The 72,089-nt window shown below is 40.0% G+C and overlaps 3 protein-coding genes across 5 annotated transcripts in view; all 3 read left to right on the forward strand.

Moving 5' to 3' along the window:
* Positions 1 to 4,661: 4,661 nt before the first annotated feature.
* Positions 4,662 to 13,063, forward strand: LOC117282256 (odorant receptor 2a-like). Its single transcript, XM_033751187.1, has 6 exons — positions 4,662 to 4,938; positions 6,912 to 7,177; positions 8,220 to 8,319; positions 8,690 to 8,794; positions 10,663 to 10,818; positions 12,845 to 13,063. The coding sequence occupies exons 1-6, from the start codon at positions 4,753 to 4,755 to the stop codon at positions 12,929 to 12,931; spliced, it is 900 nt and encodes a 299-aa protein (XP_033607078.1). The 5' UTR covers positions 4,662 to 4,752; the 3' UTR covers positions 12,932 to 13,063.
* A 12,552-nt stretch (positions 13,064 to 25,615) lies between these two features.
* LOC111863735 (putative odorant receptor 85e) lies at positions 25,616 to 33,510 on the forward strand. Its single transcript, XM_033751179.1, has 6 exons — positions 25,616 to 25,801; positions 27,785 to 28,047; positions 28,987 to 29,086; positions 29,375 to 29,479; positions 31,347 to 31,502; positions 33,299 to 33,510. Exons 1-6 carry the CDS (start codon positions 25,616 to 25,618, stop codon positions 33,383 to 33,385), a joined length of 897 nt encoding a protein of 298 aa, XP_033607070.1. The 3' UTR covers positions 33,386 to 33,510.
* A 10,584-nt stretch (positions 33,511 to 44,094) lies between these two features.
* Positions 44,095 to 72,089, forward strand: part of LOC111863738 (odorant receptor Or2) — a 36,162-nt gene continuing 8,167 nt past the window's right edge. The window contains exons 1-7 of one of the 3 annotated variants that reach the window (XM_023850320.2): positions 44,095 to 44,440; positions 46,062 to 46,344; positions 50,054 to 50,316; positions 57,619 to 57,718; positions 60,221 to 60,325; positions 62,275 to 62,430; positions 66,041 to 66,266. In XM_023850320.2, the coding sequence (XP_023706088.2) occupies positions 44,163 to 44,440; positions 46,062 to 46,344; positions 50,054 to 50,316; positions 57,619 to 57,718; positions 60,221 to 60,325; positions 62,275 to 62,430; positions 66,041 to 66,118 (1,263 nt within the window). In that variant the 5' untranslated portion in view covers positions 44,095 to 44,162 and the 3' untranslated portion in view covers positions 66,119 to 66,266. Of the gene's footprint in view, positions 44,441 to 46,061; positions 46,345 to 50,053; positions 50,317 to 57,618; positions 57,719 to 60,220; positions 60,326 to 62,274; positions 62,431 to 66,040; positions 66,267 to 72,089 lie in introns of those variants that run through there. The other 2 variants (XM_033751177.1, XM_033751178.1) reach the window with 2 other exon arrangements.

The raw sequence follows: 72,089 nt of genomic DNA on the forward strand, positions 1-72,089 counted from the left end.
TGGCATCCCACCGCGTCGACCAGGGTTCGAGCTCAGGTGAGGTCATGTGGGATTTGTGGTAGACAAAATGGCACTGGGGCATGTTTACTCCGAGCAATTCAGTGCCCCCTACCAATTCTCATTCCAGCGACTGCACCACACACACATCATCATGATCATCAGCATCTATCATCCGTGGCCGATACTCTGGGCCGAAGAGTGGCCGACGTATCAAGTGGACTCAGCCTCACCCTATTCCACAAAATTAGAAAAAGATCTTAGGAGTGAGATCGTAAGTCCTATCTACACAATTGTAATTTTAGCAAATGTAGATGCATTTGTGCAAGCAACTACAAGTTCTGGAGTTACGAAGTTTGACACAAATGTAGTTGAAAGTTTTCTATTGATTCTACAGTCAATTTTTCTTGTAAATATAGATTTAATATGTTCTCATTTTCAGAATGATAAAGGAAATTGTCTTTTAGAAAGCAATATAGTTTAAAAAGAATTTAGTATAAGAATAGTTTCTTGGTTAACTAGGCGACTATAAGCTTCTTAAGTGAAAATTTGTTCCATGAACTAGCTTAATTCCATATACATGCGTAATATAAATATTCTAATTAACTAAACAATTCAAAGGGATCTGAGATGTTCTTGAGAAGCCAACAGTAGCTCAGCCTCTCAAAAAATTCAGAACATTTGTTGGGGACCGTACACAAGAGACCGCCCCTGGCCCACACCTTGAGTCACATGAATCCGGTCCAAACATTTCCAATATTCATTTTAATTTTATCCTCCCGTTTACGTGTAGGTCTTCCTAGTGTCTTCGTTTCTTCAGGTTTCCCCACCAAAGAACTGTATGCACTATTCTTCCATGAATGCTACATTCCCAGCTCACTTCATTCTCCTTGTGTCTGGCGACAAATACGAGTTATAAAGATCCTCATTACGTAATTTTTTCCAGCCTTCTATTTCTTCGCCCTCTTTGGTCCTTTTCTCGGACACCCTCAGCCATTTTACGCCCAGGAAGGTTCGTGGTACTTATTTCTGTTAGAGGATGAGTCGACCCTAGGGCCATAGGGCGGCTGGAAGGGTTACGTATATTGGAAAAAAAAAAGAACCGCATAGGAACTCGAACCCGAAATCCTTCGGCTTTTAGCATAGTACCTAAACAAACTACGCTATCGCGTGCCCCACACTCATATACTTTTATGGTTGAAATTACAGTTTTTGTAATTCTAATCTTATGTTTTCAGAGAGTAGGCAAAAACAGACATCTTGTAAAAAAATTTCAATTGAAATAATTCTCTTTGTACCTAACGTTCCCCCGAGGTAGTGTATACCTAGTGTGTGTGTGTGTGGGGGGGGGAGAGTTTGGGGTAAAAAGGCATTTAGCCTTCAGGATATTAAATTACAGAGAGCAAGAAATAACTCAAAATATAAAGTTTGCTCTTCGTGCTGCCCGTATAATTTCCAGAATAGACTCTTCTGTTGATACGTTGTTGAGGATCGACAAATAAAACCTTTTCTTTATAAATAATTCATTACTCCGTGCCACAATACCGTTATGATTATTGGAGTATCTGATATCCATATGTAAGTTCGTGTAGCAGTCGGCCGCGGAGCAGTCTGGCATCGAGACGTGGATATCCAGTTCTCTTCTGCACTGTAATCTTGTGCCTCAACTTACCTCTGTATTATACACACACATCTGTAGTTCTCATTGCTTCTACAATGGCAAAGTGTGATGACTCAATGCTGGGAAATTCTAGAGAGAGAACCTTCAGTTTCTTGTTGCAAACAATTCGCGCTGCTGGTATCCCAATTCTGTTGGAAAACGTGTCGATTTCTTTAAAATTATATTGCGTTGTAGCAAATAGTTGCGTTTACATATTCTATATTTCTATCGTTTTGGATTTGTTCACTCATCTCGAAGATCTGGAATACACCATGGAAACTGCCAGGGCAGCAATTCCAGGAAGTGGTATTATCTGGATATATAGCTTCCTGAGGTACATTGCAATTGTGTGACTGTATAGCTTCTACTTACAACACTGAATAATAAAGACGATTACATTTTGCATATAATCAGTGTGTTGTAGTCATATTTTGCACGTATATTACCGTATGATGTGTGAAGACAAAATATGTATTTAAGAGGCTTACGCGTTCTACCTTGCCGATCACGGTAGCCGAGCTCTCTAAGGCATGTACTGTCTTCACTCACTCAGAAGCCGGGATCTGGGTTCGAATCCGACACAAGAAATGGATGTTTGGTATGTGTATGTGTTTATTCTGCGTTTGTGTTGCCCTGTGTTTAGGTAGAGTCCTTGCGGCGGGTTGTTCGCTTGTACAAGAAGTTCTACCGTCTGTGAAACATGTTCATGAAACTGAAGAATTTAGAGGCCAGGGTTCGAGGGAGCAGTAGAGCCAGTGAAAAGAGTTCACTCTTACACAATTCCGACCCCAACTGTACTGCAGTAATTAAGAATCATTAACAGACTTCTGTTAATGTTTCTAGTATACATGGTCGAATAAGTAGAAATCTATATTTATCTATCTATCAATAGCTCTAGAGTCATTGTGGAACTTAGCCGTTTTTTTGGTTTCTTAATATATACACAGTCGGTAGGACTCCTTGGACGAATGATCAGCCCGTCGAAAGGCCGATACCTACACACAGAAAAACACGAACAAAGATTAAACGCCCACAGACATGCATGTCTCGAGTGGGATTCGAACCCATTATACCAGTGTTCGAGCGGGCGAAGACGGTTACTGCCTTAGACCGCGCGGCCACACTGATCGGCAAAGTTAGATGCCACAGTTAATTTTCCAGAACACATGTTTATTCAGTTAAACCGCGAAGGAAGAACATTAAAGTTATGCACCACTGTCAGCGTTCTTATCAACATTTCTCATAATAGGCCTGCTTTTTAATCGCTAGCTTCATGGTAACTGTGACACAAAAGATGTGGAACAGTATTTATATGAAAGAAGGGGAGTACGTATATCCATTGTGTCATTATTATTATTAATGATATTATTAGTTCTACACCGGTTTCTCACACTCGTGTGTACCGAACTATGATAACAACAGTGTGTAGCTCTTATTTTAATTAAAATACTTCTTTATATTTTCATTACTATTATTCAAATTTTACCACTGTGTAAATGCAAGAAAAGAGAGTTTATTATTATTATTAATATTGTTAATCATCATTAGCCATTAAAATCTTAGATATTCTTTTAATTAATATGTAGCTTTCCAATAATATATAATATAGTTAAGTCTGTTACCCCCTAACCGTGGAAAGGTCAATATAGCATGAACTTTTCGATATTTTCCATCACCCCGACTGAAGTTTAATTTCTTCTCTAAACTCTTACCCAGTGTTTCAGCCATGACATAACGCCCAGATAAGAAATTCGTAATATACTATAACAGTGGATACTTTATATATATATTGCAGATAACGAAAGTACTAATAACACTAAATCAACATCCTCATGATCGGCATAAATAGCACGCGTAAATACAATTATAAACAACATCAATATGTATTCTAAATGTAACAATAAAATTATGGAAAACAATATATTATTTACACTTTACAGGTAATTACCACGCCGAAAAGAGAATGCTGCGCATATAAGCAATACCCAAACAAATATCCTTTAAAATAATCGACAATGACTACAAGGAAAACATTGGGATGTTAATATTAATTAAGTTAAATCTGTTTACTTAAGAATATCGCGTTTACATGCGATAAGAAATTTTGACATGCAGTGTAACAATTTTGTCATGATAGAAGACACAAGATTATGCCCGTGTACAGCCGAAATGTATAGTGCGGAAGAAAAGTGACCAGATAATAGTGTTGCATTCGAGAAGGAAATTTACGTGTATGTGAAATAACTAAGTTGATAACCTTTATCAATTGTGCTACATGTCCCTCCATCTCATCCTCCTTGAGCTGAAAACCCTAATACTATTCAGGGATGCGTACAAATTATGAAGCTACTTGTTGTGCAATTTGTCCCTTGTTTTTTGCTTCATCTTTACGAGGTCCGAATTTAGAGTAAAATCGTGGAGTCAGAATATATTTGATAGGATATATATATCTCCTTTCGGTGGGATAATAAGTCATTACTGAGAAGGAAGGCTTTCCTAAATCTGCTTTCGTTTCAATGTGTTTGCGCGCTTACTCAGTGGATAAACTTATAATGAAATATATGAAATTATGAAAATAATATCTTGCTATGTGTGTAATGTCTATTTAGCTTACTAACAAAAGGATTGTTTGAAGTTCAGCGAAACTGAAATTATATTTTTATTTTTATGTATGCATATATTTTGTGTATCCTCTTGTGTATATAAATTTAGGGGATTCTATGCCGTCTCACAACACGTCCATTCTGCTGTACTTAATAAGCGATTGAATTGAGTATATCAATAAATCAATCAGTTTACTATATTAAACACTGCAATATATTTATGATTACCAGTATATATGTACACATCTGAAAATGGGCAACCATGACTGAAATGTGTAGTGTGAAATATAATATACTAATTAATTTATTGATACATTCAATTCAGTCACTTATTATATATAGCAGAATAAACATGTGTGAAAGATTAAAATTCACGCAATGAAATTCTGTTGCAGGTTTCGAACAAATGCAGCAGAAAGGCTGATTCGTGGGACCGAGGCTTTCGACTGGGAATCGTTGCCGAAGAATGACCCTGACACAGGTTCCCTGACAATGGCAGGTTGGATCTCTTTCCTGGACACTGTCATCCGACGTACTGTAGCCATTGTGATGGTATATTTACTGACATACACAGCCGCATCTTTGCTGATACCACACAAACGTGTTCTTCTGTTCAACGCTTGGTTTCCCTTCGACTGGACAGTTAGCCCAACGTACGAACTGATCTGCCTCCAACAGGTAAAAAAATTACGTTAAGTTTCTTCCCGTGCTTATATAATTAGAACTACGCCATGAAAACCTAAGGGTGTGTGGATGTATGGATCCACTTTTCCTTGATCTCGACACTAGTTAGAGGGGAGTGGTCAGCTTCAACCCCGAGGAAAGACCCCCCCAGTACTCATTGAAGATGAGGCTGGATGGACCGCAGAACCGGCAAGGACTACGTGGAGAGAGAACATTCTAGACATTGGTGGGACTCGAACTCCGACCCCTCGGTCGACCAGCCCATAGCCAGTCGCTATACCAGCTGCGCTCCTACAGGTAGCAGATCAGCGGACATATTTCCTTTTGAAAGTCGAAGCGAAGTGCAGAACATACCCGTATTGGTATAGTTATAACGCCTTAGTCTTTATATGAACCCCCTTGGATAAACACGTGGATCTTGTGGGATGTGACACCGTGTAGTTAGCTCGGACGTCACCGTAGTGTCACAGATATATTGCGCCTTAGTCTTCGGGGTCGAAATGGAAGTCAAACAAGAGATCAAGTAGAAGCAGGAAACCTATATAACTTCCCGGCGACGTAAATCAGAGGATTGTATCCTCCATAGTCACCGCCGTGAAGCTTTGAATCATTCCTAGGAAGAGGAAAATTTGTTCATAGCTTAATTATTTAGACATAACGCCATGAAGACGTATCAGGTTGGAGGTAGAGCTCCACATTACTTGACCGCGGCTTTAGACTGTCAGCTTCACGGACTGGCAGCCGTATCTAGCCGCACCCATTGAATAGGTTAGGTTAGGTGGGCCCCGGTGTCGGTGTGGAAACTGTGAAGAAGAGAAATTTTTCCTCTTGGCGAGAATTGAACCCTGTAAGTCCAGTCCGTTTTCATACCCCCTGAGCTATCACGGCTCATTAAATTCTTCTAGATTAAATTTAATTCCCGTATTTTCAAAATATTTTTATTGAATGTTATATTATTTATTTTCAAATATTCTTATTAAGGATGCAACTATTTGCTCCTTCTTCTTTAATTGTATGTGAGGAACCCTTGTTCCATTTCTATGAAGTGACATCCACCCAGATGTTTTCTGTAATACGGTCACATAATACTTCAGTAACACAATGCATAGAAAACGGAAATATAAACTGAGAACAAAACCGGAATGGCTTAATTTTGTTTTCTCCAATAAAGTCCTTACTATCTGCAGAGAAACTCCCCTTGTTGCAGCATGGAAACCCCAGCACTTTCTCTAACCAATTAACTGTTTTTTACTCCTAGGCGGAAATGAGACAACGATCCTTGTTACTTATGTTGCAAGCGGAACCTCTGGATGAAAGAAATGGAAGATTCAGTGAAATGACGATCGGAGGAGGTGATCGAACTACTTGTAGATGTTCTACCCCATTGCCACTTTGTCCGTCACAAATTGCTGACAAATCAGCAGTGAAAGACTTTTTGTGCGACGGCGCAGTGATAGTGCAAGTGTAAATGGAACAGCTTAGGTTAATACTTGTAGCGATTTGAGTAGTAGTTTCTGTGCTGGGATCCGTTGCTAGGAGAGGACTAATAGAGATTGAGAATGCTATTGCGTGCACAACGGTGTGCAAAAATGTGGTAAATGAGCGATAGCCCTGTAGTTTAGGTCTAATTAAAAGAGTGAGTGTAACCAAGTGCCAATAAATCCAATCATCCGAACTAGAACCCGTCGTTTCTTCACGCTTACCATCCTGCACGTGACAATTAATTGAGTGATAATTCAAAGTTGCTTTACAGAAATCCTGTGATTAATTACAGTCTTGCAATGAAAATGAAGCCACCCCCATGCTGCTGTTTTAAATGAATGTTTAAGTTCTTTACTTTTTATTAATTTTGCTGAAGTGGAACTACGTACTTTCTTTACACTCAACCTTTCATTTCTCTTTGTCTACGTGTGCCCTTCTAACCAACATATAATAGCATACATGTACTCCTGTTATTAATATTGCAGTTCATTGGAGCTCTTGTGTTTCTCTTCACTATATTTCCATTCCCCGGCTTGTACGCCACGTTGGTGTGTATCGCGTGTAGTCAGCTGGAGAAGCTGCGAGCGAACCTCCTGGATATCAGACAGGAACTCGACACACCAGCGCAGGACTCGGGCGCTGAGACTGACACAGAGGAGGAAGAAACTCAAGTTCAGACATCTCAGGAAATGTTCTGCCGCATGCAGGAGCAGCTCAGCGACTGTGTACGTCTTCACAACGAGATTCTGAGGTACTGCATATTTTGTATGCAAACAATAATTATTTACTGCGTATAAACTGATATTATCAATGTGGGAAATTCTAAAAATTACAAAGGGCCTATAAATTTTAAAAATTTCATTACAGTAAACTTTCGCCCAATGCGTAAGGTACTTCCCTCGAAAGAGGAACATTCGGTGACTATGCTGGACCAACACAATGATGATGGGTTCTGAACTGAATACTTGCATTATTACATATAGCTGAACAAAATTATTTAAATTGGTTATAACAAATTTATAAGCAAAAGCTGAACCGTCATTAGCTTCTTAAGCAGCAGCAACAGTACTAAAGCATTTAAGTATTATTATTGTCGCGTATCGCGGGGTATATCGCGACAAATAAATTCTCGACGTATTCGATGTAGCGAATTTTATTTCACATCCGCTCTCACAATCACCCAAATTACAATCTGACGATTACTGCTATCTGCAGTATCACAAATAGTACACTCCAAATGCCACAATACAACTGACCTCGGCGACTGTTGCTTTATAACTCAGTACAACTGCGGCTGTCACTTGATAACTCACTGTGAATAGCCTTCGCTTCTCCCTATGTAGCCTCGATCGGACAATACGGGAAAACGGCCACGTAATAGGCACCCTTGTTGCTATGTCGCTGTGTTGCTATGTAACGCTAGCGGAGGTAACCGCTGTTACTATCGTAACGTCGCCGCTGTTGACTCGCGTTGCCTAGCGACCGCGATATCCCTCGGTGACGTCACCGCGGAGGGGAGTGGCGGGGCGGGAACTCGCCTATTACCGTAAGAACGCGAGCGTTACGTTACCGCCACGTACCGCTGGGGAGGTGGGGGTCAGCATGTCACATTATTATTGGTAGTAGTAGTGGTAATGGTGGTGGTTTCCGTATGCTACTTCAGTAGGTTTGGAAGACCGGGTATAATGGAATTTCGACGTTTCGCATATAACCGTTAGGACTTATTTTCACGTGAATAATAGAATCATCCGTGGGTAAGGCTTTGCTCTAACATTACTATATTTCTGTTCCAGGTATATGGAAGAGATGGAGAATACATTGAATCCCTTCATGACTGGAATGTTCCTACTGTCGCTAGCGTCTTTATGTCTGAGTTCCTTTTCTATTGTTACGGTAAGGGGGAAATTTCTGGCTTTATATGCAAAGAGAGATTAGAAGCTTCGATTCCTCATTCAAGAATAAACTATTACTTTAGTCTTTGTTTGAAACATCATCCATGGATTTATTTATTAATACTTAATAACACGGAAATCTGTATGAATTCCGAAATCGCCTCTCTACTATTACATTCGTATAACGTGAAGTAGGTCTATCTCCGAAACTGTTCGGAATAGGACACATGTAGGTACACTTCTCTTTTGTTTAGAATGACCGAAACTGTGGCCTCCCAGAATATTGAGCTTTCCTCCTGGGACACCCTGTATAACACTTTGAATAGACAAATACGATTTATCGCAAAGTAGCCATATTATTTTCCTTACAGAGTTGGGGGAACGTACCTATGATGATCCAAGGAGTTGTAGCCTACTCTACGGTAATAATTCCACTATTCCTCTACTGTTGGTTTGGCAACGAGCTGACATTACAGGTACGTAACTTGTCAGGCGAAGCGTCGTACTTCCAACCAAATGTTATTCTGTAATACTTATGTCGTCTCTCCATTAAGATAAAAATTGAGATTTGGAAAAATAAGACCCTTTGACACAACAACTCTCTAACTAAACATACTACAGATAATCCCTTACAACACGAAGATTTGTATTATAAAATTTCTCTCATAAGGACTTTGGCAGCCGGTCACGGTAGCCGAGCGGTCTAAGGCATATACTGTCATCGCTCGCTTGGAAACCGGGATCGTGGGTTCGAATCCCACTCAGGGCGTGGATGTTACTTTGTGTGTGTGCGTTTTTCTGTGTTTGTGTACAGGTAGAAGCCTTGCGACGAGCTGATCACCCGCCCAAGGAGTCCTATTTAATGTGTAAGATCTAGAAAAACCGAAGTGAACGGAGAAGTTGATGGAGGTAGGCCTAGGCCCACTGGGGCTGTAGTGCCAAGGAAAAAAAAAGACACTTTGTCAAGCAAGCGTTTATACTTGACTTGGCTTGTGAGACGAAGCGGTTAGTGTCATTTGAAGTCCGTTCCAAACAGGGAGAGGAAAGTGCTAACAAACATAGAAGCAAATGAAAACAACGCTCAGAAAATTTGCGTCTTTTATTCTGCTCCCGTGCTCATGTCTTATAAAATTTTATTGTCTTTAAGCAAATTTAATTTTTTTGTTGTACTGGAAGTTGTTGCAGCATGACATGATCTGCAATAGTTGTAACGTACGCGATAATTGTTAGCTTCGTTTCAGGCAATAAAATTTGCGATTTACTTATTTTTTTTTTTAGTTTTAGGAAAATTGCTCGAAATTACAAACTGCACGTGTGAGAAACAGCTGTCTCGTTATGAACGGTCTCTAGGAAACTGACTGTTCGCCAGAACGTGGGCTACCTATGGTAGTGTTTGTATTAACTGTATTTCCATTTCCTTTGCATGATTTATTCGCGTAAATTGTATACTTAATAATATTTTAAGGATATCAAAATTTGAAATATTCGCGCCGAACTTCATTTAACGAGGGACACGCGGTAGCATACTTGGTTGAGCCTTTATCCTACGAGCCGGAAGATCCCGGTTTCGAGTCTCGATTAGGTGGACTTTTCAATTGACATAATCCTTCCAGCTGTACTATTGCACTTGGGTTTTGATAGATAATCGCTATTCTGACAGTCGCACGAAACACGTAAATACAGTATGAGTTTGAAAGGGGAGATTGATTTTAACTGAAAGCATTCATACACAGCACCCATTGTGCCTTAAAGCGACAAATAGAACAAAGAAGTATACTGCTAGGACTAGAATGTAACGCGTAGAACAGTTGTATGCAACGACCGCGAGATGGGCAGATATATAGGGACGTTTCTGAGCGGCGGCTCGGTAAACACCTTTCCGTTGCTAGACAGCAAATTCTTTATAATAGAACAGCTGGACTGCAACAATAAAAAAAGCTATGATTTCGACGTCCATTCCGAGATATAAACAAGCGACAAGGTCAGTTGATAGTTCTTTAAAGGAGTCAGTGAATAGAAGACTTGAGTCGGAGGCCGAGGAATAGCCATTGTTGGAGCCGTTTCCAGGAAACGTCTAGTAATAGGCTAAGAACACAAGACTCTATGTTCTCGTAAACTGTAAAGTGTGTCAGTCAGTGATAGTGTTATAGTTAATTGTAATTACGAAATGTAAGTGGTCAGAAAATCCATTCATCAATCCAAACCCCGTCTATAGTGACTCCCACTATATGAAAGTAAGCTTAGCCTTAATGAATAATCATTCCCTTTATCTTTAATCCTCCTGTGTTATCACTTCTTGCAGAAACATGCAAATGTTCAAACGTTAATAGGTTTCATATTTCAGGCGGAGAAAGTGCGAGAAGCTGCCTGGGGCTGCGACTGGGTCGGAACTCCCATTTCTTTCCAGAAGTGCATCAGATTAATAATAGCAGCAGCTAACAAGGAGTTCACTCTCACAGCCGGAAAGTTCGTGCCAGTGGCCATCCGGACCATGGTCAATGTACGTCTTGATTCTAAATAAAAGAATAATTCTTACATAAAATAGTAAAGTAAATTTTCAGTTTCCCCCATTCTTTCCACACAGAGAGACAACGCAAATTAATGAAAAGAAATGCGCATAAGGCATTTAAGTTAATACATTAAACGTTATTAAGCAAATTAATTTCAAGGTCATCTAAATCCGTTGCCAGAATATTGCGAAATTAAAACAAGAAAATTATTTCGTGAACGTGTGTACTAAGACAAAAATAAAATTATGTGTTTCACATAGATATTGTCGAACTGACTAAATCCAGGGAAATGAACCCTTCTTCAGTAGCTGCCGGTAGCCCAGCTACTCAAAAATAAAGACAAATAAATGTAAAACTGACCCTGTTAACATGCCGTGGAGGCCAGTACGTTTGCGAGGCGTCGAGGCTCATACGTTTTCCAGATAAATGGCTCACATACGTTGGTTAGTTTGTCAGCCCTATGGGCCAACAGCCCTTAATCCCAGGGAGATCTCTGGTACTCATTTCTGTTGGAGACTGAGTGGGTTCAAGGGCCGTAGTGCGGCTGTAAGATTTAGGCCAATTGAAAAATCCAGTGACCTTATCAGGAATAGAACCCGCAACCTTCAACAATTCTCCACCGGTCCCCATCCAGAACCAGACGAATCCAATTTATACAACCCCATATTATTTTTCTAGACAAAGAAACAAACAAAACAAACTCCATGTCTTTAGTCCGCAAGCGAACTATACCGACCGAATGACCGCCACTTGTCGACGAAGTTAGTGTAAACTATAGTCGCTAGAGGGTGTCGCATGGCTAGCGTAACGAATAAAAGTAAAATAAAAATTGTACTGGTTTTTAAGAGTATACTCTCAGATTAAAGTTAAGATCTATATTAAGAATCTCGGGGTTGCCGCTATGATAGAATAAGATGTTTATAAGAATTGCTACAGAAGGCCGGATGGGCATTGCCTAGGTCTTTTTTTTTTGTATTTACAATAAAAAATCCTCACGGTCATTAATTTCGGTTTTCTAGACCGGAGCCGCTACTTTTCCAATCAAGTAGGTCCTTCATTATCCTCACGAGGCTGAGTAGACCCCGTTCTAGATCCACTACTTCTCAGAAAATCTGGTAGCTCCGGAATTTGAACTCGGGACCTCTGGATCTGTGCCAGTAACTCTTACCACTATACCACAGTCGCTGTCTACATTTTTCTAGAATATATTTTAATATTATTCTACGAGCTGCATCTAGATCTTCCAAGCGTTTTCTATCTTTCTGGCATTCCCACAAAATTTATACATTCCTCTTCGCTCCAATGCGTGTTACATGTCCTGCCAAGCTTGACTTGATCATTCTAATTACGTTTTGTCAAGAGTCACAAGTTACGAAGCCCCTCATTATGCTTGAAGTTCTCGATATCTACTTTAATGTAAAATATTAAGTTACTGCTTAGTACTTTATTGGATCTGAAGTTCTCATTGCGTTAGCTAGGAAGACTACGGTTGTAAGGTTGTGTATTTCGAAAAATCCCGTGTTTCCAGAGGAAGATGTTGCCTCGATCTTCAGGTTCGTAGATGAAGCCACCAGAGAAATGTGTTTTACGGACCTACAGGGCGTAAACAATATATAAGACCAAAGTCTCCAATGCATGTACAATATAAACATATCCCTACGTGTAAGATTTGAATTTTTCCCGGCGGTGACTATGATGAAAGCAGTTTTCCGGGATGTGGCGCCGTGTAGATTTAGTGTTAAACGACGTTTCGGAGGAACGTATCGCCTCCATCTTTAGTGTAGAAGGCAAGAAGAAATCCGCTAGCGAACAAGCGTGAGAAGATGCAACAGGCTGTTATACCCTGAAGATGGAGGAGATACGTTCCTCCGAAAAGTCTGTTAATACTATATCTACAAGGCGCCACATCGCAGAAAACTGTTTTCATCATATCCCTACATTACTAAATTTTTCCAGAGCTCACAATTGGTCTGTTATTCAGAAAATCAACAAAATAGTTTTTGTTTGTGATTGCAGATGGTTAATCAAAGCATCTCTTACTTCATGTTTCTACTTCAACTCAAGGACAACATCGAATTAGACGAACCAGCCAACAGTGTGTAGCGTCTCTACAAAAGGGTGTATAGTCTTACAGTAGTGCAGAACACGTCGCGCAACAATTGTTCACAGAATGTAGCAAAAGTGAACAATATACTTATATATGCAAACATGCCACACATTGCACATAAATGAGGAGCTCTTGCTTAACTCTTAATTGTTACTGAAACCTGATAGAAGTAAATAATCTTACCTATCAAATCTAATTTCATTATTTCGCCTTCTTCAGTCTATCCTTAGAAGAAATAAGACCTTAGCTCAAAATCTACAGGCATGACATCTGTGTATGGAAACAGAAGGTGCTACTATATGAATAGAGGTATAGATAACCGAAGGAAAAGATCCGAGGAGGAACCACGGTAGCTCGGTCAATGTAGTGACTAGGCTACGAACTGAGCGACCTAGATAACTGGATTTGACCTCAGGCTTCTCTATTTCCTGAGAATCTAAACTGCCCCTGTGGCACACATATTCCAGTTTAGCGGGTAACTGGCTCTCTCTCTCAGAGAGTAAAGTGGCGCGGACGGTCCGATCCGCCAAACATGTTGCCGACCCCAGAGTTGTGTGATATTCATGTTATGACCGGGCTATACTGATCACCACAATCCTACAGGCGTCCAGTTGAGTAGACTTTTCAAAATTTCAAAAGTTTCAGCGACTGTTTTCTTTAATTTTACACAACACTTAATCGCTGTTATTTGTTTCTTTTTGAAACCACCAACGACTAAAAAGCCAACTTCGTTCTCACTAACTAGTCCTCTTCATCCCCGACAGATGGCACTAGTAGTATTAGTGCAATGGTGTCATTCGGGAATTTATGTATCAAATGTGTGTACTTACATTTCTCTGCGTTTGCTGCTAGACCAACCTCCTCACTATCGTTAGTTAAAGTTTTTGTGTTTTTCTTTATGGTATCTATGTTATGTCAGTAGATTCACATCCTTAATGTTATGCATCCTGTTTTGTTTTTAAGAAAATATATCACTTGGGACAATCGCAGAGCAAATAATAAAAAAGAAATAAAATGGATACTGCAGTGTCAACATTTGTTTTTATTTTTTTTGTGGTACTGCTACATATTTCGACCCTTTTCTTGGATCATCGTCAGACGTACACGAATACTGTTAGGCTTCTGAATTGCGTCATTAATCAATATGAATTCATAGCGTGTCTGTATGATTATTCTATACTCACGATTGTATCTTAAGTATAGTTAAAACTGGACATTAACCTTCATGATAAATAAATAAAAATTACAATTAAAATTATAATTAAAATGGGTAATAAGGTGTTTATAGATAATATTACAAATTCCATTAAACCTTGTATCTGCTACATATCATATGTGTGTTGTCTGCTGTTCCAATATGGTAGTGCTATTGTGCTGTAGGATATCTGCTTACTGGAATCATTCATCAGAATACAGATCGTGTTGGAGTTTTGACCTTCCTCAAAAATGAGTATATACTTTTTTATATATATGTTTATGATTGGTATTATATAGGATATCACGTTATGTTCTTATCCATAAAGGTTACCTATCAGCAGCATAGTCCAGCAGCTGTTGTGTCCCTTTTAATTTCAGTTCAGGTTATTACGAAAGAATATTCCAACGATGAGGTATGTAAACATGTCATTGTGTTTCAGATCATAGAAACATTTGACTGAGTATCTGTCCATGTACCCAGCTTTCTACATCGTCGTAAGATAATTACATTTTTTTGCAGCCAAAAATATTGAGTTCTGGAATGAATTCTTACGGCCTACACAACGAAGCAGCATTTTACGTCGGGTAGAAACCTGGCTGTCAGTAATTACATGCACTTATTCTCCTAGGAGCAGGTCACGGTAGCCTAGCGGTCTAAGGCATGTACTGTCTTCGCTCGCTTGGAAACCGGGATCGTGGGTTCGAATCCCACTCAGGCATGGATGTTTTGTTTGCGTGTGTGCGTTTTTCTGTGTTTGTGTACAGGTAGAGGCCTTGCGACGAGCTGATCACCCGCCCAAGTAGTCCTACCGAATGTGTAAGATTTAGAAAAACCGCAGTGAACGGAGGAGTTCGTGGAGGTAGGCCTAGGCCCACTGGGGCTGTAGTGCCAAGGAAAGAAGAAGAAGGGCTTGCGCTATAATTACTGGTAGTTCCGAGTCGTGAGTGGAATGGGATCGTTAACTAAATTGTTCAATATTTTTTAAACAAGTTTAAGTTGTTGCTTCTTTGCTTTGGTGAAGGTTTTACTGAGATGGCGAAGCTGGCTTCCGGGACTGTTAGTTCTTCCATTTGGCTAGAGATGGCAGAATGATAAAGCTATTTTATTCATGCCAAAGTTTGTTTCAAGTGGAACGTTCTGCTGTAAGAAACAATACGTAGTAGGATTATAAAGTACTGTAGGCACACTTGCAATAGCGACTCGTCTGTCTCCAATTGTCAATAATTATTTTAGCGAGCTCCTTACGAAATCGAGTAAAATGAAACTCACACGAAAACGTTATAGACATTTTTCTACTAAGGGAAAACAGACCGACTGTGTGGTTTAGTGGTCAGAGTTCTTGGCTACTGATTCAGAGGTCCCAGGTTCGATTCCGCGTGCTGCCAGATATTTTCTGAGAAGTAGTGGATCTGGAACGGCGTCCACTCAGCTTGGATAATTGAGGAGCTACTTGAATGGAAAAGTAGTGGCTCCGGTCTAGAAAACCGAAATTAACGGCCGTGGGGATTCGTTGCGCTGACCATGCGACACCAACTATCCGCAAAAATTTGTACTAACTTCGCCGACAAGCGGCGGTCGCTCGGTCGGTATATTTCGCTTTCGGACTAAAATCATGGAGTTTGTTTCGTTCTTTTTCTTTGTATTAAGAGAAAACAGTTCTTAATCAATTTTACATTTCTTTCCCTCTTTACATATTATTTCCTCCCTTTTCGTGTGTTGTTTATACACGCGTTCTGTATCTGTTTTTTATTTTCTCTGTCTCTTCCTACCTCCGCTTCCTTCTCTTTCTCAGCTTGCTTTTGACTTCCTCTCAGTTTTCATTCTTTTTCTCTCTCATTTCTCTATATATTTCTTCCTAGCGTTTCTACGTGTATTTCACTTTCCTCTCCTCTCTCTCTCTCAATGTGATTCTTGTTCACTCCAAGTGCTGCTCACTCACATAGGACAGCCACGCAGGCGATAATTTGGGTCAACATATTAAGGCAGAACTTGTAGGAAGCAGATCATGGTTTCTCTGATCAGGTTCTGACGTGGGATGTCCCGTGTGAAACATAGGAGACTTCAACGCAACCGGCAACGTTGTTGGTAAATCACAAGCGCTCTGAAATTTAACTACACTGTTGGACCTGAGGTTCTCACGGTGATGATTAAGAGCATCAAGGTCTTGCGGGTTCCCACGCCATGTAGTTCCGTGAGAGTACGACGTTTCGGAGGAACAGATCTTCATATTCTGCATCGAATTATGAGCCAAGCAACATGCGGTAAGCTGGGTCCAGCATCCATGCATTAAACAAAATACTATTGTATTAAAATGAAAAATAAATTAATATAAATATGTGGAAGTCTCGCGATACCGAACAAATACAAATCTTTGCCTCTTCGAACACTATAGGGGTATGGCCATTGAAAGAGTCTGTAAGTTATGTACTTTCGTGCTCGCGGGCGCGCGTCTTCCTTACTAAGAGCACAATCCTGCAACTTAGCTTTAGCAATCTGGAGCAGAGATGGAGTCTGGCTAAGAGCTGGATAATCGAAGATTCGAAATTCGAGTCCCAACTGAGGAAGAGTTTTCTCTTCTCCACATCGTGCAGACCGGCTCTGGGGCCCACACAGCCTCCTTATCAAATGGGTACTGAGGGACTTTTTCTGGTGTAAAGCGGGCGGGGCGTGAAGCTGACCGGTCACGTCCAAATAGTGTCGACATCAAGAAAATGTGAAACTAAACACCCACTCCCCTGTACGCCTTTAAGGGAAGGGAAAAATAACTGGTTGGATTTTGACAACAAATTACTGAGTAGATACGTTTTTGGCCGAAGGGGGGTGGGGGATGAGAGAAGAATGTCAGGGATCTTATAACCAATAGCTTCTTAATTTGTACTTTTCAGCGAATATTACTATGATAATCATATCGTCGCGAAAGAGGCGAAANCGAAAGGTACATGCATGTGATATACGATAAATTAAAGAAATTTAGTCGAAGACCTGAATAAAAGAGATAATTTAGAGGATAGAGAAGGAATGGAGAGGGAAGTATCAGAATTAATCTCAGAAAAATGACACAATTTTTACCAGCTCAGACACTACCAAATGCCCAAGATATCTGCTGAATGGAGACACTTTCCAGTTCATTGGTCATTTCGATCATGTGCGGTAAAACCTGTCTTAAACGGAATCTCAAGGGACCAGAAAATTTTCCGCTGAATCCAGGTTTCCGTTTAATCAAGGTGTACTATAATAACTAAACCAGGACATAAAGGTATTTGAAACAAAACAAAACAACATGCTCATTAATTTATTCACACTATACTTATTGAACACATGCAAACATTACACTGAACAGGAAAAAATTGCTGTACTCACTTTTTATAATTTTACCAGAACTCCGGCACAGTTTTTTGCACGCAGTTTACTCTCTTGGCTGCCTGACTTTCCGCAAACACTTTAGCTTGAGAAATTAGAGTAAGCATGTCTGAATCATTCCGTTGCAAGGGAAACTCCCGCAGTACCTTAGACTGTTGGCAGCAACCTGCACTTTTCTTCTTCTATCACAATGTCATCTTCCTCTTCTTCCTCTTCCTCCTCCCCTTCTCTTCCTTTTCGATATTCTCTAAAATTCTCAACTAATACATCGATATCCATTGTGTATGGTTCTGTTTGCACATCTTTGTCTATGTTGATGTAGTCCTCAGCATTGTAGTTACTGAAAGCAGCTTCATTCATGCAATGATGTAAGTCCTTCTGGTCATTCCCATTTTCTGCACTAGGAGTAACTTCTGCCGTAGAAAATCCTCCTTTTTCCAAACACTTTGTCACAGTTTCTGGTAACAACTTCTTTACTGCTTGACTTATCCAAATAACCGCATCTAGAACCGAGACAGTTCTTGCAAGTTCAGAGGCGGATGATGTAGAATCTATATTTACGAGCAAAGATTGCATTAATAATTTACGACAGTGGACCTTAACATTCCGAATGATGCCCTGAGAAACACTAGGGGTGTTTGGAGGGAATCAAGCAAGTCGCGCGTTGGAAAGTTCGAAATGGGGGTGGCATGTTGCGTTATCCAAGAACAACAAAACATGCCGGTTTTGCATTTTCATTCTACCATTGAAGGCCGTTAACCAGTCCTCCATGATCTGTGACGTCATCCATGTCTTTTTGTTGGATCTCCACTCAACGGGAAGTTTATGTATGTCCATGTTTCGGAAGCATCGTGGCTTTGCTGCAATTTAGCTTCCCATTCCTCAATGGTCTCACTATTTACATCACTTGATTCACCACAAAGTTCATTAAAAACTATCCGATGTCTTTTGCGAAAACTCTCCAACCATCCGTTAGATGCTTTGAATTCAGTCTTCCCAAGTTTTTCAGCAACTTTTTTAGCATATTCCTGTACCATTGGACCCGACAACCGGTGATTTTTCACCCTCACACTCACAACCACTCCCACACTGTTTCATTAACGTCTTTGTTTGCAGTTTTCTTAAGTTCTCTTTTTATTTTTCCATTAGCACAAATTTCCCACCACTTCAAAATTTCCGTTTTCTTCTTTAGAATCTCATACACTTGAGTTTACCGACGTTAAACATCTTCATGATCTACTTAACAGACAATTTATCTCGCTCACTCGCATGAATCACTTTTAATCTTGTGCTAGGATCAAGCACAACTCTTGTCTTTGTAGCCATGATGACAACTGCTAGACTAAAGTAAAACTGTAGGCCTAGAGCCCTTACTGAATACAATTTCCAGATGGGGGAAACAATTCTGCTGAATCTCAGTACAGGTAGTGCAGTACCGTTAGAAACTTATTTTATAGGGTTAGGGAAAACAATTCTGCTGAAGCTCGGTGCAGGTAGTGCAATACCATTAGAAGCTTATTTTAAAGAGTTAGGGAAAACAAAATTCTGTAGAATGTATAGGATGCCTAAAATTATTCTAAACGATGTATTCCGCAAGACTGGAAATTTACGTATAAAGACTTATTTTGATTTCCGTTGTCCGCGTTAGAGAGGTTCCGCTTAATCCAGGTTATTTAACATCTTTTTCAGCCCCAAAGTCAAGGGACCTGAAAATATTTCCGTTTAAGACAGATTTCCGTTTAATAAAGGGTCCGTTTAAGGCAGGTTTTACTGTATAACCTAGTGACTGTGTGTGTGTGTGTGTGGGGGGGGGGTAAAAAGGCATTTAGCCTTTGGGATATTAAATTACATAGAGCAAGAAGAAACTCAAAATATAAAGTTTGCTCTTCGTGCTTCCCATATAATTTCCAGAATAGACTCTTCTGTTGATACGTTGTTGAGGATCGACAAATAAAACCTTTTCTTTATAAATAATTCATTACTCCGTGCCACAATACCGTTATGATTATTGGAGTATCTGATATCCATATGTAAGTTCGTGTAGCAGTCGGCCGCGGAGAAGTCTGGCATCGAGACGTGGATATCCAGTTCTCTTCTGTACTGGAATCTTGTGCCTCAAGTTACCTCTGTATTATACACACACATCTGTAGTTCTCATTGCTTCTACAATGGCAAAGTGTGATGACTCAATGCTGGGAAATTCTAGAGAGAGAACCTTCAGTTTCTTGTTGCAAACAATTCGCGCTGCTGGTATCCCAATTCTGTTGGAGAACGTGTCGATTTTTTTCAAATTATATTGCCTTGTAGCAAATAGTTGCCTTTACATATTTTTTATTACTGTCGTTTTGGATTTGTTCACTCATCTTGAAGATCTGGAATACACCATGGAAACTGCCAGGGCAGCAGCTCCAGGAAGTGGTATTGTCTGGACATATAGCTTCCTGAGGTACATTGCAATTGTGTGACTGTATAGCTTCCTGAGGTACATTGCAATTGTGTGACTGTATAGCTTCCTGAGGTACATTGCANTCAGTTACCGTGTTCAGCAAGGTAGAACGCGTTACCGGCTTAAATACATATATTGTCTTCTCACATCATATGGTAATATACGTGCAAATTGTGACTACAATACGCTGATTATATGCAAAATGCAATCGTCTTTATTATTCAGTGTTGTAAGTAGATGCATTACGAATGTTGATAAAAATGAGAGATAATTTTATGCCTAAGATGCATTTAAATGCATCATTAAGAAAACCATTCCCAAAGTTTGAAAATATGTAAAATACTTAAAATCAGACCAACAATAATTAAAATGTCAAATCTCCATTTCACTTGGTTTTAAGCTGCAAAATTGTTGCTTAAAACCGACAATCGTTAACCAGGCTTTAGAGACGAAAATGATTAAACAAATTTCACCTGAGGAAAGCGTGGTATATCCAGACAACTGCAATGTACCTGAGGAACCTATGATATAAATTCCGTCCTAAGTGCAATAATTTATTGTAGGTCTTTCGTTTTGCTTTCTTCTACATTACATGTTTCGGCCGCATACGGCCATCATCAGGTGTATACACTCACGTAGCTGTTACACTGCACCCAGTTTAAATTTTAAAAACACACAGCTCTTCCCAATTGGCTAACAGACCTGTGTGGTTTTAAATTTTAAACTGGGTGCAGTGTAACAGCTACGTGAGTGTATACACCTGATGATGGCCGTTTGCGGCCGAAACATGTAATGTAGAAGAAAGCAAAACGAAAGACCTACAATAAATTATTGCACTTAGGACGGAATTTATATCATAGGTTCCTCAGGTACATTGCAGTTGTCTGGATATACCACGCTTTCCTCAGGTGAAATTTGTTTAATCATTTTCGTCTCTAAAGCCTGGTTAACGATTGTCGGTTTTAAGCAACAATTTTGCAGCTTAAAACCAAGTGAAATGGAGATTTGACATTTTAATTATTGTTGGTCTGATTTTAAGTATTTTACATATTTTCAAACTTTGGGAATGGTTTTCTTAATGATGCATTTAAATGCATCTTAGGCATAAAATTATCTCTCATTTTTATCAACATTCGTAATGCATCTACTTACAACACTGAATAATAAAGACGATTGCATTTTGCATATAATCAGCGTATTGTAGTCACAATTTGCACGTATATTACCATATGATGTGAGAAGACAATATATGTATTTAAGCCGGTAACGCGTTCTACCTTGCTGAACACGGTAACTGAGCTCTCTAAGGCATGTACTGTCTTCACTCGCTCAGAAGCCGGGATCGTGGGTTCGAATCCGACACAAGAAATGGATGTTTGGTATGTGTATGTGTTCATTCTGCGTTTGTGTTGCCCTGTGTTTAGGTAGAGTCCTTGCGGCGGGTTGATCGCTTGTACAAAGAGTTCTACCGTCTGTGAAAAATGTTCATGAAACTGAAGAATTTAGAGGCCAGGGTCCGAGGGGGCAGTAGAGCCACTGAAAAGAGTTCATTCTTACACAATTCCGATCCCGACTGTACTGCAGTAATTAAGAATCATTAACAGACTTAGGTAATGTTTCTAGTATACATGGTCGAATAGGTAGAAATCTACATCTATCTATCTATCTATCTATCTATCTATCTATCTATCTATCTGTCTGTCTGTCTGTCTGTCTGTCTGTCTATCTATCTATCTATCTATCTATCTATCTATCTATGGCTCTAGAGTCATTGTGGCACTTAGCCGCTTTTTTTTTTGTTTCTTAATATATACACAGTCGGTAGGACACCTTGGACGAGTGATCAGCCCGTCGCATGGTCGCTACCTACACACAGAACAACACGAACAAAGATTAAACGCCCACAGACATGTAAAAGTACTAATAACACTAAATGAACATCCTCATGATCGGCATAAATAGCACGCGTAAATACAATTATAAACAACATCAACATGTATTCTAAATGTAACAATAGAATTATGGAAAACAATATATTATTTGCACATTACAGGTAATTACCACGCCGAAAAGAGAATGCTGCGCAAATAAATCCCAAACAAGCGATACCCAAACAAATATCCTTTAAAATAATCGACAATGACTACAAGGAAAACATTGGGATATTAATATTATTTAAGTTAAATCTGTTTACTTAAGAATATCCCGTTTACATGCGATAAGAAATGTTTACATACAGTGTAACAATTTTGTCATGATAGAAGACACAAGCTTATGGCCGTGTACAGCCGAAATGTATAGTGCGGAAGAAAAGTGACCAGATAATAATGTTGCATTCGAGACGGAAATATACGTGTACGTGAAATAAATAAGTTTATAACCTTTATCAATTGTGCTACATGTCCCACCATCTCATCCTCCTTGAGCTATGAACCCTAATAATATTCAGGGATGCGTACAAATTATGAAGCTCCTTGTTGTGCAATTTGTCCCTTGTTTTTTGCTTCATCTTTACGAGGTCCGAATTTAGAGTAAAATCGTGGAGTCAGAAAATATTTGATAGGACGCCCTGTCTTCTCCTGGTGCGATAATAAGTCATAACTGAGGAGGAGGACTTTCCTAAATCTGCTTTCTTTTCAATGTGTTTGCGAGCTTACTCAGTGGATAAACTTATAATGAAATATATGAAAATTATGAAAATAATATCTTGCTCCTATGTAAGATATCCAGGACGTACTATATGTGTAATTAGCTTACTGACAAAAAGATTGTTTGAAGTTCTACGAAACTGAAATTATGTTTTTATTTTTATATTGATTGATCAGTAACTGTCAGATGACAGGTCCACAGTCTCTTCCAAAACAGTTCCTCCACTTAATGTGATCTTCTGTTTTTGGAAAGAGACTATCCAGGAAAAGTGATAATGTGGTAGTTTTTCCATTTGCTTTCCACATCGCAGTACAACAGCCGTTCAAACCACTCTGGTCACGCCTGTTGCTATACGAACTTGAACCATCTCAAGCATCATTTGTTCTGTGCTTCAAGTCGCTGCTNGATGACGCTGCTTCCGGCATCAGTTTTTGGTGTCTCTCTTCGTCTGATGCCTACCCTTTGACCTGTCCAGCAAGGGAGGCCCTGCCAGTAGCTACGCTACCGCTGGTATAGCTCTCAGGGTCCTTGGCATACTCAAACCACGATAAGGTGGAGACACCAACGAGGGGGATTTTTATATATGCATATATTTTGTGTATCCTCTTGTGTATATAGATTTAGGAGATTCTATGCCGTCTCACAACACTTCCATTCTGCTGTACATAATATGCAACTGAACTGAGTATATCAATACATCAATCAGTTTACTATACTAAACACTACAATATATTTATGATTACCAGTATACATGTACACATCTGAAAATGGTCAACCAAGACTGAAATGTGTAGCGCTGACTCACCCGCCACGTCACTGCTGGGGGAGGGGTTCTCCGTTGCGCAACATGTCTCAATACTAATTAATTTATTGATACATTCAATTCAGTCACTTATTATATATATAGCAGAATGAACATGTGTCATCATCATCAGTAATCTGTCAAGACGACAGGTCCACAGTCTCTTTCAAAACAATTCCTCCACTTAATGCGATCTAGAGCTTTCTCCTTCAAATGACAGTATCCTCTTCTGTCCCCAAGGTCATCCAGCATCTTCTTACGTCTTCTTCCTCGTCTTCTTGTCACTTCTATCCGCCCATCTATCTTTCCTTCGATAGCTTCTTTTAGAAGGCAGTTTCTGCGTAAAACATGACCAATCCAATTAGCCTTCCGTTTTCTTATTTCATGTAGGATATTCCTCTGCTCACTGACTCTAATTAACACTTCTTCATTTCTCACATAATCGGTCCAACTGATCTTCTCCATTCTTCTCCAACACCACATTTCGAAACTTTCCAGATGTTTCTGATCTACTGCCCTAAGTGTCCATGTTTCAGCCCCATACAGAGCTATGCTCCAAATGTAGCATTTCACTAGTTTCTTCCTCAAATTTAAGTCCAATTTGCTGGTAAAAAGATTCTTCTTCTTGCTAAATGCAGCTTTTGCCATGGCAATCCTGGATTTAATTTCACAAGTACACCTTCCATCATCTGTTAACAAGCTACCCAAATATTTAAAACATTTCACATTCTCCACTTGTTTTTGGTCTATCTTTATTGTGACTGGGGTTGGTTGTCTCGAAATTTTCATTACTTTTGTTTTCTCCACATTCATTTCCATGCCATAGCACCTTCCAATTTCAATTAGTCTATCAATCATGCCCTGTAGCACAGTTTCTTCCTTAGCCATTAACACAAGGTCATCTGCATATTTCACAGTTTGAATAATTTGCCCTCCTACTTTGAAGTCACCGAGCCCATCCAGAGCTTCCTTGGTAAGGCATTCGCTGTACAAGTTGAACAGAATTGGTGATAAACAGCATCCTTGTCGAACTCCTCTTCCAATCTGCACACTTCCTGTCTCCCCCCTGTCCAGTCGTACTCTAACTTTCTGATCCATGTACAATTTGCTAATCAATCTTCTTTCATGCCAATCGATACCTGTTTCTTTCAGGATCTGCATTAATTTGGTCCAGTTTACCCGGTCAAATGCCTTCTGCCAGTCTATGAAGCAAACACACAGTTCTTCATCTATCTCCAAAGTTCGTTCCGCTATAATTCTCATCATCCCAATTGCATCCCTGGTTCCTTTTCCTCTTCTAAATCCAAACTGATCTTCTCCAAGTACATCCTCTATTTTCCTTTCAATTCTTCTTTTAAGTATCTTTGCTATTATCTTTGCTGTATGTGCAATAAGACTTATTGTGCGATGGTCGCTGCATTTTGTAGCTTTTGTCTTTTTCTTTAAGGCAATCATTGTAACTTCTGTAAAGTCCTTGGGCCACTCTCCACTTTCATATATGGTGTTCATTAGTTTTGTCAGTGTTTTCAAACCACCTTCTCCCAGTAACTTGAGCACATCTCCAGGTACATCATCATCTCCTGTAGCCTTTCCCTTCCTCATTTCCTTGATAGCTTTTTCCACCTCACTTTGTAAAATATATGGTCCTTTCTCGTCTGTATCTACTTCTTCTTCCGGTTCAACTTCTAAGGTTTCTGGCCGATTAGGTCGATCATATAGTTCTGAAATATAATTTTCCCAAATTTTCAGCACTTGCCTCTGATCTACTATTCTATTCCCCTGGGAGTCTTCGATGCCAACATTTTGAATCCCATGATTCTCTTTCCATCCTAGTTCTTTTGTCTTCATGTACATCAAATCATAACGGCCTGTTCTTTGAAATTCCATAATCTCATTACATATCTTCTCAAGATATTCCTTTTTGGCCCTGTCCGTGGCTCTTTTCAATTCATTCCTCAGTCTCCTGTATTTCCTCCTGCCTTCTTCATTGTTGACATTCTTCCATTTCCTTCGCTCCTCCATTTTACTCATCATCTCCTGTGTAACCCATGGTTTTCTTGCTATCTTCTCAACTTTACCTACCAAATGTGTGAAGGATTAAAATTTCCACAATGAAATCCTGTTGCAGGTTTCGAACAAATGCAGTAGAACGCCTGATTCGTGGAACCGAGGCTTTCAACTGGGAATCGTTGCCGAAGAATGACCCTGACACAGGTTCCCTGACAATGGCAGGTTGGGTCTTTTTCCTAGGCACTGTCATCCGACGTACTGTAGGCATTGTGATGTCATATTTTCTGATGCACGCAGCCGTCACTTTGCTGATATCACACGAACGTGTTCTTCTGTTCAACGCTTGGTTTCCCTTCGACTGGACAGTTAGCCCAACGTACGAACTGATCTGCCTCCAACAGGTAAAAAAATTACGTTAAGTTTCTTCCCGTGCTTATATAATTAGAACTACGCCATGAAAACCTAAGGGTGTGTGGATGTATGGATCCACTTTTCCTTGATCTCGACACTAGTTAGAGGGGAGTGGTCAGCTTCAACCCCGAGGAAAGACCCCCCAGTACTCATTGAAGATGAGGCTGGATGGACCACAGAACCGGCAAGGACTACGTGGAGAAGAGAACATTCTAGACATTACCGGGACTCGAACTCCGACCCCTCGGTCGACCAGCCCATAAGCAGTCGCAATACCGGCTGTGCTCCTACAGGTAGCAGATCATTTTAAAAATGTAGACACGGGCATACTTCCTTTTGAAAGTCGAAGCGAAGTGCAGAATGTATTTGTATAGTTATAACGTCTCAGTTTGTATCTGAACCTCCTTGGATAAAAATGGTTGTCTTGTGGGATGTGACACCGTGTAGTTAGCTCGGACGTCACCTCAGTGTCACAGATATATTGCGCCTTAGTCTTCGGGGTCGAAATGGAAGTCAAACAAGAGATCAAGTAGAAGCAGGAAACCTATATAACTTCCCGGCGACGTAAATCAGAGGATTGTATCCTCCATAGTCACCGCCGTGAAGCTTTGAATCATTCCTAGGAAAAGGAAAATTTGTTCATATGCTTAATTATTTAGACATCAGGCCATGAAGACGTATCAGGTTGGAGGCATAGCTCCACATTACTTGACCGCGGCTTTAGATTGCTAGCTTCACGGACTGGCAGCCCTAACTAGCCGCACCCATTGAATAGGTTAGGTTAGGTGAGCCCCGGTGCCGGTGTGGAAGCTGTGAAGAAGAGAATTTTTTTTTCCTGGCGAGAATTGAACCCTGGAAGTCCAGTCCGTTTTCATACCCCCTGAGCTATACCAGCTCATTAAATTCTCCTAGAATAAATTTAATTCCCTTATTTTCGAAATATTTTTATTGAATGTTATATTAATTATTTTCAAATATTCTTATTAAGGGTGCAACTATTTGCTCCTTCTTCTATAATTTTATGTGCGGAACTCTTGTTCCATTTCTATGAAGTGACTTCCACCCGGATGTTTTCTGTAATACGGTCACATAATACTTCAGTAACACAATGCATAGAAAACGGAAATATAACCTGAGAACGAAACCGGAATTGCTTAATTTTGTTTTCCCCAATAAAGTCCTTACGATCTGCAGAGAAACTCCCCTTGTTGCAGCATGGAAACCCCAGCACTTTCTCTAACCAATTAACTGTTTTTTACTCCTAGGCGGAAATGAGACAACGATCCTTGTTACTTATGTTGCAAGCGGAACCTCTGGATGAAAGAAATGGAAGATTCAGTGAAATGACGATCGGCGGAGGTGATCGAAGTACTTGTAGATGTCCTGCTCATTGCCACTTTGTCCGTCACAAATTGCTGAGAAATCAGCAGTGAAGACTTGTTGTGCGACGGCGCAGTGATAGTGCAAGTGTAAATGGAACAGCTTAGGTTAATACCTGTAGCGATTTGAGGAGTAGTTTCTGTGCTGAGATCCGTTGCTAGGAGACGACTAATAGAGACTGAGAATGCTATTGCGTGCGCAACGGTGTGCAAAAATGTGGTAAATGAGCGATAGCCCTGTAGTTTAGTCTAATTAAGAGAGAATGTGTAACCAAGTGCTAATAAATCCAATCATCCGCACTAGAACGCGTCGTTTCTTCACGCGTACCATCCTACACGTGACAATTAATTGAGTGATGATACAAAGTTGCTTTACAGATATCCTGTGATTAATTACAGTCTTGCAATGAAAATGAATCCACCCCCATGCTGCTGTTTTAAATGAATGTTTAAATGTTTTTTACTTTTTAATAATTTTGCTGAAGTGAAACTACATACTTTGTTTACACTGATCTTTTCATTTTTGTTTGTCTACATCTGCCCTTCTAACCAACATATAATAGCATACATGGACTCATGTTATTAATATTGCAGTTCATTGGATCTTGTGGGTTTGTCTTCACTGTATTTTCATTCCCCGGCCTGTACGCCACGTTGGTGTGCATCGCCTGCAGTCAGCTGGAGAAGCTGCGAGCGAACCTCCTGGATATCAGACAGGAATTCGGCACACCAGCGCAGGACTCGGGCGCTGAGACTGACACAGAGGAAGAAGAGCAAGTTCAGACATCTCAGGAAGTGTTCTGCCGCATGCAAGGGCAGCTCAGCGACTGTGTACGTTTTCACAACGAGATTCTGAGGTACTGCATATTTTGTATGTAAACAATAATTATTTACGGCGTATAAAGTGATATTATAAATATGGGAAATTCTACAAAATATAAAGAGCCTATAAATTAGAAAAATATCATTAGAATAAACTTTCGCCCAGTATGGTAGGTACGTCTCTCGAAAGAGAACATTCGGTGACTATGCTGGACCAACATAATGATGATGGGTTCTGAACTGAATACTTACATTTTTACATATTCATTTATATTCATCTGTAATCTGTCAGACGACAGGTCCACAGTCTCTTCCAAAACAGTTCCTCCAATTAATGCGATCTAGAGCTTTCTCCTTCAATTGAGAACATCCTCTTCTGTCCCCAAGGTCATCCAACATTTTCTTACCTATACTTCCTCGTCTTCTGGTCACTTCTATAAGCCTCTCCGCTTTGTTTTGTCTCAAGAGGAAATATCTCGCATACATGGTATCTCTGTTTTCGGAAAGAGACTATCCAGGAAAAGTGATAATGTGGTATAATGTGGTAGTTTCTCCATTTGCTTTCCACATCGCAGTACAACAGCCGTTCAAACCACTCTGGTCACGCCTGTTGCTATACGAACTTCACCCATCTCGAGCATCATTTGCTCTGTGCTTCAAGTCGCTGCTGATGGTAGTAGTATTAGTGATGATGGTACTGGTAGTAATTGTGGTAGTGGTACTGGTAGTGGTGGTGATAGTAGTTGTATTAAGTGATGATGGTACTGGTAGTAATAGTGGTAGTACTACTGGTATTGGTGGTGGTAGTGGTGGTAGTAGTAGTATTTTCCGTATGCTACTTCAGTAGGTGTGGAAGACCGGGTATAATGGAATTTCGACGTTTCGCATATAACCGTCAGGACTTATTTTCACGTGAACAATAGAATCATCGTTGGGGAAGGCTTTGCTCTAACATTACTATATTTCTGTTCCAGGTATATGGAAGAGATGGAGAATACATTTAATCCCTTCATGACTGGAATATTCCTACTGTCGCTAACGTCTTTATGTCTGAGTTCCTTTTCTATTGTTACGGTAAGGAGTAAGCTTCGATTCCTTTTTTTATTTATTAATACTTAATAACAAGGAAATCTATATGAATTCCGAAATCGCCTCTCTACCATTACATTCGTATAACGTGAAGTAGCTCTATCTCCGAAACTGTTCGGAATAGGACACATGTAGGTACACTTGTCTTTTGTTTAGAATGACCGAAACTGTGGCCTCCCAGAATATTGAGCTTTCCTCCTGGGACACTCTGTATAACACTCTGTATAGACAAATACTATTTATCCTAAAGTAGCCATATTATTTTCCTTACAGAGTTGGGGAAACGTATATATGATGATCCAAGGATTTGTAGCCTACTCTGCAGTAATATTTCCGGTAGCCTTGTACTCTTGGTTTGGCAACCAGCTGACAATAGAGGTACGTACCTTGTACGTCTGCGCGTTGTACTTCCAACCAAATGTTGTTTTGTAATACTTATGTCGCCTATCCACTAAGACAAAAATTGAGATTTGGAAAAATAAGACCCTTTGAAACAACAACTCTCTAACTAAACATACTACAGATAATCCCTTACAACACGAAGAGTTGTATTATAAAATTTCTCTCATAAGGACTTTGGCAGCCGGTCACGGTAGCCGAGCGGTCTAAGGCATGTACTGTCATCGCTCGCTTGGAAACCGGGATCGTGGGTTCGAATCCCACTCAGGGAATGGATGTTTAGTTTGTGTGTGTGCGTTTTTTTGTGTTTGTGTACAGGTAGAAGCCTTGCGACGAGCTGATCACCCGCCCAAGGAGTCCTATTTAATGTGTAAGATCTAGAAAAACCGAAGTGAACGGAGAAGTTGATGGAGGTAGGCCTAGGCCCACTGGGGCTGTAGTGCCAAGGAAAAAAAAAGACTTTGTCAAGGAAGCGTTTACACTTGACTTGGCTAGTGAGACGACGCGGTTAGCGTCATTTGAAATCCGTTCCAAACAGGGAGAGGAATGTGCGAACAAACACGGAAACAAATGAAAACAACGCTCAGATAATTTGCGCCTTTTACCCTGCTCTGGTGCTCATGTCTTATAAAATTTTATTGTCTTTAAGCAATTTTAATTTTTTTGTTGTACTGGAAGTTGTTGCAGCATGACATGATCTGCAATAGTTGTAACGTACGCGATAATTGTTAGCTTCGTTTCAGGCAATAAAATTTGCGATTTACTTATTTTTGTATTTACTTTTAGGAAAATTGCCCGAAATTACAAACTGCACGTGTGAGAAACAGCTGTCTCATTATGAACGGTCTCTAGGAAACTGACTGTTCGCCAGATCGTGGGCTACCTATGGTAGTGTTTGTATTTACAGTATTTCCATTTCCTTGTATGAATTATTCGCCTAAATAGTATCCTTAATAATATTTTAAGGATATCATAATTTGAAATATTCGCGCGGTACTTCATTTAACGGGGCACACGCGGTAGCATACTTGGTTGAGCCTCTATGTTACGAGCCGGAAGGTCCCGGGTACGAGTCCTGATTAGGTGGACTTTTCAATTGACATAATCCTTCCAGCTCTACTATTGCACTTGGGTTTTGATAGATAATCGCTATATATTCTGACAGTCGTACGAAGCACGTAAATAAAGTATGAGAAAAAAATGGGGAGATTGCTTTAACTGAAAGCATTCATATAAAGCACCCATTGTGTTTAATGTGTCAAATAGAACAAAGAAGTACATTCCTAGAATTAGAATGTAACGCGTAGAACAGTTGTATGCAACGACAGCGAGATGGGCGGATATATAGGGACGTTTCTGAGCAGCGGCTCGGTAAACACCTTTCCGTTGCTAGACAGATAATTCTTATTAATAGAACAGCTGGACTGCAACAATGGAAACAGCTGTGTTTTCTACGTCCATTCTGAGATATAAACAAGCGACAAGTTCCGTTAATAATTCTGTACGGGAGTCAGTGAATAGAGGACTTGAGTCCGAGGCAGAGAAATAGATATTGTTGGAGCCGTTACCAGGAAACGACAAGTAACAGGCTAAGAACACAAGACTCTATGTTCTCGTAAACTGTAAAGTGTCAATGAGTGATAGTGTTATAGTCGTTTGTAATTATGAACTGTAAGTGGTCAGTAAATCCATTCATCAATCCAAACCCCGTCTATAGTGACTCCCACTATATGAAAGTAAGCTTAGCCTTAATGAATAATCATTCCCTTTATCTTTAATCCTCCTGTGTTATCACTTCTTGCAGAAACTTGTAATTGTTCTAATGTTAATAGGTTTCATATTTCAGGCGGAGAAAGTGCGAGAAGCTGCCTGGGGCTGCGACTGGGTCGGAACTCCCATTTCTTTCCAGAAGTGCATCAGATTAATAATAGCAGTAGCCAACAAGGAGTTCACTCTCACAGCCGGAAAGTTCGTGCCAGTGGCCATCCGGACCATGGTCAATGTACGTCTTGATTCTAAATAAAAGAATAATTCTTACATAAAATAGTAAAGTAAATTTTCAGTTTCCCCCATTCTTTCCACACAGAGAGACAACGCAAATTAATGAAAAGGAATGAGCATAAGACATTTAAGTTTATACATTGAACGTTATGAAGCAAATTAATTTCAAGGTCATCTAAATCCATTGTCAGATAATTGCGAAATTAAAACAAGAAATTATTGCGTGAACGTGTGTACTTAAGACAAAAATAAAATTATGTGTTTCACATAGATATTGTCGAACTGACTAAATCCAGGGAAATGAACCCTTCTTCAGTAGATGCCGGTAGTCCAGCTACTCAAAAATAAAAGCAAAGAAAGGTAAAACAACCCTGATAATATGCCGTGGAGGCCAGTACGTTTGCGAGGCGTCGAGGCTCATACATTTTCCAGATAAATGGCTCACATACGTTGGTTAGTTTGTCAGCCCTATGGGCCAACAGCCCTTAATCCCAGGGAGATCTCTGGTACTCATTTCTGTTGGAGACTGAGTGGGTTCAAGGGCCGTAGTGCGGCTGTAAGATTTAGGCCAATTGAAAAACCCAGTAACCTCATCAGGAATAGAACCCGCAACCTTCAACAACTCTCCACAGGTTCCTATCCAGAACCATACGAATCAAATTTATACAACCCCATTATATTTTTCTAGACAAAGAAACAAACAAAACAAACTCCATGTCTTTAGTCCGCAAGCGAACTATACCAACCGAATGACAGCCACTTGTCGACGAAGTTAGTGTCAACTTTAGTCGCTAGAGGGTGTCGCATGGCTAGCGTAACGAATAACAGTAAAATAAAAATTGTACTGGTTTTTAAGAGTACTCGTATACTCTCAGATTAAAGTTAAGATCTATATTAAGAATCTCGGGGTTGCCGCTATGATAGAATAAGATGTTTATAAGAATTGCTACAGAAGACCGGATGGCATTGCCTTGGTCTTTTTTGTATTTACAATAAAAAATCCTCACGGTCATTAATTTCGGTTTTCTAGACCGGAGCCGCTAGTTTTCCAATTAAGTAGGTCCTTAATTATCCGCACGAGGCTGAGTAGACTCCGTTCTAGACCCACTACTTCTCAGAAAATCTGGTAGCTCCGGGATTTGAACTCGGGACCTCCAGATCTGTGCCAGGAACTCTTACCACTATACCACAGTGGCTGTCTATATTTTTCTAGAATTCATTTTAATATTTTTCTACGAGCTGCATCTAGATCTTCCAAGTGTATTCTATCTTTCTGGCATTCCCACAAAATTTATGTATTCCTCTTCGCTCCAATGCGTATTACATGTCCTGCCAAGCTTGACTTGATCATTCTAATTACGTTTGGTCAAGAGTCACAAGTTACGAAGCTCCTCGTTATGCTTGAAGTTCTCGATATCTACTTTAATGTAAGACATTAAGTTACTGCTTAGTACTTTATTGGATCTGATGACTATGATGAAAGGAGTTTTCCGGGATGTGGCGCCGTGTAGATTTATTGTTAAACGACGTTTCGGAGGAATGCATCGCCTCCATCTTTAGTGTAGAAGACAAGAAGAAATCCGCTAGCGAACAAGCGTGAGAAGGTGCAAGAGACTGTTGTACCCTGAAGATGGAGGAGATACGTTCCTCCGAAAAGTCTGTTAATATTATATCTACAAGGCGCCACATCCCAGAAGACTGCTTTCATCATATCCCTACTTTACTAAATTTTTCCAGAGCTCACAATTGGTCTGTTATTCAGAAAATCAACAAAATAGTTTTTCTTTGTGATTGCAGATGGTTAATCAAAGCATCTCTTACTTCATGTTTCTACTTCAACTCAAGGACAACATCGAATTAGACGAACCAGCCAACAGTGTGTAGCGTCTCTACAAAAGGGTGTATAGTCTTACAGTAGTGCAGAACACGTCGCGCAACAATTGTTCACAGAATGTAGCAAAAGTGAACAATATACTTATATATGCAAACATGCCACACATTGCACATAAATGAGGAGTTCTTGCTTAACTNGAGATCCGGGGAGGAGCCACGGTAGCTCGGTCAATGTAGTGACTAGTCTACGAACTGAGCAACCTAGATAACTGGATTTGACCTCAGGCTTCTCTGTTTCCTGAGATTCTAAACTGCCCCTGTGGCACACATATTCCAGTTTAGCGGGTAACTGGCTCTCTCTCTCAGAGTAAAATGGCGCGGACCGTCAGATCCGCCAAACTTGTTGCCGACCTCAGAGTTGTGTGATATTCATGTTATGACCCGGCTATAATGATCACCACAATCCTACAGGTGTCCAGTTGAGTAGACGCAGGTGCTCTGTGTCCCAAGTGTTAACTAACTCCTTGCAGCTGAGTCCTTAAGAAGTCTTCAGTTGCGCAGTTACTCAAGAGTTTCACAACATTTCAATGAATCCCAAGGTTCATTAATGTGTTCACGAGAGTCCTCCACTGGTTCCTATCTTGAGAGAGATCAATCCAGTCCGTATCACCCCAGTCCATCGCTCTAAGATCCAATATAACATCTACTCAACTACGTCTTGGTCTTCCCAGTGGTTCCTTTCCTTCTGGCTTTTCAATAATATCCTATACCTTCTCCCTCATTCGTCATATATGCTTCACCATCTCATCCTCCTTCATATGATCTTTCCGATTACACTTATCAAAAATTACAAATTGTGAAGTTCTTAATTATGCAGTTCTCTGTCCTATTAATATCAATATTATTTATTAAAATTATTCTTCTCAGAATTCTGTTCTCGAACACCCTCAGTCTACGTTACGCCCTTAATGTCAGATACAATTTTCACACCCATACAGAATCACATGCAAAGTTATATTTTTGTATATTTTAATTTTTTTCATTTTTGGACGGCAACGAAAAGACAAAGGTTAGGGACTGAACGGTGACAAGCATTACCTGAATTCAATGCGCTTTTCATTTCATACTTAATCAAATGTTGATCTGTTACTGCAGTTCCCAAATATTTGAACTGTGCCACATTTTCATAGGATCTACTAGCTCTCTTCTTGTCATGATTATGCCCTGCATTCTGATGAAGAGACAACTTAAACAGGGTGAAAATTAAGTTCTGGAACTGAGGCCATAAAAACACGAACAAAAAGATAATGATTATCAGTACAATCATTAAGTATAGTGCCTGCCGCTTGCACACAACCTTTAAGTCGTTCATACAACGAATTGAATGCCCGAGAAAACGCTTCTTCCCGTATCTCCTTCAGATCTCTCGTCACAGGCAATTCGATAGACGCAACAGACTCGAATTCGTCAATTTCTTCGCAATTTTTAATTTAGGTAATAAAAAGGTCAGCCGGCAATAAATCATCGGAGTTGGGTAGATGGGTTGACACGCGGATCCCTCGTTTCGCCAAAAACTCGGAGACAGTGCCGAAAGAATACGCCGGTGTACTGTCGTGCAGAAGTTAGTAGGACCCACTTTCCTGAAACTCAGACCCAACGCAATGAACTCCAGCGATCAATCTCTCAATCACCGCTTTAAAGAAATTTGCCGTTTACAGTCGGTTTTTCGGGCACAAATTCATGAAGAATGAGACCTTTAGCATCAAAGAATGCGGTCAAATATTGCTTTCACCAGCAATTATTTCATTCTCAATTCTGAGCGGCTTTCAAAATTTATGCCATTCAAACACATTTGTTCTCCATAAACACTCCTCACCGTACGAACTTTTCAAAATTTCAAAAGTTTCAGTGACTGTTTTCTTTAATTTTACACAACACTTAATCGCTGTTATTTGTTTCTTTTTGAAACCACCAACGACTAAAAAGCCAACTTCGTTCTCACTAACTAGTCCTCTTCATCTACGATAGATGGCACTAGTAGCATTACTGCAATGGTGTGAGTCCAGTAATTTATTTATCACAATGTGTATACTTACATTTCTCTGCGTTTGCTGTTAGACCAACCTCCTTACTATCGTTAGTTAAAGTTTTTTTGTTTTTCTTTATGGTATCTATGTTATGTCAGTAGATTCACATCCTTGATGTTATGCATCCTGTTTTATTTTTAAGAAAACATATTATTTGGGACAGTCGCAGAGCTAATAATAAAAAAGAAATAAAATGAACACTGCTGTGTCAACATTTGTATTTATTTTTTTTTTTTTGGTGAAACTGCTACATGTTTCGACCCTTTTCTTGGATCATCATCAGACGTACACGAATACTGTTAGGCTTCTGAATTGCGTCATTAATCAATATGAATTCATAGCGTGTCTGTATGATTATTCTATACTCACGATTGTATCTTAATTTTAAAATGTAGTTAAAGTAGAGTTAAAACTGGACATTAACCTTCATGATAAATAAATAAAAATTACAATTAAAATTATAATTAAAATGGGTAATAAGGTGTTTATAGATAATATTACAAATTCCATTAAACCTTGTATCTGCTACATATCATATGTGTGTTGTCTGCTGTTCCAATATGGTAGTGCTATTGTGCTGTAGGATATCTGCTTACTGGAATCATTCATCAGAATACAGATCGTGTTGGAGTTTTGACCTTCCTCAAAAATGAGTATATACTTTTTTATATATATGTTTATGATTGGTATTATATAGGATATCACGTTATGTTCTTATCCATAAAGGTTACCTATCAGCAGCATAGTCCAGCAGCTGTTGTGTCCCTTTTAATTTCAGTTCAGGTTATTACGAAAGAATATTCCAACGATGAGGTATGTAAACATGTCATTGTGTTTCAGATCATAGAAACATTTGACTGAGTATCTGTCCATGTACCCAGCTTTCTACATCGTCGTAAGATAATTACATTTTTTTGCAGCCAAAAATATTGAGTTCTGGAATGAATTCTTACGGCCTACACAACGAAGCAGCATTTTACGTCGGGTAGAAACCTGGCTGTCAGTAATTACATGCACTTATTCTCCTAGGAGCAGGTCACGGTAGCCTAGCGGTCTAAGGCATGTACTGTCTTCGCTCGCTTGGAAACCGGGATCGTGGGTTCGAATCCCACTCAGGCATGGATGTTTTGTTTGCGTGTGTGCGTTTTTCTGTGTTTGTGTACAGGTAGAGGCCTTGCGACGAGCTGATCACCCGCCCAAGTAGTCCTACCGAATGTGTAAGATTTAGAAAAACCGCAGTGAACGGAGGAGTTCGTGGAGGTAGGCCTAGGCCCACTGGGGCTGTAGTGCCAAGGAAAGAAGAAGAAGGGCTTGCGCTATAATTACTGGTAGTTCCGAGTCGTGAGTGGAATGGGATCGTTAACTAAATTGTTCAATATTTTTTAAACAAGTTTAAGTTGTTGCTTCTTTGCTTTGGTGAAGGTTTTACTGAGATGGCGAAGCTGGCTTCCGGGACTGTTAGTTCTTCCATTTGGCTAGAGATGGCAGAATGATAAAGCTATTTTATTCATGCCAAAGTTTGTTTCAAGTGGAACGTTCTGCTGTAAGAAACAATACGTAGTAGGATTATAAAGTACTGTAGGCACACTTGCAATAGCGACTCGTCTGTCTCCAATTGTCAATAATTATTTTAGCGAGCTCCTTACGAAATCGAGTAAAATGAAACTCACACGAAAACGTTATAGACATTTTTCTACTAAGGGAAAACAGACCGACTGTGTGGTTTAGTGGTCAGAGTTCTTGGCTACTGATTCAGAGGTCCCAGGTTCGATTCCGCGTGCTGCCAGATATTTTCTGAGAAGTAGTGGATCTGGAACGGCGTCCACTCAGCTTGGATAATTGAGGAGCTACTTGAATGGAAAAGTAGTGGCTCCGGTCTAGAAAACCGAAATTAACGGCCGTGGGGATTCGTTGCGCTGACCATGCGACACCAACTATCCGCAAAAATTTGTACTAACTTCGCCGACAAGCGGCGGTCGCTCGGTCGGTATATTTCGCTTTCGGACTAAAATCATGGAGTTTGTTTCGTTCTTTTTCTTTGTATTAAGAGAAAACAGTTCTTAATCAATTTTACATTTCTTTCCCTCTTTACATATTATTTCCTCCCTTTTCGTGTGTTGTTTATACACGCGTTCTGTATCTGTTTTTTATTTTCTCTGTCTCTTCCTACCTCCGCTTCCTTCTCTTTCTCAGCTTGCTTTTGACTTCCTCTCAGTTTTCATTCTTTTTCTCTCTCATTTCTCTATATATTTCTTCCTAGCGTTTCTACGTGTATTTCACTTTCCTCTCCTCTCTCTCTCTCAATGTGATTCTTGTTCACTCCAAGTGCTGCTCACTCACATAGGACAGCCACGCAGGCGATAATTTGGGTCAACATATTAAGGCAGAACTTGTAGGAAGCAGATCATGGTTTCTCTGATCAGGTTCTGACGTGGGATGTCCCGTGTGAAACATAGGAGACTTCAACGCAACCGGCAACGTTGTTGGTAAATCACAAGCGCTCTGAAATTTAACTACACTGTTGGACCTGAGGTTCTCACGGTGATGATTAAGAGCATCAAGGTCTTGCGGGTTCCCACGCCATGTAGTTCCGTGAGAATCCGACGTTTCGGAGGAACATATCTTCATATTCAGCATCGAATTATGAGCCAAGCAACATGCGGTAAGCTGGGTCCAGCATCCATGCATTAAACAAAATACTATTGTATTAAAATGAAAAATAAATTAATATAAATATGTGGAAGTCTCGCGATACCGAACAAATACAAATCTTTGCCTCTTCGAACACTATAGGGGTATGGCCATTGAAAGAGTCTGTAAGTTATGTACTTTCGTGCTCGCGGGCGCGCGTCTTCCTTACTAAGAGCACAATCCTGCAACTTAGCTTTAGCAATCTGGAGCAGAGATGGAGTCTGGCTAAGAGCTGGATAATCGAAGATTCGAAATTCGAGTCCCAACTGAGGAAGAGTTTTCTCTTCTCCACATCGTGCAGACCGGCTCTGGGGCCCACACAGCCTCCTTATCAAATGGGTACTGAGGGACTTTTTCTGGTGTAAAGCGGGCGGGGCGTGAAGCTGACCGGTCACGTCCAAATAGTGTCGACATCAAGAAAATATGGAACTAAACATCCACTCCCCTGTACGCCTTTAAGGGGTAGTGCTTAATTAATTAAGCACAGGGACAAATTAACGTTACCTTCACAAAGTCAATAAAAAGTCCGTCGAGTGTAACAATTTATAGGTCACTTATTTATCACTTCTGCCTTACATGTTTCGGTTTAATAAAACCATCATCAGAGGCACATAATACAAGCATGAAAACACTGCCGTTGCTTAAGATACATACAGCAAACATAACTGTGTACATCTTAAGCAACGGCAGTGTTTTCATGCTTGTATTATGTGCCTCTGATGATGGTTTTATTAAACCGAAACATGTAAGGCAGAAGTGATAAAGAAGTGACCTATAAATTGTTACACTCGACGGACTTTTTATTGACTTTGTGATTGATAGTGTAACGGACCAAAAATGAAACAATTCAAAAAAAAAAATAACGTTACCTTTTATTCTTAACAGTCATTGCAGCATTGAAACTTGCAATATTCTTCTGCACACACCGAAACGCAGAACGAAAACTCGCAGATATGTTGCTATATTTCGAGAAAATTAAATCTACGAGTAATGTAGCATTTATTTCATACTTCTTTTTTATTAATGAATTAGCAAAGTTACACGAGGAATAAAAAAATAAAATTTAAGGAATATTTACCGTTTTTCATTTTACCACCATGTGTTCACTCTATTCCGAACTAAATGCTGCAATTAAAATATAACTGATGTGTGTGCAACCTAAACTTTGGCCTTATTTATGGAAAACACAGCCTTGTGGTCTAGTGATGAGAGTTCCTGGCTACAGATTCAGAGTTCCCGGGTTTGATTCCCGGCACTACCACATTTCCTTACAAGTAGTGGGTCTGGAACGGGGTCCATGCAGCCTCGTGAGGAGAACTGAGAAGTTATTTCAAAGAAGTAGCTGCTTCGGTCTAGAACACCTAGATTAACGGCCGTGGGTATCCGTTGCACTGACCACGCGACACCCTCTATCCTCAGATGTTAGCACTAACTTCGCCAATAAACGACGGTCGCTCGGTCGGTATAGTTTGCTTGCGGACTACAGACCACGAACTTTGTGTTTTAATGAGGGAAAAATAACTGGTTGGATTTTGACAACAAATTACTGAGTAGATACGTTTTTGGCTTAAGGGGGGTGGGGGATGAGAGAAGAATGTCAGGGATCTTATAACCAATAGCTTCTTAATTTGTACTTTTCAGCGAATATTACTATGATAATCATATCGTCGCGAAAGAGGCGAAAGGTACACGCATGTAGTATATGATAAATTAAAGAAATTTAATCGAAGACCTGAATAAAAGAGATAATTTAGAGGATAGAGAAAGAATGGAGAAGGAAGTATCAGAATTAATCCCAGAAAAATGACACAATTTTTACCAGCTCAGACACTACCAAATGTCCAAGATATCTGCTGAATGGAGACAGTTTCCAGTTCATTGGTCATTTCGATCATGTATATTTATTTAACTCTTGGAGGTTATTGAGACAGGGGAGTAACAACTGAACTAAAATGGCAGGATTTTATGATCTCATGTGTTCAATATTAAAGATAATGTTTTCGGTAACACAAGAGCAACGTAACTTGAACTGGATGTTATGGACAAATGGCGATTTTCTAAATTTTTTGACGTATATACTCATTTTTTTAATGCTAGTGGGTTGGGACTAAGTCCCTTGTACTGCGGCCACTTCTGGCTTATTGTACCAGCCCCAGATGATAGGTGAGGGTGATTGTGGAGCAATTGGTGGAATGAAGATTGGCAGGGGAAACCGAAGTACTAGGAGAAAACCTGCCCCAGCCCCACTTTGTTCACCACAAATCCCCCTTGACCAGACCCGGGATCGAACCCGGGCCGTCGCGGTGGGAAGCCAGCGACTAACCGCTTGATCTATGGCGCGGCCTATATACCCAATACTAGGCGTCGACTCCTTAAATACATTCCCGCGGGAGCCAACGCGCGCAACAACAGAACGTCTAATGTTAGGCAGAGGATCGGTAAACACATTTAAAACAATTCGGAACAATAGAACACGGTGCTTTCCGTGGAGTCCGCCGCGAGGCTACATAACGAGGAGTTCCAAGGGAGCAATGAGTTATCTAGTGTGGAGGCGGGGCCGAATGCCTCCACCGTGACCCTGCGAGTCTTAGGAGATGACGAAAATTGAAGTCTCGAATTTGAGAGAGTAAATTGTGTCCGCGAGTTCCACGAGACTCAGACCCCTGAATCACTGTGCTGGCGAGGACCATCAGCAATTGTAAACGACAGACCTGTCGTCTCGTTAGAGATTGTGCCTCACTTCAACAAACTCGCAACTGTCTGACAGTAATAAAAATTTGGTCTTAAGCCTCAGATGGATGCTTTATTCCAAGAGAGACTGGTCGACTGATCGTCGGTCGTAACATAAGACTCAGACTGGGACTCAGCAGTGAGCTTTTGCCGAGAATTGGGTAGAGTTCTGGAGATGGTATCGAAGTTGGTTAAGACGAAATGGCAAGCAGTGAAACGGTTGAAAATCCTTTGCCAGGATACGACTACTGAAGACTGAGAATTCTAGTGCATGCATAAGGGTGAATTGTGAAGTGTGTATATCAACAATTACGCTGTATTACCTGTATTCTCAAGTTGCTTGAATAAAGTGTCAATAAATCCAATCAACCAATCCGAAACCCGTCTTATAGGGCACGCACCACCGCTACAGGTGACAATATGATGAGACCTAGAAATCTGAAATCAGAAAACAAGGCAGATAGTTGAACGGTATTATTATTTGGGATAAAATATTGTGTAGTTCGTTTTAAGAACCTCAAATCCTACAAGTTAAATAATTATTAAATAAAATAATTGCTCAGTTTCTGTTAGATAGCTAACCGTCTAGTGACAAAATTGTTAGGTTATTTCATCAGATAGTGCATTCGTTAGCCAGAAAATTTGTAACTGATAACATATTTCCTTCTGGCCTCATGAATTTTTAATTTAATTCATGAATATTCTATTTAAGGAACTGCAATTTTGTTAGAAAGTATTTTTCTGGGAGTCATCTTTACACGTTTCTTCAACAACTTATGTTCATGAAATTACTGAAGGTATAGAACACACCAGGTACTTACAAACGAAATGCTCAAGTGGATCCTTTGTCACCACGGCATGACACGTCCTCAGGCTGCGGACGAAGGAGACGGCCTCTAGATATGAAGGGTAGCTGTAGCCATTTTGAATAAGCAGTCACGAACAGTAGAAAGCGGTTGTCCTTCAGTATGTGGATTGGGCGTGGGGTTAAAAACTCCCCACAGTAAAAATGATTTTCTTAGGAGATTTTATACAAGACCTCGGACGTAGAAGTGTTCTTTGGATAAACGACCTAAGCCAAGGAATATTGTACAAACCAGGAGCTCAAAAGCATATCTTAAATGAATGCCTCTGAATTACCAACTTTAGTTCATTCAGCACTTTAAAGGAGCGGCCTCCGTAGTCTAGAGGTAACGTTCTCACCTCATGACTCTTAGTACGCGGGTTCAAATACCCGGCGGAAGTCGTCGAATTTTTAAGGGCGGAAAAATTCAGGGAACAAGTCCTCCGGGAGGGACTTTAAGCCGTCTGTCCCGTGTCGTAGCTTTACGGCACGTAAAAGAACCTCATATCTCCAAAGGAGGTCACTGAGCCAAATTACGGACGTTTTCCGCCAAACAGCAGTCTCTAATACCTCTGGTAGATGGGGGAAGCATTACAGATACCTCTCAGCTAGTAGAGCCGGTCTCGCTGCCTAGGCGGGACTGATGGAAAGCACCAGTACCGGTAGGACATAGAGACTGGTAGAAATCATAGAGGGAAGCACAATGGATCAATACAGGTCTCAGTGCATGGGGAAACCCACCCTCTCCAATAACTAACTAACTAACTAAGTAACTAACTAACCCTTTAAAGGCCAATAATATTATGTTCTGTCTGCTTAGCATAGAAAGCTCTGTACTCTGCACAAAGAATTTATTTATGTCCTTCATACTTGTACCATTCTCTAGGTAACTAAAGGATTTTTACCTCACCACAATCAACCGGCTGATCATCCTAGTAGAATGTAATGTGTTACCTGTGAGGTACGAACTGAGATTTTATATATAGCAGCTGTATCTTCTTTCCCTCTAAAGCTGCAAAAGCTTTTAAGATTGTTTACTTTTCAATTTCAGAGTGTATTTTACATCTATAAGCGTCTTAGATAGTAAACTTACGCATAAAATTATAACTAATCAAGGTCCTTAAAATTATTACATTATCTCCTTGATGGAAATTATGTTAAGGAGTTAATCAAATAGTTCTAAGACCAGAAAAAAGAAATACACGTAACTTTAGTGTGGAAACCTCCTAGTCAAACGTTATATGTGTGAGTGAGACGTAGACGAGTTGTCATGGATCAGCCAGAATGAAGTATATTTCGGTAATGAGGAATGAACGAAACCAACGTAGGACCTGACAAAGTAACCAACGTACTTCCGGAGAGTGCTCAACCTTGTTCGTATATCAGACTATTGGTTATCTAGGGCATGGCATCTAAAGTTATATAATAAACAGAGAAGAAGAAATATATGTAAAAGAATATAAATTAAGCAATATATACACAAACTTGTTAGAATATCAGTAGACAATATTATTATTATTATTTTTATATTAACTGGAAATTTGTTTTATTCGGTGGCAGTGGTACTACGAGTACAATAAGACAACACACAAATAACAAACCAAACTCAAAACACAGCATACAGAACTACACAAACAATAAAGAACATACTACACACAATGAATACAATGCAAATACAATTACAGCCACAACAAATACAATTACAACTACAATTATATAAATTGATATTAATAAAAATAAGCATTCTGTACACTAAACAGTATCAGTAATGAAATACTTGATGTCGATAACTGATGCACTCACATTTCACCATGAACTTCCCTTCACTACAATTTCACATCTTTCACATCCTTACCACAATTTACTTTCCTTCACCTCAGCTCACCTCAGCTCAACACCTCACCTCACCTCAACTCCACTTCACTTCACTATACTACACTTTATATGCATTGACGTGAACATTTAATAAGTACTTGATATTTTAATCGTTTCCTTCCGGTTACATTAAAACACAGTTCATCCGAGGTCTATTAATTTAGGAATCGTATAATGGATACTAATGAAAATTAATAATTTTAGCATATTATATTTAAAGAATTAAATTTTAGAACATGGCTTTCTTTTAACATACCGTCCTTGTTAACATTTATGATACAGCATAGTAGCTGCTCAGGTAAAGACTAAACTTGTAAAATTACTTGGAACATGATATTCATTTTTCATGTCATTTTCGTGAAGTTTGAATTTGAAAATGTAACTGATAACTCTTCTGGAATTTAAAACTTGTACTTCCTGTTGAATATTTCAGCAGCTTAGAAATTGATCCTTATTGCCGAATACACAATTCTCGCCTGTACTTGTCTTCACACCGTACAGTAGAAAATTGCTTCTCATGTGCTTCAGACGTGGAGTTTTGCAGTCATATCTGGATTTGTTTCATTTTACGTATCAACGTTAATTTCTAGTTTCTAACAACATGGCAGAGAAATTCGCCTTAGCAGCTGGACAGGAAACACACAGATGTTTCAGGCTCTACTTGACTGTATTCCGTGTATCCGGCATACCGCTCCTGTTCAACAAAGTCCCCAAATTATTCAACCTGTACTCTACAGTAGCAGGACTCTGCTTCTGTGTCACCTTCGTGTCTATGGTTGCTGATATTTTCATGAAAACAGAAGGCATAGAACGTACCATGGAAACTGTTCGAACGGCATTCCCGATGGCACTGGCGCTATCGGTACACATTTTCTTGAGGTAGAATTGAAATTGTCATAATAAATATGAATATTTAATTATTCATTTTTCTTAATTCTGAGGTTTGTAGGTCCCATTATAGAGATTTCAGGTTTTGTCAGTCTTGGTGATTTCATATTTGTACAGATATATATTATCTTGAACTGTTTTTTTTAATGTGGATTATTGATTTGTCCGAAAGAATATTCGTCTTCCTTTCTCAGGACCAGAAAGTTAAGCTCTTATTATTTTGTATCGGGTCACATTAATCTTTAACGTAAATGTTAGACATAAATTTATGTAATAATTTATGTTACTGTAGAAGATTTAATAAGGATATGACTGCTTCCTTCCACAGTTTTTACAATATTCAGTAATCCTCCTCTCGCTCAGCGTTATATATTCTGACCTAATGAGATGGTCTTTAGATAAACCGTAAATAAATACAGTTTAGAGAATTATTTGTATTTATCGTTTGTGGTCTTTACCGGGGAAGTAACAAGTGGTCTGATATATTTCGTGATGCTACTGATTACATGCATCAGTTTCTTAGAAAACTACGGTACATTTATTCGACAGGTACTTATGTGAACATTTTATCAAATGAGACAAGAAATTTAAAACAGTGAGGAACTTTACTCGGATTAAGAACATATAGGCTGATGCAAGCTATAATTTTGAAACCATGGCCAACTTTATACCTTTTCGATGATGAAGTTCAATTTGAGCTGCATATAATAGACAGAAAGATGGACGAAATGTGTGTTCTACACAGTGTAGAACACACCGAACGTAGTTAAGACCAGACAAGAAACTTATACGCCATATTGTATGATTATATAACGATAAATAAAGTGAAAATTGCATGCCTAATATACCACACATTAACAACTAGTACATTGTAGAAACTTGTCTCTGGGATCCACAACCAGGCTTACTATGTAGAAAGCTTCTAAAACAAAGACCTATAAACGACATACATACCCAATTTATACTGTAATATTGGAATCTTAGTATTTAAGTTGTCATACACATTCTTAACCTACCAGAAAAATTAATATATTTTTAAACATTTTTTTTTATTTTTAAAATACGTTAATATTTTTAATATTCCATAATATATTTAAGACATTATAAATCTTGATATATGGTATACTCTTTATATTTATCTTTTATTTTATTTTGTATCTTCTACTTTAATTGTAAACACCAACTTTAGGCAAACATTTTATGTTAGAATACGACACATTGCACTGGGATCCGTATCGCTTAGTTCAATAACTATACACATTGCTTCCTACATGTAGCTGCCTGATGATAGTCTTATATGACCGAAACATGTAGCACGAATAAAGATAGAATTCTAAAACATTAAAACTGGGTATGTTTGTTGTGCTGATGGTTAACCTAATTCCTATATATAACAGATCCGCCCAACAACGTTTGGTGTAGAGTTCACCCCATACAAAATTCCACGGAACCTCGTCCAATAATTTTGTTAGAAGGACGGACGGAATTCAGATTTAAGTTCTTCTAATACCTTTCTTACAAGGTTCATATAGTAGGCAAAGTCAAGCATATAACCTAATGTTTCGACCAGCCTATACACCGCATGTTACAAGGTATGAACCTTGTATTTCAGGTTCCGATGTGAAGAAGTAGGCCGAGTAATATCTTTCACGGAGTCCTTCACGTGGGAAGAACTGCCAACTAAAGATCCTGAAACAGGATCTTTAACAATGGCTGGATGGATTCCGAGAGTTCAATGGTTCGGGAAAACTTTTATGCAGTTTGCAATGATATTGCATTGCATTATAACCGCAATTCGAATTGCAGTGCTAGACAATCGTCCACTTTCTTACAACGCTTGGTATCCTTTCGACACGGCAGTCAGTCCAACGTACGAACTGGTGAACCTCACGCAGGTATGTTCAATTTGAACTCACATTTCATTAGAGACTTGGAAAGTTTAGTTCCATACTACAGTATACAAATTGATTAACAGCGTCCTTTGAAGGATATTGTAACATGACGCCTTAAAGTCGGAATAGTTCAGTCCTAGACAGCCGCTCGGTAAATACAATCCTGCGGAAGTGAAGACGCTACAATAGAAGAGCTGTGATTTCCGTGGTCAGAGCCGCACTCATCGCTACCCAACGTTGCTGTAAACACATCTCTGCAGCACTGAATCAACACGCAACAATATAGGAAGCAGTGTTTTCTTGGGAGCCGCCCCGAGGCTTTATAACGAGGATCTCACGCAGCTAGAGTTATCTTCTTCACCCAGCTTATAAGCAACCGACGACTTTCAAGTCTTCAAACAAAAATAAGTCCGTATATTCTGTACTATTAACGCAAGAGTTCTGTTGGAAAAAATCCCTGGTCGTGGTCCTGAAGGGGCGTGACGCCAAGACGAACTGATTGGCGGTAAACCGCTAGCCGTAAAGTAACTTTGACTTTGACTAGAATGAGAATTGAGTTGAGTTCCGGAGTTGGCAGTTAACAGAATAATTGCAAGAAAGGAATTAAGCTGTGCAAACAAGACATATATGATTTTCGGTGAGAGTGAGATTTGTGAATTCGTTGCCAGGATATGACTAGTGAAGATCGAGGACATTAATGGGTATAACGGTGAACTGTAAAATGTGGAAATAGCGATAGCGCTGTAATTGCATGTAGTTCTGAGTGAGTCTATAAAGTGTAAATAAATCCAATAATCCAACCAAAAATCCGTCTTATAAGTCACGCGTGCACATTTCTGACACTTGACAATATTAATGTTATTTAAAATATGTTTAATGGTATGTCAATTTGTGGAAGTGTTCCACGTCCAGAATCAAGAAAATCTGTGAAAGAATTTATGGGTACAAGGAAAGTTTCATTTGTGGCTTTATGAAAGCCGGACTTAATGTGTCTGAAAATCAGAATAGCCCAAGGTTATTTGATGCAAGCCTTTTGTGCAGGAATTCATGTGTATCTTCGAAAATTCTGTGGGATAAACGAAGAAGTCCATTTTTTGCATTCCATAAACTAAGCTTCGTTATAAAGAGAGTCGTCTTCTGGGTTTAGGCACCGTGTATTCTTCGTGTTGGCCGATGTTTCGGAGGAACGTCGGCCAACACGAAGAATACACNTAGAGAAATATAAGCGCAGGTTTCGCGCATTGGATTTTAACAATCATTGCGATACGGTGTATGGGATACACGGAGAAAAACATTTTATAGCCTTATGCAAACCACAGAAGTAATAGTCCTATTAGAGTATAAGTATTTATCGAAAGTTTCTTTTTGTGATTTTTCATGATCCATAACTACAGGTATTTCTTATTGCACAAACAGATCTTGTAGTGGACAATTGCAGTGCGCTCATATTTTGCATTATCAAAAGTGCAACATCATTTAGTTGAATGACGGATAACACATCTTGAGATAGGATCAAATTCTTTATTTCAGAAATCTTTCTTATGCCTATATATCTGTAGGATCCTAGGGTTTGTCACAACCAGCAGAATATATTGTAACGGATTTGACGGAAGCGTTACCAGGCAACAGCTCTGTAAACACGGCCCAGCAGCAAACAATAGAGAAATCTGTGTTTTCCATGTCCGCGGTGACGTCACAACAGTGGATAGCGATCTCGTAATATGTGCTTACTGTAGGTCCGTGCCCGTTCCGCAGCTATACACGTATAAGGAGAGCGGTGAGCTGTATGTTCAGAGATAATTGGAACTAGGAGAAAAGTAGAATTAAAAGTAGACCTGTGAAGTGTTAACGTGTAATTAGATTTTATTTATGTGTAATATTTGGAGAGTGTGATTCAGTGAGACTGATATAGTTCCCGTGTTATAAACTCGTGAAGACAATGCAGACAGACTGAAGAGATAAGTGTGTAGTGATTGGACATTATGTAAAGCAGTAGTAGTGTAATAATTGTATTTACGACTTGTAGATTATTAATAAATTCAATTACTAATCCGAACCTCCTCTTTAGTCACTGTGACACTTGACATTATTACTAAAATTTCAGTCTGTATTGGTACATCCATTGATTTCTTTCCTCTTGCCTTATCAATTCCAAAGGGTTCTGACGATATTCGTAACACCCAGAATTACGGCGCTTTTGGACTTTGTTCAGCGTCCGGTGTTTCAAAGCACGGAACTTTTCTGAAACCGATCTATTTCCGTCCTTAGGTTGAAGGGTGGGAGGTAACCAATCTGTAGGGTCTGTTGGGTAGTGTTAACCTCAGTCACTGGTCTATTTCTTTATAACGGACCCAGAAGATTACATGCCTCACACCCTCACCTGAGGACAGAAATAAATACAAGTTCCGAAACGTTACTTTAGAATATCGAACAATGGATAGTGTCCAAAACACATTATTAACCAGACTTTTATTATGTTTTCCATAAAACACACTTCAGTGTAAACTGTTATTTATTTTCTTTCAAATTATTTATTTGTGATTTAAGTGAAGGGACTATGGTGGCTACTTAAATTTATTCTTCATAGCCTGATTAAAAAGAGTCTTAAGCCAGTAGTAGTAGTTGCATAACATTCTGTGTCTAACTTTTTTAATCCGAGTTGAGATAACTGGAAGATATAGCAAATTACAGGCAGAAGCTGAAAATTGAAAAATAAAGACAATAGGTGAGGAATAAAGTAGAATGGTTGCCGTTCGTAGAGGAAACGAATTTTCTAGAGAATCGTGTAGCCAAGGCATAAGGAAGTAAAAATATATATGCAACTAAGTTTGCAATTGTTGACAAACATGAAGATATTCATTACGGAATCTATTTATCGTGTTTATGGTCTGTCATCGTATCTCGTTTCCCACTTGCAGTTTCAATTAGTTGATGAGTCACCGATTTCTAATGTATAAAAACCGACGCATTTCGCACGATAACCATGTTAGAAAATGTAGAGAACAGCGAGAGGTCCCAGTGATGTTATTTACATTGGCCTACTACGGCAATCCATCCAAGAACTGGTTACCGTCAACACAAAAAATACAAGATATTAATTATTAGCCTTATATAGAAGTAATAAGTAAACAAAGAAGCAAAACATAAAGTTGGAGAATTAGTTATATAAAACCGGAATAATTAGAAGCTCATGAACTTTTTAATTTGTAATAAAATTCCTCATTTAAAATTTTAGAAAATTTTGGTGAAGTGCAAAGACAACTCTCTTTCCACAGATTTATATTTTTACATAGTAGAAATAAATGCGGCCGGTCACGGTAGCTGAGCGGTCTAAGGCATGCACTGTCTTCGCTCGCTCGGAAGCCGGGATCGTGGGTTCGAATCCCATTCAAGGCATGGATGTTTGTGTGCGTTTTTATGTGTTTGTCTACAGGTAGAGGCCTTGCGACGAGCTGATCACTCGCCCAAGGAGTCCTACCGTATGCATAAGATCTAGAGAAACCGAAGTGAACGGAGAAGTTCATGGAGGTAGGCCTAGGCCCACTGGGGCTGTAGTGCCAAGGGGGGGGGGGAAAGAAATGCGTGTAAATATAGAACATTCATTTCAATTTTAATATTTCCAGTAGCTGTAATTAATAACTTTCTAAGATGGTTCTCATATATTTTTACTACTGCAAATACGGAGTAAAATAAATTAGTGTCATTTTGACAGTTGTTTACTGCTCTCATATGCGACATCTGTGTCTTCGGCTTCAATACATTCTACGCCATGTTGAGTTGCATCGCGTGCAGTCAGCTGGAGAAGCTAAGAGCGAACCTCCTGGATATCAGACAGGAATTCGGCACACCAGCGCAGGACTCGGGCGCTGAGACTGACACAGAGGAAGGGAGACAAGTCCAGACATCTCAGCAAGTGTTCTGCCGCATGCAGGAGCAGCTCAACGACTGCGTACGTCACCACCAAGATATACTGAGGTGAGTTAACCTGAGTGTACCATATCAGTGTTCGAGGCTTCGAGGCTGGAGCTCAATGCGTAGCTTCCGCTTCCGGGGCCAGGTTGCGTCGTCTGATGAGCGTGTAACGGAACATTGAAAAAGTCAGCGATATTACTATGTAATTTGTAGATATGTAGCATTCACTCATCTCTGACGCAATTTACGAGACGTGAGCATGCATCATGCACCTCGCGATTTATCCCGCTTAATTTACAGGTTTACTGAAGAATGCCCTCTTCTGGGTGGCGCCGTGTAGATCTTATGTGAACCGACGTTTCGGAGGAACATCGGTTAACACATGGTTTGCAGCTACCTGCTTAAACTGGTTCGTCCCTCGCGGATTTTTCTACTCTGAAGATGGAGCGATACATTCCTCCGAAACATCAGCTCACATAAGATCTACAAGGCGGCACTTCACAGAAGACGTCATTCTTCATAGTCACCCCCTTGAAAACTTCAAATCTTAGTTACAAGCGTACAGTTTTCGTCAGCTGGGGGAATAGAATCACGGTTTGTTTTTCGTGCAGAGGTACTTAGTTCACACGCTCATATGGACATTCCCCGCAGGTGTGAGCCCTTCAGACTTTCTCAATTAGTACCTAGAACTTCTGTCACTTCTTGCAACACATTCGTCGGACTCTTGTGTTTCAGCTTGAACCCTGGGCAGGATCACTTCATATTCTTCATAAACTGCATTTATTGCTTATTCAGATATGGAAGTCTGAAAATATTATTTCATACTAACCTCCCTTCCACTTATCTTCCAGTACACATAAGAACGGCACATACACTTCGCTATTCAAATCATTATATGTTAGTGTATTTTATTACTGTAACTCTGTCCATCCCTTGCGACGAACTGATCATCCACCCAAGGAGTCCTACCGAATGTGTAAGATCTAGAAAAACCGAAGTGAACGGAGAAGTTCATGGAGGTAGGCCTAGGCCCACTGGGGCTGTAGTGCCAAGGGAAAAACTCTGTCCGTTCCCGGTCACGGTAGCCGAGCGGTCTAAGGCATGTACTGTCTTCGCTCGCTCGAAAGCCGGGATCGTGGGTTCGAATCCCATTCAGGGCATGGATGTTTGTGTGCGTTTTTCTGTGTTTATGTACAGGTAGAGGCCTTGCGACGAGCTTATCACCCGCCCAAGGAGTCCTACCGTATGTATAAGATCTAGTAAAACCGAAGTAAAACGTAGAGTTTCATGGAGTTAGGCCTAGGCCCAAATGAGGGCTGTAGCGCTAATAAAAAAAAAACTCTGTCCATTATTCATCAGAATTTAATACAAACCATTTTCATTCCCATTGGTTGATTTGGAGGTGTTGAAATTTGAATTCCTATATGTTCCAACGATCTCAACCATAGATCCCATCGCCATCCTTCCTTAAACAACAGTCCACGTTCTTTATTATGAGCAATAAAAACTGAGCCAGAAAATAAAGGCATTCATTGTCTATTTAAAATATTGCCACGTGTATTAGTGACTAATAACGCGGGTTTCGATTGGCGAATAGGTTTACTGGATATTCACAAGTCGTAACTACAAATAATCATAACCCTCTAAGCATTACTGTAATTATAACACATAAATAATTTCTTCAACATCTGTTTACACTAGTCGTAGCTAGGTATCAGATCTGAACATTAGCCCTTCCTCTGCAATGTATTCCCTATCGGTTTCCAGGAAACGGATTTTAACACAGGAGCTATAAGTGTCACACCTCAGATATCACTACCCTATAGCACACACAAAGTCTTCAAATTATACGTTAAGTCTTCACAGGCCGATTTCTAATGCTTCTTCAACTACGAACTTCCCGATGCTACCTCCTACCGAGAACTAAACTCTCCACTCAAATCTTTCCCATGACGGTTTCGTGTCCTTGACTCATGGTACCTCAGCTGCAACTACTGGAAAACGACCCTTGTTGTCCTCCATAAAACTTCGGCACGGACCACGCACAGAAAACAACTTCTTCTATTATTGCAGATGTGTTTACACTTAGCTAGAAAATAGAAACTCATGAACCTAAAAGAACTTGTCTGTATTTGTGTATGTAAAAGATGTAACCAGCTCATATGCGAGCATATATCTGAATGCGAAAACATTCTTTTTTTAATATATCGATGACAATCTTGAGTGAAACTCCCTCTTACGATACGCATGCGCCGGAATTCATGCCACATTATAACGCCCACCGACACTTGGCCTAACAACACAGACAGTGCTCGATACAAGGACGACACGAGTGGGTCACAATGTACCCTGAGTTCTTAACAACACAAACACGTGCTGACCACCTACAGAAATGAAACAGGATACAGTTAACCAGGTACGGTAAATAGTACTTTCAATAACGACAATAAATCACTTAACAATTAATTACACAGAAATATAATTTTGATACAGAATTATTAATACTATGTTATATATGCAGATGCCATGGAGGTTATGGATGATTTAGCTTTTTTTTTTTTTTGCTGCCTTCTTAAGAGTATAGTAATTGGTTTTATTGTCAGTTATATAATAAGTATACATCTATAAACAAATTTTAAATAATTTACATAAAATTAACAGAAGGTGTTCTTATTATTGGATGCCTCTGAAAATGTTTATGCATGACCGAAAAATTTTGAATTTCTTAGTCACTTATTGTATAAAGTCTTACTATAGTAGCCGATGTCTTTGTCTTTCAAGGGTTCACGGGTACTAATAACTTGTATTAAATTGACTACCCTGCCGGATCGGAGTCCATTGTTAATTGTTGCTATGTAAATCAAGAAATTCCCCACATCTTACCTCATCCGAAGGGTCATTACCTGCTACACAGAATCCTCATGCTATTATGAAATAAAGTAACGCTGTCCAGACACTCCGACCTAACTTTTAAGAGAAAATTTTAATATTATTTTCCAAAGTACGCCTATGCAATCGAAATTATGTATTTTTTTTTTCACTGTTTGCGATCTAAATTTTGTGCGCATTGGTTCCCCGCCATGGGTGCCACATATCCGTCCCACCCCCATTCAACCCCCCATTCATCCTAATTTCGTATGGCGAGGAGAGCAAATTCATTATGCTCTGCTCTCCACTCTCGAGCGACTTCCATCCTCTTCTGTCACTTTGACAATCTGTTCTCAAATTTCACATCAATACAAAACAATAAAATTATATTAATTTCTTAAATGTAATCTTATGTTAATTTATTTGTGAAAATAATTGTGATTTGATGCTCTAGTTCCCAACTATTCAAAATTTGTCATCTTTTCGAAGGATTTCTTATTCAACTCTTTAATGAACCGTCACAACACAGCAAATAGTAAAACATCAAAGTCAGCGTTCAGCTGTGGCTTTGCTACATGTTTCGGCCACTATCGGCCATCATCAGGCAAATACATATCAACAAAAATCTACCATTTGACTACAATCATAAAATGGATATAAAACTATTAATCGTACAAATTTAAAAATGCTTATGTAAAAAATACAAACGTTCAGATTATATAAAAATTAAAAATTGGAAGTATTATAACAAGATAAAATATTAATGATGTTTTCAAAAACATTGAATCAGTCGTTGGATTTACTTTGTGTGCGTTTCCATAGACAATAGGGAAATTCGATATTACTTTATATAGAAGATTTTAAGAGAGGCCCATGGCGTAGCAATTAATTAATTGTGTAATGCTGCCTCGTCATTAAGAAGAATTGTCCGTATTGCATGGAAAACAAACAACGACTTATTATTATAATTTATGTCATGATTCTTTCCAGAATTTTCATGATGACATAAATAGTTAGGTTTATGTGACGTTTTATGTTTTAATGGCGGTGAATACAAAGACCACGCTTTTTTGGAATGCGACGCCTTGTAATTTGACAGACAAGTACCATTGCTTTGAAAGTACCTGCTGCTTCCTTCTACAGGGAGGTTTCTTTATGAGATTATGTCCGGAAATATTGCCCCCACTACATAGTGATAAGTGTCAGAGCAAGTCCTCTGCGAGATCGGAAATCAGGTACAATTAAATATTTTTATTCTGTGGGTTTTCGACACACTCGTTACAAAGAAAGTATTGTGTCGAATGGTGAAAAACTTTTGAAACCGTCAGTCAGAACGGCCGATGTCCTGGAAAACATTCGGACCTCCTGAGAACGCCAAAGAAGCATTCCCGGTTTTGAATATTGATTCCTGTTCATGAAGGCGTGAGTAGTGTGACTGTGTGTCTTCCCGTCTGAAATCCAAGTATATTTATAAGTGCTGCAATCTGCGGACATTGTATTCCTGACTTTCCATTTTTTTGTGTGTTTTTAATGTTTATTATTTTATCGTCAAAAATTTCGTGTATATTCATCCCCAGTTGTCCACTTGGAAGTATCTCCTTTTATCTGCTTTGTTATTCTTCGATTTTTGCATGGTCAGACGGAAAGTGACATACCAGCGACCTCCTATTGTTCTACATATGAGACCCTATCGCAAAGAAACTCCAATTTTTCAACTAATCTTGTAATTCCCCTGCGTATGAAATTTACTCCACTTTATGTTCTCATTCCATTTTACATAAAACAGGCTGTGCTGCTTCAGTTCCATCCTTGTCCCATTTGACCTCCCTCACATTTTCTAAGTTCCAAACATCATATCCAATTTTCGATGTTTGCGTCTATTCACCCTGCCAGATCCGGAACCCCTCACACCGATCTTATGCGGCAACAGGGTTTTGACATTAATTCAACCCCAAAACTGAAGGATCACGCCCTCCAAGCTCTTCTCGAGTACTTCTTCAGTACAACCGTAGTCTCTAACCCTGTTCTCAGAACACTTCCTCCATTTGTATACAGTAGTGGTGGTGAAAAGTTCATAGTTCACAACAAATTATTTTTAATAGTGAACGCGACTCTGCCAGTCACTTAATGTGAATGTTTCTACCACAGTTTTTATTTTAAATAGAATATAGTCTATTGGATAATATACCGACTAAATTGTCAAGTTAAATAAGATTGGTCGAGTTACAAGCTTCGTCTTGTATGTTGTAACTGCCTATAGTTCGGAGAGAGCCAGTCGATTCGGAGGGACATATCGAGTCCATATTCAGGGTGGAACAGTAAGCCAAGCCAGAAACCAGAAAAAATAGGTGAAATGGAACATATGTCCTGTTACAGGCCAGACCAAGCCTGAAAGGAATTATGGGAGAGCCAATGGAAGAGTAAACACTGTCTGCAGGTGAGTCAGGGAGGTTCATTGGATGAGTGACAGTTGTTTAGAGGCGGACTGAGGGAGGGACGTTAGAAGAGTGGCCATCGTCGGAAAGGGACTCAGAGAGAGTCACTGGAATAGTGACCACTATCTGTTGGGGAATTCATGAACATAGCTGTAATGACCGTTATCTATATGGGGACTAAACACCCACTGGGAAAGTTACTATTTTCTGTAAAGGGGATTCGAGGAGGGTAAATACAAATGTGAGCCTTCTCAGTAAGACAACTGAAATAGAGACATTGGAGGAGTGACATCTGAGAGTACGGGCACCCAGAAGAAACGGGAGTAAAGCTAATTCGAGCTCATCTGAGTCCTGAAATCGGCTGGCTGCATGCAGAGTGAGTGGAGAGAGGCAAATGTGTAACCAAGGAAGAGGCCGGCTGTGGATGGCAGTGAGGAATAGCTGAAAGACCTAGGAGGGCGGGGAACCATACTGTTGATTGTCCCTGTACTACAAGGTTTTACAAACCATTTCATAGTCACCGTCGTGAAAACTTCACATTCAAAAAATCCTTTTACTTGAAACTGTAAATTTATGCTTTCCTCTGCGAGATAATTTTGCTTTTATCCGGCTAAAGATTATGTTTTTCATATCCATCCTCATTAAAATAGATAGACTGAGATGGGCTGGACAGGTTATAAGGTTAGAAAATGAAGAACTTATAAAAAGAATAATGCTTATAAAACCGGAAAGGAAAATGAAAAAAGGTAGACCAAGAATGAGATGTATGGATTGTGTGGAGAAGGATCTGAGGGACTTGGATGTGGTTAATTTGAAGAAAAAAGCACAAGAGCGAGATGGCTGAAGGAAGTTTTTAAAGTAGGCCAAGACCCGAAAAGGGTTGTAGTGCCAATGATGATGATGATAATAATAATAATAATAATAATATTAAATCTTCTTTCAAAATTCCGGTTCATGTAATCTATTAGAAGTGCAGGAGAATCGACCATAAAGAATGGGACACACATAAACCTCTGTGTTTCAAACCCGTAATCCGTTTAGAATTTGGTAATATTTCACAGCATCATAAAATTATCATAAAATTTTCGATCTTATTTCTCTCATACTGAAGTTCTTATTATTCTCTTTTAAAGAAAGTTACCAAAAATAATTTGAAAGTGAGTCGTAAAATATTCTAATTTAATAGCTGCTGACCAAGTTGCATGAACCTCCCGAGCCCTTTGTAGGAACGTTATACCCTCCCTGGCATTTTCACCTTTTTTACTTTCAGTCTAACAACGTGAAAGATACCGTTTAGAATATAGACGCCTACATGGAAGGATAACACTAAAATACAGAGCGTTCACAATAAGAGGAAATCTCGAAACGCCGCAGGTACATTGGCTACTAACTCGGCTTTACCCATCGTATCTTCCGCAAAATGTAGTCTGTCAGTTCCGTCAGGGATAAGTCGGAAGTTGTGCTTACGTGTTCAATTAAAAAGTTTATTTCTCTCTATAATCAGTATGTATACGACTGATCAGAGAATGTTTGTTGTTGTATACTACATTAGAATCATTTTCTGAAAAGCTGATTGATGACGAAAGAGAGAATACCTACTTTCAAAAAGACATCCTTACAGTCCAAAATGCACGAAATTCAGCGAGTGCATTGCGAAAGGTGTTCGATGACAGGATCATTATTAGAGAACTGTGGTCTCCAAGATCGCTGAATCTTAGTGTCCGTGACGTTAATTTGTGGGGGAACTAGGAAGAAAATTGTACAGGAACACGCCTCGCACAGCTGAAGCAGCCCAGAGTGAAATTAGGAATAGGGCTGCTTAGATTTCGGCTGACAAACTTCGGTGTGTTTCGCAGGGATTCCCTCGAAGAGTGGAGGCGTGTTTAAGGCCCGCAGATAACCACTTCTGGTTCTGGCGAGTTTCTTTCTCATTTTACAGTGAGTGACAGGTACTTAAGAAAGACCTGCTCCATAAGACTTTTTCACAACTGTCTCTAAATAGGATTAAACATAGGGATCTATGAGTATGCTAGGACGTCAATATATTCTTCTTTTGTGCTAGATACGTTCGCATTCTGGAAGACACACTGAATCCAATCATGGCTGTCATCTTCTTCCTGACGTTGTGTTGCTTGTGTTTCTGCGCTTTCTCCGTTATTACGGTAAGCTATGACACGTTATCCTAGCATAATGAACATTAGATTAATTGTGACATGTCAGTGCATTGCCAGGCAACGGCTCGACAAACACACGGCAATACACACACGCAAGGACAGAACAACGTGGTTATGCAACCCGTTACTAGACAATAGCTCAGTAAACAAACTTCCGCATAGGCGGTGACGTCATACAACAGTGGACAACGAACACGTGACATGTTTTCTGTAGGTCAGGCCAAAATTTATAGGGGATAACTAAGGTCGTTTGCAGACAGTCGTAAGGTGGAGGAGTGAGTAGTAAGCGGCAGAACCAAGCTAGCAAGCCGTAAGCTTGAGGAGTCCAGGAGGGTCTTAGTTTGCGTTCTGAGGTTCCAGGGAAATTGAACAACGAAGGGCAAGAAGACTTCATGGAGATCTGAAGTGCTATTTTCTATGTTGAGATCCGTTGCCAGGAGACGAATAGTGGAAACTTAGAACCCTAGTGCGTGTGCAACGGTGAACTATAAATTTGGTAAATCATCGACAATGTTGTATTAATTGTAATTAGGAGAAATTGTAACCGACGTGTTAATAAATCCAATCACCGCATCTAGAACCCGTTATTTTCGTCATGCGTACCCCCCAACATGTGATACTACTTATAATTTTGTTAGGTGTGGGGTTCCCATAATTTTCGCTACGAAGAGCACTGTATTCTGTGTTGTAATGCCCGATATCTCCGAGTGACACGTTGCCTCTGTCGTCAGCGCCGAAAACCAACCCAGCAAGATGTAGCAGCATAGAAGAATGAAATTTTCTTCAGAACATGTAGGAGGAAGAGACCGCTTGAAAGACTTAAGAATTATTTAGAAAATGGCTTCATGTGTTCCGGTATAATCCATCAAAATTTCAGAAAAAATTCAACGGCCTTCGACCCGGATATGGAGACCAAATATTCTTCGGAATATTCGAAATTTCTACCAATTACAAGCTCAAAGTCACAGTCCAATTATAAAGTAAGCATAATCAAAAAATATGAAATGAAACATAAAAATTAAACCGGAAGGTCACATTTTTCAGTTTGTAATTTTTCACACATCCCGATAAGATTTTTCATTATGTATAAATATATAAATCATCTTAAGAACTGCATTAGTTTAACAATTTTAAGGGCATTTCTAAACATTTAGATTATCTGTCAAGGAAATTCTTATTATTACCGGCAATATCCTTCTATGCAGAGTTCTCGCACATGTTCCGAAATTTTTAGTAACCTGGTGTTGGTTCGTGGAGAATTTGTAGCCTCAGATGTAGGAGAACAATGACCTGCCAGGCAGGCAGGACCGGCTTCAAATGGGGAGATTTATAGCGGTAGACACGCTCTGGATGAACGCTACAATCACGTGTAGAGAGAGGAAGGATTGTTATGAATTCTGAACTCAAAACACCCGCGACAACTTGGATAGATTCTAATTTGGGAACCTTGGTATGTGCTTAATAAATTACAGAGAGGGTCAACTTTGCTTCTACATCTATCGCAACTTTACCTTCTGCTTTGATAAGATTCCTTTTAATAATGAATTAAATACAGTGTCAACCACTTAATCTATTCACCTGATAATTTCGGCCGAGAACTTTTTTTTTGTTTGCATTTCCGCCGTGAATGCTGCATGACGCATCAATCTCCTTTTCCCTCATTGCAATGATATATGTAGAGTACATACATACATGTATCTCCTCCTTATTTAATCTACATATCCTGTGTATTCCTCTTTCTTAGATTGAAATATCCTATTCAAGATCCTGTCCTTAGCCAGCATGAGTGAATATTCTTCCCGTAGAATGTGAACTTCCTTACTTACTTATGGATCTCAGCCCTTCTTGAGGAGAAGCAAAATCTGCAGCTACTCAAGAACTCCCCAACGTTTTATGGAACTCGAAGGTTCATTTCCGTGTTCACAGGAGCCCTCTACTGGTCCCTATCCTGAGCCAGCTCAATCCAATCCATACCATCTCTCCAAGATCCATTTTAATATTGTCCACACACACTTACGCCTTGGTCTTCCCAGCGGCCTCTTTCCTTCTGGCTTTCCCACCATTATCCTATATGCATCCCACTGTTCCCCCATTCGTGCTACATGACCTGCCCACGTCATCCTCCTTGACTTGGTCATTCTAATTGTACTTGGAGAAGAGTACAAGTTATGTGTGTAATGTGAATGCTAAGCTAAAGTAAGCAACACATAAAATTATCAGTTTTGTACATTTCCATCTTCGTGGTTTTAGATATGTGTCAGGAAGGTACGAACTCCAAATTCGTGACAGGTGGCATTCATGGCATTTAATTTGCTGTTACGTCCTTGGAGATCCAGTTTTTATCGGTTACAACCGTTCTTAAACACCTTAATCTTTATTTGTGCTAACATTTACAATTTTGTGCTATTCGCCAGGGCATTTAAGTTTTCACCAAGTGAATTAACATCATCATCAGCAGCAGTAGCTTATATTCTCTGCTTCTTCTCGCAGAGTTCCGGGAATTTTCTGCAAATGACACAAGGTGTACTTTTGTACTTCGGCATTCTAAAAGATCTAGCTATCTACACTTTCTTCGCTAATGAAGTGACAAATCAGGTAATTCATATGTTCTTTATTCCTATTTTCGTGGTAAAATATAAGTTATGGTCTTGAGAAATGTCCGAGATCTTCTATGGCACTGTACAAGGCTGTCTTCTTTATAAACTGCAAAAAAAAAAGTGGCCGATTCCAACTAATAGAAGAAAGAACTGGTATGAACCAATGAAAAGTTAAATTACATAATAGAAATTGCAGCATGTGTAAGTAACTTGAAGTCATATTTCTTTATTATTATTGAATAATTGTGCGGGGGCATTAGGTAGCATAGTTAGTTGAGGCGCTCTTCTACAGTACGGAAGGTTAGATTTCCGACGAGGCCACTGGATTTTTTAATTAACCTAATTCTTCCAGCCGCACTATGGCCCTGTGGTTGACTCAGCCTCTAACAGAAATGAGTACCAGGAATCTTCCTGGGGGTAAGGAGAGGCAGCTGACAAACTCACCGCCATCTGTGAGCCAGTTGTTTAGAAAAATAAGGGAGCCTCGACGCCTCAAAACCTTGTGGGAGTCGTTGTATGAAGAGACAACCACTAGTTGAACTGCACAATCTAGAACTGTAACTCTAACTCAGTAACTCTAACTATGGGCCTCCATAGCCTCTTGCAGGGATAGTTTTACTCTTTACCTTTACCAACAATTCGGTCCGAGGTAAACTGCACTCGTGGCGGTGCTCTCCTGGAAAAGAGGTCCCAACAATTCGGTCCGAGGTAAACTGCACTCGTGGCGGTGCTCTACTCGAAAAGAGGTCCCAACAATTCGGTCCGAGGTGATGAACACACTGGCCTTGACGAAACTGCTCCATTACGGTTTGTGGGTCCTAACTGCCCCAAATTCTTCAAATAGTGCTGTTCACAACACCTCGTGCGCAAAAAGTGGTCTCGTAGAAGGCAACACAACTGAATGACTCCCGCTTCCATAGTGTCCCGAGTTGTCAGTCTGTGGTACTTTCCAGCCTTCCAGAATTCCTGTCACGAAAACTTGGACAGATTTTCGCTATATTTAAAAATCACAAACTCTGTGATTATGCAGGTTAACTATTAACTAAATTTTCAGTTATTTTCCGGACGCCCTGTATTTTGCCTAAGACTCTTTCAGTTCTTCTGACAAATTCCAAGCTTCACAAAGAAAAATCGTGCACAGATGAGGATGGTTGAAAGTTTTAATTTCAGTGACGTAAATAGGAGATGGATGATCATATAGAACTAAGGAAGCTGTGGAGCTCTGCTTTACACTTGCCTCGCACCAAAAAATATCCGGATTTGTTGTTTCGTAGGGAAAACTAGAAATGAAGTCCCGAATTATGGAAGGAGATTTTCGAAAATGTTACTTTTGAGACGAAGAAAGTTAATGGAGAATAATAGGAGTATGAATGTTAGGGATAAATCTGTTAGTTATTGCTGTAAACATATACGAAAGTATAGAACATAGTACGTGAACCAAATTTAGAATTTATTTCAAAGAGAGAGACAACATAAGGACAGAAATGACAACCTTTAAACTACACTAGAATAAGAAATAATAGAAGGTTTAATCTAAGCTTGATAACCCACTGACGAGACTAATCACAAGCTTCTAGCCGCGTCAGTGGGTTATGCACCATATACACTAAGGCTGAAAACTCACTGCCGCGACAAGCCGCGCGCTGTTAGGTTTTGGAACGCGGCACACAGGTGGCAGAGCTCTCGCACGCCTAATATGTACAACTAACGGGCGCGCGCGACAAAGAGCGGCTAGCCGCTCGCGACTAGTAGCGTCAGTGGGTTATCAGACTTTACCTGGCAGTCGCAAGAGAAGACGATATAAAGAACGAGATTAGGGACACAGGTTCAGAGAGCGAAGGTTACTGAACCTAATGAAGATAAGGACAACTTCGACTATGCTAATAACTTCAACATTTCGCTGCTGATCCTTTGCCTGTTGCTCTGACTGAAGTTCTAATGCTTCAGGCGGAGAAAGTGCGAGATGGCGCCTGGGGATGCGACTGGGTCGGAACTCCCATTGCCTTCCAGAAGTGCATCACAACAATAATATCAGCCACCAACAATGAGGTCACTCTCACAGCCGGAAAGTTCGTGCCAGTCAGAGTCCGAACCATGGTCAATGTACGTCTGTAGCTCTGTGTCTATTTAGAGTATGATCTTCTTGATTGTGACACCGTGCAGGTTTGGAGTAGGTTACAACAACCCAGAATACTGAACTGTGTCATTACTCAGAAGATCACAAACTAAATCTTCACCATCTTGACAAATTAAAATCTCCTGTGTTGTGCGAGTATACGGTGAAGTTTAAATTTTTGTATCTTAATAGGCCTGGAGATTTAGTCAAAACAACGTATTTCGCTACATGTTTCTGCTCATGGAAACTAAGTATTAATATTTATGTGATTTAGCCAGAGAATTGTTTTGTTTTTCTACGCTCTTGAGTCAGTTTGTTAAAATGTGTTGTGTTGAAGTTAAAAAGTGTTTTGTATCTAAATTCACTATATTTTAACCAATTTACAAAAACGCAAATAAAGACAAATAGGTTCGCCTCGAAGCCAATATTTAACAAAAGTCAATATTTAATAACACATAAATTCAAATTTAAACATTGACTAGGGTATAGTAGCAGCAGTTACGTGAACATTGAACGCAGAGCTTTCCTCATGTTCACCAATAATGCCTATGTTATATTTATATTTAATGTAGGGTTATATATATATAATCACGAGAAAGAGTGACTATTGGCGAGGTTTTAGATCGGAGATTGGATTTTTGACTACTTACAGGTCATAACTACAAGCAACTGTAACATTATCGCTAATTTACGCACTTTACAAATCACTACAGTACATGCAAAGTTGTTATGTCTGCCAAGTCGTTCCATAGTAACGGTTTTAAATGAGGCCGCGCCGCTCAAGCGGTTAGTCGCCGGCTTCCTATCGCGGTGGCCCAGGTTCGATTCTGGGTCTGGTCAAGTGGGATTTGTGGTGGACAAATTGGCACTGCGGCAGGTTTTCTCCGATTATTTCGGTTTCCCCTGCCAATCTTCATTCCACCAATTCCTCCACAATCACCCTCACCTATCATCTGGGGCTGATACAATAGGCCAGAAGTGGCCGCGGTAAAGGGACTTAGTCCCACCCCACTAGCAATAAGAAAACAAACGGTTTTAAACAGTAGATATTCTTCAACATCTTTGCTAACTTCACAGACAATTTATTTTCTTCACATTCTCCCTTAACAGTTTTGTTTCAACTCACCAACTTTTAAACCTATGTCGGTCATAATATCTCGGCATGGACCGCGTAGAAAACATTGTTCATTTTTGTACTCCAACTTTTCCATGGGAACATGTTTGTTTTCGAAGGCGTTACTCAGTAACGGCTGCGTATATTTACTGGTTAAGAATCTATTGCCCAGTGAAGGGTATACACGCTACAATACATAATCTTGACCGTGAACTTCGCTGTGCTGATGAACTTCAACATCTACTGTATTTATGCTCGGGGAAAACCATGAAAGATGGGAAGGTGTACATTGGACGAAGAAGTCGTTTCATCGAGCCCGAGGCTATGAGACTCAAAGTCTCATCTGACTTATCAAATAGAGAGGGGAGGATGGCAGCGGCACAAAGACCCCTGATCCTGATTATCGTAATCTGCCGAATAAGTCCAGTATCCTGGCCAACAATTCCTGGCTCAGGGACCGGCCCTTAAGGGAAGCGATACAGATGAAGCTCCGCTCTAACGACTTCAACATGAAGGATGATTTCTCCGTGGAAAGACCGCGGAAGCCTTTTATTCGTCCCTGAAGGAAACGACGAAGTTACTTCCAACTCTAGAAAAGTTCTTTCCATCTGAGACGACATTCCTGTAACCAGGCACTCGAAAAAGCAGCTGATTTTACGGGTTTTCTCCCTGTTCGCAAAGCCCTGAAGAGCGCAGTGTTTTTTCAGTTATTATTATTTGACTGCCAGTCGTTCGACGAGAAATATACTTATTTTAGAATTTAAGAGACTCGTCATTTCTCACATTTTTATTTCCCTCCCGTGCCAATATCATTGCTTGGGAAAAACCCTGACCAATTTTCTTTTCCTCTATCCCTCGTGTGAGTCTGAGTTGCCATTTTCTCGAAACCTGCCTGATCTAATCAGCCGACTACCCTCCCCCCTTACACACTTGACTGACTCGAATATGGCGACAAGGGCTTCGGAAGTATCTATCCACTGTCGTATGACGTAATGACACGTGACACAAATGGACTCCATCATGGGCTGGAGGCTGAAAGGCAGTGGCAGTCTGCACGGTGCTCGTCACGATTCTGCAATAAAATTTGTTTTAAAAACCGAGAACAAAGACATTTCTTCTGCAATGTCCTCAGTCTTGAGAGAAAGAGGACAGGCACTCTACATTGCAGCATAATTAGTAAGCAAGAGTGACTAGCACGTGGTCGTTAGGCAAGAAGTCGCAAGCACACTGGTCTCTCAGGGAGAGGCTCCGAAGAATGTTCGCCAAAATTCCCGTATGAAGGAAGAACATCAAAGGATGTATCATCGGTCAAAGTGAATTCGGCCATAGAACGAGCTCATTAAATTACAGATTTCGACTTTTCATTCCTTCCTATCAGAACAGGCAAAGACTCTTCCATGCCCATTCAACAGTAGTAGCCGGTCTTAATCTTCAATCGGTTCCACTGATGTCACATGTGCTGCACGATTTACGCGGTTCTGTTAAATGAAGAAAACACGTAGCAGGATTCACTTGCGTAAAACATATGAGAGTATGTCAAGGATCATCAATAAACACTAATACCAGACGCGAATGACATATTCATAGAACGCTGGGTTGTAATGGATTTGATCAACGCGTTGTCAGGCCGCAGCTCTGTAAACACGGTACATTACGCAACAATACAACCTGTATGTCGTTGGACGCATGTTTATAGCTCGTTGCTAGGCAATAAGCAGCGTGCCGGTAACAATCACGTGACTCGTTTTCTCTGTGGACTTCCTAATGGAACAATAGAATTGTGATTTCTGTGTGGTCCGTGCCGCTGCTATATAACGAGAGCTGTGAGCCCCAAGTTCACAGCGAATTGCAACTAGTGAGTGACAGAGTTCTGAGTTCTCGGTAGGAGACAGACAAGGAAAATTAGTCAACTTGTGAAAATTTAAAATACGATTACAAGACTTTATTCATGTGTAATATTTGGAGTGATTTGAAGCGCTAGTTCCTGTGTTTTAATTGCGTTACCAGAAGAGGATCAGCGTGTGTAAATCAGGGATAGCGCTGTGTTCAAATGTGATTAAGAGAATTTGTAACCAACGTTCTAATAAATCCAATCGTCCGAACTAGAACCCGTCATTTTCGTCCCGCGTATCACCAAACAGAAAAAGATTACCGTATTTACGCATGTATAGGCCGCACATTTTTGCCAAAAATTCAAGAGGAAAACTGGGGTGCGGCTTATATTCGAAATATTCGAAATCACACTTCATTTAAAAAAAAATATTATATTCATAATTAGTAATACAGGATCTTCTACTCCTGAAATAATATTCCAAGAAAATTATTTTTTCTATAATTTCTGTCTGAAAATTGTGCTGCGGCCTATACACGCACGCGGCCTATACATGCGTAAATACCGTACTTTTAACTACTAGAGACCATTGATACTTACCATAAACCTAGGACACCGAACAGAGAAGAAGCCTTAATTTTTTTATTTTCAGATGGTAAACCAGAGCGTGTCCTTCTTCATGTTCCTGCTGGAAGTTAACGACAAAGTCGAGCGTAGTGAAGACAATTAGTGCACAATGACAGAAATGGCACTCGGCACATAACAAGCACCAGCAACAAGCAAAATCACTCTACTCCATTTCGAGTAGCTTAATATCAGACCACTAATTTGCATATTAATTAGCAAAGCTTAAAATGTCTTGTGCAAGCAAATAAATGCGCAGCTATCTCATTAGAAAGTGTTCGCTCAATAACAAGAACCTACAACATCTGTTCACTTTTCCATACGACTGAATTTGTTGCTCTTGACTTTTATGAAACAAGACTCCAACGATGAGGAAGATAAAGTTATTATGTTTAAGAACTTGTGAAAATCTTGACTAGTCGAGCGTCTGTCCATCCACACAGTTTGCCATCAACCCACTTACCCAGAAACCTGTTCTGTTGCTGTAAGATAATACCATTTCGTTCCGCCATTCAACTACGAAGGACCTGAAACAAGTCTTCTGACCCACACGATGAAGGAACTTTTTGGGTCGCTTCAAATCCCCGGCTGCCAATAATTAACATATTCAATCTCCTTGGGTGAATAATTAATTTTAATTCAATGTAATCCATGCATCTTAGTTTACGTAAATTGTGTACTGATGCAACATACAACGCTATTAAACAGCGAAGTCTGAAATTCTATGTTTGGATAGAGGCTATGATATTGTGGAGAAGAACTAGATCACTCGTATATAAAAGAATTGCGATAAATTCTTAACCGTTCCAATTATGTGTCTTAAATATGAATGATAATTTAAAGTGGCCAGCAAGTCGATGTAACTGGAAGTAATGTTCATACGTTTCTCCGCGGAGAAAAGCCATGATATTTCGAAATTTTATTATGGAAATTGAGAGAAAATTCGGAGATCGCATATTTCTTAAACAGTCATATTCTGTTTCTTGCCAGAAATTTATTAAGTAAAATCTCGATAAATACGATAACAAAATAACCTCTACATGTAATGTGGGACAATTTTTGTGTACAATTCTTGGCATCTTTAACAATAGATTTGTATAGATTTCAAGTATTTCACTGAAAATCCTTTAACAATCATAGTCCAATATTTTTAATTCTGAACCCCCTGCATTCTTCAGATATACAAGTAAAATGAAACTGAAGGGTGCAGACAAACTTTGGGTACGATGTCCACATAACAGAACAGAAAAAGAAAGTCAATTTTAACTCGTGTCCGGAAACGTTAACTAACATACGTATGATACATGATACATGATACATGATACAAACTCCGTGTTCAGTGCAAACTATATATTATAGGTCTTTCGTTTTGCTCTCCCCCACACACTACATGTTTCGGCCACAAACGGCCATCATCAGGTCTATTACTCACGTATCTGTCACGAGTAACTTAGTTTAACACTTAAAGTTTAAAAGCACAGGTCTTCCTAATTGTTCCTTTCGTCGCTATTACCAAAATCTACTTCGTTGATATCTTTGTTATTTACACACGTCAATTTTGATTTCTCTGAATTAGCATTTATAAAATCTTCAGTTCTAATTTTAAAATCTTTTCAATTTTCCTCTAAATTTTAAAATTTAAAAATGTCAGGGTTACTCGGCCTATGTCTATAGTGCTGCAGCGGCTACTTCTTGTTTCTAGTACTGTGCCGATGTTATTCTGTGTAGTCTCTCTGTGTGCGTGCCGCTGCTTATCTTTACTACATAGAGAGACTACACAGGATAACACCGGTACAGTACAAGAAACAAGAGGTAGCCGATGCAGCACTATAGACATAGGGCGAGTAACCCTGACATTTTTAAATTTTAAAATTTAGAGGAAAATTTAAAAGATTTTAAAATTAGTACTGAAGATTTTATAAGTGCTAATTCAGAGAAATCAAAATTGACGTGTGTAAATAACAAAGACATCAGCGAAGTAGGTTTTGGTAATAGTGACGAAAGGAACAATTAGGAAGACATGTGCTTTTAAATTTTAAATGTTAAACTAAGTGCAGTGTGACAGATACGTGAGTAATACACCTGATGATGGTCGTTTGTGGCCGAAACATGTAGTGTGTAAAGGAGAGCAAAACGAAAGACCTATAATATATGGTTGCACTGAAGACGGGGCTTGTATCATATATCGTATGGAGTGCAACAGGATGTTTAAATATAATATTGTAATATACGTATATATGAAAGAGTATATTTATAATAAGTGCTCAAAATACCCTTCACGAGATTCAGTAGCATGGACCACGGCATCCGATTAAAGATGTCGCGGCTAGTTGCCGATAGTCTGACCGACATCCACAGTACGATGTGCCCCTTCGTCGTCAACATGAGCTGCATACACAAGGGTGTTTAGTTGTCCCATAGGCAAAAATTCAGAGGATTCAAACTGGCGTGGAGCGTGGAGGTCATGCAGTGGGTCCTTCTGTACCTGTCCATCGGTCATGACACGTGTTACTGAGAACATCTCGCACAGCGCGGCTACAATGTGCCGGAGCACCATCACGTATGTACCGCATTCGTGCTCTGCTGCCAGTGGGACAGCTTCCAGCAGCTCTGGCAGACCGTGTGAGAGGAAATCTGCGTAGCGGTTGCCTGTAAGCCGATGTGGCAAAACGTGAGGGCCTACCAAACAGTAGCAAGTAACCCCTGCCCACGCGTTAATGCTGAACTGTTGCTGGTGTCCAGTCAAGAGACTGTCAGCCAGAATTCTCAAATATAATATTTCCGGATACATGTTGGTATGGATATTTTTCTTGTTTTGGTATGCTGAACCCTTGCCAAACGTTTTCCCACGCCTTGTATGAATTAATTCGGATTCAGTACTTTATGTGTAAAAAGTAAAAAGTAAAGCTATCCTTGTACAAGGCAGTGAAGGCTCATAGGGTTATGAGACGTTGAGGGTCCCTCACTATCTAGACAATTGGCTCAAAGATGGCGGTAAGGTTGTCAGCCTTACGCACCGGCAGGGCTTTACTCCCCAGGAAGATTCCTGGTACACATTTCTGTTAGAGGCTGAGTCGACCTCAGGGCCATAGTGCAGCTGGAAGGATTAGGTCAACTGAAAAAATCCAATGACCTCATCGGGACTTGAACCCGTGACCTTCCAGCTTGTAGCATAGCCCCTCATGCATTTATGTGTGCAGTATTTGTTTTGACATGTTGACTGGAGACACTGTTTCTTCGCCTTGTAATCTTGGCGGTCAAGCTGGAATCGTTAGTAGAAGAAAGTCAGAGGACGCGAATGATTCAGGGGACGCACGTACAGAGCCTTCGTACTCAGTTTCACATGAATGTTCAATAGTTCCAAGTCTGGATTAGTGTTCCGGTAATGAGACTCTACTTGCAGTATGCGAACATCCTGAGTTCATGTCTTTCCATTGCTTATTTCGGTTCGTAACTTAAATTATTTTAAAAAAGAAACCATGTTGATTAACATGTTTTCTCCAGCAGCTTCAAATTAAAACGTTAGATTGGAGAAATATTGGAGAAGTTTTCCGTGTCATCAGTAAAGGTAAAGGTATCCTTGCAACAGGTGGTGGAGGCCCATAGAATTGTGAGACGTTGAGGTTCCCCCACGCGGTAGCGTAGTTGGTTGAGGCACTATGCTATAAGCCGGAAGGTCGCGAGGTCGAATCCCAATTAGGTTAATTTTTTCAATCTAACTAATCCTTCCAGCCGAACTATGGCCCTGGGGTCGACTCAATCTCTGACAGAAATAAGTACCATGAATATTCTTGGGGGTAAAAGGTGGCTGGCGCGTAAGGCTGACAACCTTACCGCCACTTATGAGCCGATTTTCTAGAAAATGTGGGAACCCGTGTCATCAGAGATATTCTTATTGTTGCAGCACTGAAATGTCGGCAACTGAAGCTGCAGCGTATTATATTTTAACAGGTGAATGAACTAATTTTTAATTTGCGTTTCAATAATTATTTATTAAGATTACAAGGACGTACTTACTGTCTAAGTGCGTACTGTAACTTGTGGAACCTATCCTAGCCATATTTCGCACAGGCATGCCTCAAGTTCTCTGCTAATTAATAGCTACACAGCAGCAATCGAAAGCGAAACATCAGAATGGCGTGATCCGGTTTCATCCTACATCGAACAGAGTGTAGTTTACAGAAGATGTTACTTTGGATATTCTTTAATTAAGGAATGGAATAGTTTCCAAAATTATCACGAATAATACGAAGAAACATTTGTAACCAGTCGCTTTTCAGTTTGTGTCAAGCGATGACTGAGAAGCCGAAGCTGGTTCTCGGGACTCTTAGTTGTCCTGTGCGCCTAGTGATTGCAGCACCATATCGATCTTTATTGACGCAAGAGTTTAGCTCGCAGATTTGTCACAAGAATGCTCACGGACGAGGATCACCCTTTCCGCACCGCACTGGAGGTGAGTAGAGACTGGAAGGAAAACCCAGTTGATAGAGTTGGCACGGGACCCCTCATTGAGGCATTTAGGGATATTGTCCCTAAGGAACACTTAACAGGAAAAGCCTCGCTACCATTTTGTTGTAAGACTACACTTAACTCTAGTCATAAGCAGACCGAGTGTCGGGATCGATAGAGGAATGAAGCCAGCTGCATCATTAGATCCGACCTTCAGGACCCTTCGCTAGGAGGAGCTGAAGCAAACCAGGAGCCTCTTCACAGATGGCTCCAAAGCAGCAGGAGGGCCTTCGGTGGTTTTTCATTCTTCGACTACGATAAGGACAAAGACTGGACCTTCGAGGCCACGGCTATCTCCAAGTCTGTCACCTGTATCAACGAAATATAAGGCCGTAACTTTAGGATATTCTTGGACTCCATAAGCGCGAAGATTGCAATGTCATGGTCAAAATACGTTGTACTTTAGAGAAGGATACCCACTCATTTGCCGCATTAAGGAACTGCTTGAGGAGACAAAAGCAGCAGAGAAAGAAGTTAGGATACATTGGATCCCAGCCTATATAGGAATTACCGGGAACGAGCTAGCCAAGCATAGAATCAGGGACGGGAGGGATAGCCATGTCACTATTCCAGCCGAAGACATGGAAAGAATCCAAAAAGGAATCCCAGCTGTGGCACCAGGTTGGTGGGACGTTTCGGGGAAATCAAAACTTTACGTTGTTACTGCACAGCGGTTATTTCAATCTGCCGCCTCTGATGTGGCCACAAAGCCCTGGCGCATAGTCGAGCACGTTTTAATAACGTACAAAATGGGATTTGCATATGAGGAACATCTGAAGAAACCTCAGACCACGTCTTTTGGCAATGTCAAACGTTAACGAAGGAAAGGAAGGAACTTACCAAAGGATTGCTAAAAAGTGGAAAACGCTTCCCCTGAAACTGGACATAACTCTGACAGGCATGGAACCAAGTGATGTTCAAGGCCGTGCCATAGTTCAAGCGGTTAGTATCTGGGTTCCCACCGAGGTGGCCCGGGTTCGATGCCGGGTCTGGTCAAGTTGGATTTGTGGTGGATAAAGTGGCGCTGGAGCAGGTTTTCTCCGAATACTTCGGTTTCCCCTGCCAATCTTCATTCCACCAAATTCTCCATCATCATAATCATCCGGGGCAGGCTACAATAGGCCAATCAGTGGCCGCCGTGCCGAATGAACCCCCACTAAGTGAATTTATAAAAAAAAAGTGATGTTCACATACTTGGAACTTTCATCAATGCAGCTAAGCTAAGAATGTAAATAACTAACACTAACCACCGTCCGCAAGTGGAGAATGCGGACCAAAATACAACCGTACTTCATAGGATAGTCACAAAAGAAGTCAAAACAGGAGTTTTTTTAATTGCTAGTAGAGTGGGACTAAGTTGCTTGTACTGAGGCCACTTCTGGCGTATTGTACCAGCCTCAGATGATAGGTGAGGGAGGTTGTGGAACAATTAGTGCAATGAAGATTGGCAGGGGAAACCGAAGTACTCGGAGAAACCCTGCCCCAGCGCCACATTGTCCACCACAAATCCCACTTGACCAGACCCGGGATCGAACCCTGGCCGCCGTGGTGGAAAGCCAGCGACTAAC

The sequence above is a fragment of the Cryptotermes secundus genome, unplaced genomic scaffold (genome assembly GCF_002891405.2).
Source record: "Cryptotermes secundus unplaced genomic scaffold, Csec_1.0 scaffold556, whole genome shotgun sequence".
NCBI lineage: Eukaryota > Metazoa > Arthropoda > Insecta > Blattodea > Kalotermitidae > Cryptotermes > Cryptotermes secundus.

Excerpts from the sequence above, each read along its gene's own strand:
- LOC117282256 (XM_033751187.1), top strand. The coding sequence starts at position 4,753 with ATGGCAGGTTGGATCTCTTTCCTGGACACTGTCATCCGACGTACTGTA. Across the intron at positions 7,178-8,219 it reads CTTCACAACGAGATTCTGAG|GTATATGGAAGAGATGGAGA; the intron begins GTACTGCATATT and ends TTTCTGTTCCAG. Across the intron at positions 8,320-8,689 it reads GTTCCTTTTCTATTGTTACG|AGTTGGGGGAACGTACCTAT; the intron begins GTAAGGGGGAAA and ends TTTTCCTTACAG.
- LOC111863735 (XM_033751179.1), top strand. The coding sequence starts at position 25,616 with ATGGCAGGTTGGGTCTTTTTCCTAGGCACTGTCATCCGACGTACTGTA. Across the intron at positions 25,802-27,784 it reads AACTGATCTGCCTCCAACAG|TTCATTGGATCTTGTGGGTT; the intron begins GTAAAAAAATTA and ends TTAATATTGCAG. Across the intron at positions 29,087-29,374 it reads GTTCCTTTTCTATTGTTACG|AGTTGGGGAAACGTATATAT; the intron begins GTAAGGAGTAAG and ends TTTTCCTTACAG.